This window comes from Sprattus sprattus, assembly GCF_963457725.1.
Source record: "Sprattus sprattus genome assembly, chromosome: 17".
Taxonomy (NCBI): domain Eukaryota; kingdom Metazoa; phylum Chordata; class Actinopteri; order Clupeiformes; family Clupeidae; genus Sprattus; species Sprattus sprattus.
The window spans coordinates 26,604,461-26,670,399 of NC_137915.1; the positions used below are offsets into that span (position 1 = coordinate 26,604,461).

Below are 65,939 nucleotides of genomic sequence, written 5' to 3' on the forward strand. Positions count from 1 at the left end.
ACACCATGGAACGAATCACACAAAAGCTTTCTTATCTGCTTGATACTTAACTACCTTTCATAGAATGGCAGTCATAACTCTCCCTTATCATTCCTGGAGATAAAGTAACTATCAAACCTAAAATATGCCAGCATTGTGTTAGTATGTGCTGGACAGAAACAGGGAGCAGGCCAAGTTTAATAAACTCTTTAAAAAGATAAAATGGCCTTTGTCATTTGGTGTTCATAAAGTGTGAAATGAGTGATGAATCATTCCACAGAAGATGCATTGTTCCCATTCAGTGGCCTTTATAAGTGACAGGTAGTTGCAACAAATCCAATTCAGTTTTTGTAAGAGATGCTATTTGACCGCCGAATGAATGCCAATCAAATGGCTTCTAATTAATGGGTAGATGGTTTAGTTGGTTTTCTACCTGTGTGGGCTTTATTCTTGGGTTTACAATTATATACGATAGGAGATTTGACAGCTTCCCTGAGGTGCAGGGGAACAAATCCTGTTTGAACAGATGATGTCTTGAGGCTCAGGCTGTTCTGCCTCCCTAACCTCTGAAAGTTCCAATTCTACATTTGACTTGGGCCATCAAGGATCAAAGGGTTGTCATGGCAACACACACCGCCTAAGGGGATGGAGGTACAGGATAAAAAAAAAGCTCAGAGTATCACCAACCTCTGTCACAAACCAGAGGTCTTATTTTCTTTAAACTCAACTCTCCACCCACCCCTATTATCTGCGTGTTTTTCTTTGTGCCAGCATTTTAAGGCTACACTGACATTTCAGTGTCTTGGCTAAATCCATTCTCTGTAACACTTAAAAGCACATGAACAATAAAAACGGATTATAAAGATGACCATGAGTCCAGAAAGATAAATAAGATGGAGTGTGTTATGTATAGACCATGTGTGGGCTAATGTTTTAGGCGGTCACTGAGAGATAGAAAAAAAACGAATACTGACACTGATGCATTAGTGCCCTTTACAGTGTCTGTGTCAAATCAGCCAAACAAAGGCACGGCAAAAGGACTGTATTTATCAGGCAAAATAATGCAGTTTCATTTCAGGGGAAATGGCAGAGAAAATGTAATGGTTATATGACTTATGTAATGCAAGCATTTGGCAATGTATACTTTTATATTATTGAAATATATACATTGAAATAGATGTCATAGGCTATCTTAGATTCTAAGTTTATTATTATAATTATGCAGATAGCTTATTTAATAGACAGCACTGCATGTGTATCTACAGTATAAAAGACTACTTTAAGTTTATATTAAAGATAGTATTTATTCTGTACTTAGCTGTACTCTAATCTGAGGCCCACCTGTTCAAAAGCTTTATAATAGCAAAACCTAGAGGCAGATAGCAGGTACTGCACAATATTTTTCTCCCAGTCAGGATTTGAATACTTTATATAATTACACAAGCATATAGTTACTGTACATCCAGGTGTGGTGCAGTGCATGTATTTCAACATTTAATTTACAGGCTTTTATAGTGAGTTTACCCCAAACTAATAAATTACAAAGATCTCAAACATTTTGTGTGACCTAAAGACCATTTCTTGTTTCAGGCCAAACCTTTTTGACTATGACTTCTAAATCTTTTTTTTTTTCAAATAATGATAACCATAAAAATGGTTATTATCATTGTTATGGTTGTTGTTGTTGCTGTTGAATTACTGGTGAATTATATTGGTGAATATTATGAATATGTACACTGGTCTAGTTCCAGAGGTTTTAACACACACATAGCCGCTTCATAGTGAGACTCGATAGTGCAGTAGATTTCCAACAATCTGTTTACTGTAGAATTCATCTGCTTTTCAATTATCATTGGAGTAGGGGAGAGGTGGTGGAAGAGAAATACCAAGGATCTTAAGAGGGCACGAAAAGAAGTACAAATTACAAAACTGGGAGCTTTGGGTATTCAGTTTAATGAAGACAGGGAGAAAAAGACCCAAAAAAAGGGAAGAAACTAGGGAGCTGAGAAAAGTTCTCCTGAGGGACTTAGAGAGAGGAGAGCAGCAGAGACAGATCAGACGAGTCTAGTAAGGTGATGGTAAGGCAGGAGAGAGTGGAACCAGGGACAGATGAGGCTAGGGACAGACATTAAAAAGAAGAACCTGAGGATGGACAAAAGGTAGCTGATATGGAGAAAAAGAGAGTTGCAGGATGGAGACTCCACCGAAAATGGACCAAATAGGGGAAAAAGAGAGAATGGAGAAAGTTGACCTGCTTTTCAATATACTGGTTGACATAACTGACATGCTGAATAAATCTGGATCTATACAAGTCCATGCTATACTGGATCTATAAAGTTATTACGAGTGCTATATGCATATACAAGCACACAGCACAAATCTATTCAAATACATATCAAAGCACACAAGTGAAGAGTTTGATTCAATTCTGTGCAAATGACTTGCTGTAGGACTAGACAAAACAATTAGAATGACGGTGGGAAAGGAAAAGAAGTGCTAGGAGGTGGTGGCCGTCCTTAATGGAATTCTGGATTATGTAGATTCTGCTTTGAGTGAGCTCAAGATCTAAACACAAATCCTAGAATGATTAAACTTCCAGTACCTTACATAATTTTGCTTTGGGTCTGAACAGAGCTGACAGAAGAAAATGAGGAAACAATAGTCAAAAAAAAGGCTGTTCCCAACAATATTCTTGATGATGGGAGCTCTAGTTTAAGAAAGTGAGACCTAAACATCACTATCATCAACACCAGAATTTGGTTCATCTCAACACTTGGTAACCAATGACAATGCAATCATATTCAACTACATTTAAACAGAAGAGAATAGAAGGGAAGACTTTCACGGAGGTGAGGCAGCAAATAATATCAAACTTGGAACCTTCTTGAGGTAAAGCAAATTGTTTATATCTCTGGTGTACTGATTAGTTTATTAAACCTCAGGGGAAATAGAGGGGGAGGTTATGTCACCATACAGATTCATTTCTTTTGGCGCTGCGCACCAGTGAGTTGAAGATGTTGCAGTCAAGGAGGAGATGAAGGACAAAGGGACAAATATGGGTACATAGTCAATAAAAAACGATTCTTTCTTCTGATCAGATATAATTATTCTGGATAGAATTGTTGGAATGGGTCATTTACAAAAATATTCACCACTGACATGCTCAGGAAAGGTTTACAGTGTCTTTAAATGGAAAATGTATGGGCATTTCAGCAATGGAAACCAACAGTATTCCAAATTCAGCAAGGACATGAGCTTTATTTAATTAATTTATTCTACTGCATTTTTTATTTGTATCTGAATTTGAACATTCTTTTGTTAGGAGACTGGCGCCATAGGGCTCTATAAGGAGGTTTACTATTTACTCTCAATTAATTTATCCTAGTTTGTCACTAAACCACGTACTTGGACTATTCACCTCATGTATACTTGTATCTGTTTCCTTTAAGGTTGTTGTGTGGTGTGACCCATTTAAGCATGTGACTGTAAACGTCATCATGAGGTTATTTCCGGGGTAGTTGGATTGAGTTTCGTTGGCCTGACATAAACTATCTAGCTCGATTTTTGCATTATTCTTTTTCCAATTTGAGGCGAAATGAATCGAATTTTTGGTCGAGGAAAACCGAAGGGGCCACCCCCAAACTTATCAGATTGCATAGGAGGTGTAAGTACACCTTCAAATAACTTTGTAATGCCTAGCCTTACCAAACAAACAAAGGAACTTTGTTCATTGTTATTGAGATGTCATGACAGCTAGCTTTAGCTACAGAAAGAATTCACACAGGCTACTCATGACTAATCTCACTTCGTGAGACGAAAAACAGACATATGGCAAATGTTTATTGATTATGCTTATCAGGCTGTTTCCTTTTACGTAACACTGAACGTGTACAGAGTGCAGAGTCATCCAAACGGGCCAAAAGCCCCCATGAATTGTCAAATCGTCAAACATAACATGTTAACTTTGATAGCTAGCAAGATAGCTAGTTAGTTTGTCACATTTATTGTCTATTGCTAAAAAAAAATAAACAACGACATGGAGTGTAGTGTCCTTTAATCAGTGCGGCCTGAATCAGATAGATAAACATTATTTATGTTCTGGTCGAAATGCTTTTTCGACAAACCTCTCTAGGCCTATTAGCCTTCCAATATAATTGCTTCTTTGTTACTCTGCGTCGTTCTCATGCGCCAGAACTTTTTTCTTCTGGATTTTTAAAAATGACCCTTATCATTACCAATGCCTAATATGCCCAAACGTACGTGAACTTATACAAATAAATAAAATAATATTGTCATTTGAATTCTTCCGGCTTATGCGGTGTTTGTCCTATTGTTGGGCGTTGACTGTCAAACTTGAAAGACAGGTTGGCATGCGATCAGATTTGGGCACAGTGAGTTAAAAGGTGTCCAGGCATAGCTTGACCATGTCAAATCAGCAATGTGTTACAAAGCAGCCTCTTGAATCTGCATCTCTTTGACTGACACGCACAGGTTGATTCACGGGCTGAATCCATTGACAAGAAGATAAGCCGGTTGGATGTGGAGCTGGTGAAATATAAGGACCAGATGAAGAAGATGCGAGATGGGCCCTCGAAGGTAATATCCATGTACACTTCAGTGAGGATAAGGATGTAAATAAAGACATTGTGTGGCTTCAGAGCTCCTAACTTGTGTCTTTTAAGATGCTGTCTGACTCCAACCCAATACAATCGTTTTGTTAAATTCAGCTAATTGCTCATCACTGACCTAGCTGTCAATTCAGCGTGTGCTCAATCCTGGCTATGTAAATGGGATGCAAACATAATGGCTCAGACCGAGCCATAAACAATTCTAACAATGTAACACATTGTGTCAGGAGAATGGAAGGGGAGGTGGTCATTTGATTGGCTGTTGTGCTGAGATATCAACAACTTCTCGCCAGAATCATGGAAGTTAAACACAAAAAAAAAATGTACTGTATAGTGGTAACATGTTTCTGTTGATTGTTAGTTTAGATGATCATAGAATGATATAAAGTAATTTTATCTTATGAATCCTTCCAGAACATGGTGAAGCAGAAAGCAATGCGAGTCCTGAAGCAGAAGAGAATGTAAGTCAACCACACACACACACACACACACACACACACACACACACACACACACACACACACACACACTTCCTCACAAATGTACAACTACTAGGTAAATGTAATTTAATTGAAGTATGAATCAAGATCTAATTGTTTTTCTTTTTTTTTTTACACACTTCTGTACTGGTGTAATATTTGGGACAGGTTTTTTAGTCAGCTCATATATCATGTTTTACTTGTGATGAGACTTAATAGGAGTGTTTTCCTTGTGCAGCTGTGCTCTGATAATAGACTAGCAAAACACTAGTCTCTGATTAACTTTCGCTTTTTGATGAAGGACTAGAACTACCAACAGTCAACAAATCAGACGACAAGGCATCTAAACCTCATTAAGTCATGAATATGATGCATGCCTGCTTTTGGGGCGAGGAGCTTGTTGAACTCTTAAGTCAGGGGTAGACTGTAGGCTTCGAAGACATCCTATTTGCACATTTGTGGCATGTGTGCATCGTGTCTGTTCTGCAGGTATGAGGGGCAGAGAGATCAGTTGATGCAACAATCCTTCAACATGGAGCAGGCCAACTACACCATCCAGACTCTTAAGGACACTAAAACCACGGTAACGGCACTCACCTACCACACATAAACACAAACAAACCTTCCACTGCTCAAAGTGTAAATAAGATGACATCAACTCCAACATTTTCTGTTTGTAGGTGGATGCAATGAAGGTCGCATCCAAAGAAATGAAAAAGGCATACAAGACTGTGAAGATTGATCAAATTGAGGTAAACTTTTGTTTATTTATTTATTGTAAATCAGTCCCAATATTTACAAATGGAAAGCTCTCAATAAGTAGTTTAAGTCTAAATCTAATGAGGTTACTCCCTAAAATGCTTTCCAAATCCAATAGCTTAACAAACACCACCATCAACCCAGTTGGCACTGATAACGGCATGATAACATAGGAACATGCTATGGAGTTTGCGATGTCATGTTGTAAAAGCTTGTCTTATATTTGCATGGGGTGTTCCAATCCAGAACACAGAACGTCATAGCGGTGGTCCTGGGTGGGAACCCTAGTGGGAACAACTGGTGTGTTTATCTGTCCTTTACATGTTCATACGTCATTAAAATGAATTTAAAGATATCAAGATGTCAAAACTAGTTTCCTATACAAGAAGCGCCTCAAAAAGTCAATTGTTGAATAATGTTACTTTAACAAGTGATTCTATGATATTATAATATGTGCCTTTCTTCTGACAAGTGACGCAATGTGATCATTTGGCATAGTCTTGATGGTTGATATTGTGTTTTTTGTTTTGATTGCAGGACCTGCAGGATCAGCTGGAGGACATGATGGAAGATGCCAGTGAGGTGCAGGACGCCCTGAGCCGCAGCTATGGCACACCCGACATTGATGAAGACGACCTTGAGGCTGGTCAGTATCAGTGGCCAGCACAAGAAAGTTAGCATGTCAGCGCTTCAATGCTACATTGTGCAGGCTAGCACCACACAGAGGTTCACAGATCATGAGAAAGGTCTTAAGCACTGCTGGAGAGTATTACAGATATAACCTACAGTTTACACTTAAAGTCTACCACTATTATTTTGAGGTCTGGTTGTTAAACTAATCAGGCTAATATAGACTGGCTTAGATCAACAGTGATCACCAACGGATTCAGCCTTAAGCCTCTTTCAATGCCCAGAGAATGAATTCTGCCGTCTGCCTAGAGTTCTTAACCCTAACGAGAAAAGGTCTGAACTCATAACAGCTTAACAAATAAGCTCATTGTACGAGACAATGTTACAGGAAAGAGAAAAGGAACCACATTAAAGTATAATGTAGTAGACTGTTTGAAGTCTGGAGAATTGCTTCAGTGTTCTCAGTAGTTTCCTGTGTTCCTGCATCTCTGCTCCTAGAACTGGACGCACTGGGTGATGAACTGCTCTTCGATGAGGACTCTTCTTACCTGGACGAAGCCTCCACTGCTCCATCCATACCCGACGGGATGCCAGAGGACAAGTCTACCAACAGGGTAAGTGTTTGTTGTCTTTTTACTATTTACACACATGGTACTCACAAAAAAAGAACATTGTTACCTTCTCATCCAAGAGAGTTTGTGGAGTCCACTCCACACATCTTAGTGACAGCAGCCATGCAGCAGCGTGACAAATGTCCAGAGTGAGAGCAGTGGAACGGGACCAGCAGGGATAATGGGCTTGGCCTCTGTCCACCAGCTCTTCTGAGCCAGCAGGGGAAATTGGTATTGGTCGTGCAATTGACAGGAGAGATTCATACTGAACGAGATTGATAGTGTCCTGCCCGGAGTCCAGATAAAGGGATATTTATTTTAGGAGAAGTAATCCCTAGAGAAGAGATTCTGAGATTGGCTTTTGCGTTTAGTCCTGTTTTATTATAATTTTTTGTTTACGTTTTTTTTAATTTCGATCTGTGTATCAATCCAACAGTTGAAATGCACATGAATCATTAACATGAAGCTGCTAAGCAGTGGTGGAAAGTAGCTATGTACATTTACCCAAGTACTGTACATAAGAAGAATTGTTTTTGTACTTTACTTGAGGATTTCCCTTCTATGCTACTTTAAATGTCATTCATTCCAGATTCCTTTCTAATCAACTACATTTTATTGACAGCTGTAGGTACTTAAAAGATGATTTTACACAATGGATAATATAACAAGTTTTTAAAATACAAGATTAAACATGTTGGCTTCTGACATCTTACAAAAAATAGCAGTGTGTAGTCAGGGTCACATTTCAGATGAGGGTTTATGACTTGTTAACAGCTCCACCAAACAGTGAGTTTTCCCCTTTTATACTTGGTCTCTCAAAAATATCCCAAAACTTCAGATTTCTATAAATCATTTCGCAACCCCTCAGATCTCTATCTGGAGTCCCTGTATATAAAACTATATATACTGTGTGTATATATATATACAGTGCCACTTGAAAGTATGTGAACCCCTTGAGCACTTAAGAGTTTTCTGTTGTTTTACCATGATTTTTCATTTTTTTCATCAGCAATTTTCCATTGATGAAATGTCAGGTTTATGTTTATCATTTGCATGTACTTGTTTAGAGGGAATTGTTTGAGTAGCCAAAAAACTACATGAAACATAGAATTAGTGTATTTTCAAAAGTAAGTGAACCCCCAGCTGCATTGGTAAAGTCAAGCAGGTAGGTTTCTGTTGTTTTACCATGATTTTTCATTTTTTTCATCAGCAATTTTCCATTGATGAAATGTCAGGTTTATGTTTATCATTTGCATGTACTTGTTTAGAGGGAATTGTTTGAGTAGCCAAAAAACTACATGAAACATAGAATTAGTGTATTTTCAAAAGTAAGTGAACCCCCAGCTGCATTGGTAAAGTCAAGCAGGTAACATATTCGGTGAAACATTTTTGGGTGCTTAATTAGTCAATTAAGCAAACCAATCAACTGAGACATCCTTAGGAAAAGGGTTGGGCAACACAGTTTAAAAGAGAGGAAACCAACCAAACTACTGTAGTGCCAAGGTGTACCCACACAGATCAACCATGCCGAGAGGAAACGAGATATCCGAGAACATCAGGAAGAAGGTACTGACAGCCCATCAGTCTTGGGAAAGCTATAAGACCTCTATAAGAATCTCCAAAAGATTCCAGCTCCATCCATCCATCCATCCATCCATCCAAGACAAATAATTTAGAAATGGAGGGCATTCAACATGACCGCATCTCTGCTAGAAGGAAGCCTCTGCTATCAAGAAAGAACAAAACTGCCCGTTTCAACTTTGCCAGAGAGCACTTGGATAAACCAAAGGCCTTGTGGAAGTCCCTTCTTTGGACAGATGAGTCCGAGATAGAATTATTTGGTCACGATCAAAACTAACAATTTTCGTCTGATTGTAGACCCATGTACATTTACCCCAGATGCTGCCAGAGAGGTTCGAAACTCTTTAGAGGTGATGTGTGGGTTGACTTTTACCTGATTTATTCTTCTTCTGGTGCTTCTTGGTGATGGTCTTGATGGGCGTCCACTTCTAGGCAGAGATGCGGGCATGTAGTCTTGGCACTACAGTAGTTTGGTTGGTTTCCTCTCTCTTTTAATCTGTGTTGCCCAAACCTTTCCCTAAGGATGTCTCAGTTGATCGGTTTGCTTAATTGACTAATTAAGCACCCAAATATGTTTCACCGAATCTGTTACCTGCTTGACTTTACCAATGCAGCTGGGGGTTCACTTACTTTTGAAAATACACTAATTCCATGTTTCATGTAGTTTTTTGGCAACTCAAACAATTCCATCCAAACAAATACATGCAAATGATAAACATAAACCTGACATTTCATCTATGGAAAATTGGTGATAAAATTCATGGTAAAACAACAGAAAACTCTTAAGTGCTCAAGGGGTTCACATACTTTCAAGTGGCACTGTATATATACAAGTTCAATCTAGCTCCACCGCCAGCAGCTACAAGATTTCATGCTGCTTAAACACACTGTGCTTCAGTATTAACTATCGAATTATGTCATATATAATAATATGAATAAGAGGGTCAAAACCAGTACTTTTACTTCAATACTTTAACTACATTTTGCTAATACTGTAAAACTTTTACTTAAGTAGAATTTGTCATGCAGGAATTTGACTTGTCATGAGTATATTAACATGCTGTATTGGTACTTTTACCCAAGTAAAGGATCTGAATGTCTTCCACCACTACTGCTAAAGACCTTGTCCATCCCTAATCTTTATGTCCTGTTTGCCTTTCAGGATGGTGTGTTGGTGGATGAATTTGGCCTGCCTCAGATTCCTGCCACATAAAGCCTACATGAACAAGGAGCAATCTTATTTTATATGAAAATCATGTTTATATTAAACTGAAGCCTATAAAACACAGCCAATCTGCCTGAAAGAGAAAGGGGATATTAAGAACCTCCATTTGTCTTATGCTCATTCAGAGACTAACCTGTTATGGCTATCAATGTCAGGAATGTATCTACTGCAATCAAAACTTTCAGCTTAACTTCTTTCTATTCTATTTTACTTCTGCTTAGGGGGCGTCAGGCAAAACATTGTTTCTGTAGGTTTTGCAGGGATCTTGGTGTATGGTTGACTGACTTTGTACTGCAACAATGTTGCCAAGTGACATATATAATAAATTATTCTATATTTCATTTCTGTTGAACTAAGCCTTTTCCTTAGTGATTACTTTTTATTTGTACGAACTGTAATCCAACAGTACAATATCTCTGACGATTTTGGCTTCTGAGGGAGCAATCCAAATCAAGAGACAAATAGGGGTTCATCATCAGTAGAACATTTTGTTTGTTTGCATGAGGTGCTTTGACACTAAACACAGTTCTCACACAGATGTTTACCTTAAGTCAGTGAAAGTACTTTATGTCGGGTGAAGTACAATATGGTGCAAGGCAAATCACTACAATGTTAAGAAGTATATAAGTTAAACACTGTAGTCATATAATTGCATTCATTGAGTCCGTGGGCAATTCTGACTGGCACAGCAGCTTCATGGGTTTGAGCCTGCATGTGATCACCAGTTGAGTCTGTAGCTCAGAGGAAAGATCTTCTTGTGGAGATACTCCACTATCTCCGTTTTGCCTGTGAGTTTCTCAAACTCATAATATGGAATCTGTTAAAAAAATCATAGGAGATTAAAAATCAACCGAAATATGTAACCAAGTGGTTTATATCAAAATCAAATAAAAATAACACCAAACACAACGTTGAGACAAAACTTGTAAAATGAGCGTTCATAGTGAAGAACAAACATCCCACTGACCTCCGCTACTTCGTAGCCCAGCAGCCTGAGGTGTCTCTGTTTGATGGTTTCTTTACCCAGCAGCTGTTGTGCGTTCACAGCAAACCGCTTAGGCCCGTTGATGCACACCGCAATCCTGCGCACAGGACTGAGCATGACTGGGTGCAACACAACTGCAACAAGGCTTCCATCAACACTTACTGCTTGTGTCAGCAGTTAGATCTGAAAAAACAGGCTGGCTTTACCTCTTGTGGATCTCATCGATGTGACTGGCTGGCAACACATATCCCTCTTCATCCAACTTGATCTCCACATCTTCAAACACAGAGTAGAATCACAGCCTCATTACACTGCTGCCTCACTACCGAAATACACTTATTTGTGCTTGTTTGTTTTACAGTAAGTTAGGAGTGAGACAATACAGATGTTTTGAAGGTTGTTGATTTTTGAGCTCAACAGCCAATCAAATTACACCCCTCCTTTCTTGGGTCTCAAACAAACATGTTAATTGGCTGGATTTGTTTATTATGGTTCGGGCCAACTCCATTTACAGCCAAGACTGTTTTTTACGGTCCACAGCTTTTAGACTGTGAGGAGCAATTAGCTGAATTTAACAAAACAAATGTACTGGATTAGAAATGCAGCCTGCACCTTTGAGTGTGAGTGGATTGCCACTTACCTAATGTGTAGCAATAAGGAGTTAGAACCCTTGAGGCAAAATATGATCTTGCCCCCAGCAAATCCACTAACCCTGCCTTGACAGAGTTATAGAGGTGAGCATCTACTTGTGTCTCCAGTGATCGTCCTGGCATCAGGAATGACTTCACACGGTATTTGGGCAAAAGCTGTGGGCCCTAGTCACAGGGAAAAAATGCACAGGACCCATGAGCAAACAAACAAACAAACTAAATATAGAATCCTACCGTTTTTTTTTTTTTTTCAGTGGGGAAAATCAGCACCGTCTGTTAGTAAACACCAATCTGGTACATGGTACCCAAGGAAAATACATACTGATAAATATGTATATCTGTACTCTAAGGCCCAATTTACACACAGGTTTTCGCGATGTGGTGTGTGTAAATGTGCCCCGACATCTACGCGCAGATGTCGCCGACATCGCGAAAACCTGTGTGTAAATTGGGCCTAAGTGTCTGTGAATAAAAGTGTCTGGTAAATGTACGAATATAAACGTTCCATGGACAGACCAATCTAGTCATGACTGAGCTGCTCCTGAGGACTTACATTATAAAAGGAGCATTCCAGCTTCACAGTCATGTAGAGTTGGGTGAGCTGAGCCAGCCGGATCCTGTCCATTCTAGAGTCCTTTCCTGTAAAACACACACACACACACACACACACGCACGCACACACACACACACACACAGGAACAATATACTTCTATTTGGTATGTGTTCTTCGAAACCAAAAAATCACAACCAGACATTGTTGACTTATTGTGATGAATGAATTTAGGATAACTGCCCAGCCCTAGTATAACCTACACATAATAATAGCATTGAAAGTAGTAATAAACATAAGCCAACGGTAGTTCATGTTATAACGTTAAGCTTACTAGGACATCCAAAGACCTTTTTAGCCAAGATTATAGGGGACTGTCAGAGGCTGTACCTTGTAGCTGCTGTAGGAAGTATGGGCTGAACACTTTGGAGACGAAGTTGAGGGGGAACCTTTGCAGCAGCGTGCAGGCGTGCAGCAGCTCTAGGAGGACCCATGGCTGGAACTGGGTGAAGCGCGCGTGGAGTAACGCCTCCACCTTCCGGAAGAGCTGCCCTGCGTTGGGTGGCACGTACCCCAGTACCCCCAGAGCCTCTAGTTGCCGTGCCACCTGGCTGGTGCTGTAGTCGTCGGCACGATAGACAAAGCTCTCTGCAACTGCGTCGAAGACGGCCGGCGACCAGATGCAGCGCCGGCCAAAGTACTGCATCACTTTGGTGACTGTTTCCGGATGTGCCGTGAAGGCGTTCTTGGCAACATGGTGCTCCAGCGCCTGCACTAGGAAGTGGTCGCTGTGGCCAAAGAATATGAGGGCTGAGAGCACAGAATCCAGCTGGGCATCGGTGAAGACAGGCACATGACGCACAGCCTGCTTACACAGGGCGATGACCAGCGGCAGGGCTTGGGTCTGCCCCATGGCCACCAAGGCCCCGAGCACCTCGCTCACTGCCGTCGGCTTCAAGCGTCCAGCCACAGACAGTGTGTAGGTGTGCATGGCATTCAGCAGGTCCTGGTAGCGCCCACCCTCAGCTACACCAGCGCCCAGAGCTCCGTACACAGCCACCAGCTCATCCTGGCTCCACTGGGCTGGCTTGCTGCGCTGGAGCTGCCCCATGGCCTGTCCCAGCATGGTGCAGTCTGGGCCCTCTAGGGCCAGCAGAGCTCGGGCCAGAACGCACAGTTCTACCAGGCCGAGCCTCTCCTCATCCAGACGCTCCTGGATCTCAGACACCAGCCTCACTAACAGCCTGCTCCAGGGGTCCAGGTAGAGGCGTGTGCAGGCCAGGAGGGTTGACACCAGCGCAGTGTCCCCCAGGCGGCCGCTGTCCTGCTCCAGCCGCTGGCACAGCCCCCGTAACGATGCATCCGACAGCACCGCAGGGTCCCGTAGTCCACCCGCCCCGTCCTGCTGTAGGTCGGCCAGCCGGTGGAGGGCAGCGGCAGCCACGCTGTCAGAGAGGAGCAGTGAGGAGCGCAAGAAGCGCAGCAGCTGCTGAGAGGAGCCACAGGAGGACACTTGCTCCAGCACAGCTTTCTCATCTTCCCTGGAGCCTAATGTCACTCCTGCCAGAGACAGACGCACTCTGCCATCAGGAGGAGAGTCCCGATGCAGACGCACCGCTCCAGCCACACTCAGCAACGGGTCACGGGTCGTCATTGAGCAAACACCCAACCTCCCTTGCAACGGTGATGGTGAAGGCAGCGTCCAACGGGTCCGACGACAACCATGCCGTAAGGAGCAGCGGCTGGAAGAAGTCCACAAACACACCACACACGCATGCTCCTGAAGTGCACACACACTCAGCGAGCGCATAGAGGAGAAGAGGGGAGACCCCATCAAACCCAGCAGCTGAGTTCTTTGTAACACCTTGAAAGCCATGGCTGGATGTCAAGGTAGTCAACTACGCCTGTAGGCAGAGACATCATATGCACAAGTTAGCTAATGCACCTAGCCGCAGGTTCATGCAGAATTTAGATCAGCTGACTGACTTCTGTCAAGTGACATGGAAAGGAAAGGAAGACAACCCGAAATAATGTTATCAAACAATAGGTTAAGCATTACGTTTCAATCTGTGGTCCCTGCACGTGGAATAACTGTAAAATGTAAAATGCTACAGTACAACACTGACAATTATTCACATACAATACGACTGAAATAAATGTATTGTCATGACTGAAGTGGCGTACAAGGCTTTGAGATTGTTTAAATCTATAAGCTAACGTTATTTCAAAAGGGCACATAAGTTGACGTTCCTTTGCCCTTGTAATAAATGTTAGCTAACGTTACGCGGAAGTTGTTACATATCATTGTAGCTGACAATAAGCCGCTCGTATTGTGCTATATTCATCGTGTGAGAGAAAAGCCATGTGAGAATACGTAGTACGACGATAATACACGGGACATTGTTGCTTTTAAACAAAACATAGTACAGCTTACCTTTCACATCACACACACCGCTTAACAGCTAACTTCAACATGCGCCTTTCCAACCCAACCACTCACGCGTCGGTCTCTTTGGATTGGGGCGGGGTTAAGGAAGGTACCCGGATGACATTTTGTAACTCCGATTTCGAGTCGACTCATCAAGTCGCCCCCTGGTGGTTTCGTTCCGACGTGAATGGGATTCTCCACGTTTTTAGACAAATTATATCTCGATCCACATCGAAAAGTTAGTGGAATGGCTTTCATGACATATGCGTTGATATAAACTTGATTGATTCTGTCGATCATAATGTATTTTCGGCCACAATTTGAATAGTTTCGATTTTTTTCTGTAACGAATATGTCGCATAGAGCCATAGATAACGTAACCTGCGCGCCTGAGCTATTCGAAATTCCGATTTGTTTTGCTTGGCTGGCTGAATGTTTTTGTTATAACAAAAAAAAAAGTATACCGCTTGGTAGCCTATGTGGAGCTGCTCCGCTACACACAAGGATACCTGACAGTTGGTGTCAGGGCTAACATGAAGGCATGCCATGCTATGAAACGTAATTAGCAATTAGAATTTTTTGAAAGGAGGCATAGCCTATATAACATCGTTAGAAATGTTCACAGCTAGTAGGGTTTACTGTACAACCAATTACAAATATGTTTGGTCGATAAACTCACTGATGGGTTCGTGTTTTTCTTAATGCAGTATATGGGATTTGACATGTAATCTGCTCCAATAAACCACCATTGTTTCCAACAAGCAGCCTTGCCTTTAATTGCTTAATTCACTTACTAGTTGTAACATTAATTTAAAACAAGCACAACTTTGATGTTCTTAGACTCAATCCAGGAGTTTTTGCCTGTCTCCCAGAAGAAGTCTTTAAGAGGAGGCTACACACTTACATGTAGCCTACATGTTTTAGGTTGAAATGGCTCCACACAGGTACCATATAGCCTGCCTACTGTTTAAAATTAAAAAGTAGTACTTATCTAGGCTATGTCATGAAATGGGTGGCCGACCTCCCCCTGTGAGTGTGAGTCTTATTTTCTTATTTTCATTAGCTGTTCGAGACTCATCATTTATGGGAGTTTATGCCCCTCTATTCTAACATGTAGGCTACCTGTCATTTAATATAGCCCTGGATAATCAAAGCTGCATTAGCATATCAATGTACCTGTTAGGAGAGTGACTTTCAACATAATTAAACAAAAAAATTAGTTTGTACAGACGTGTGAAATTACTGGGTAAAATAAACCCATGCAGAAAATGTCCTTTTTTGGGGAAAAAATGCATTTGTGAATCAAGCCACATTGGGAAAGTGATAAATAAATGTAGGGATGCTCACAGATGGCAAGTGGTTTGTAAATGCACCCTCATTAGTGTGTAAATAGATGTTTCATTTAAGATGATTCATTTAAGAATAATGTGACATTTATTTGTGATTTGTGTAACCATTCTAAATCCATACACTCCCCCTCTCATCCCCTTTTTAACATGTTTAAATTTTTTCAACAATTTTATAAAATTTTCACTTTGGTTTTTATTTCATTTTAGTTTAGTTTTGGTGTGTGGCTTAGTTTTTCAGGTAGGATGAAGAAAGCCTTCATTTATAGAAGCTGACAAAGGTATAATGAAAAATGCATGACATAAAATGTGATTTATTTAATTCATCCAAGGTCCTTTTTCATCAGGTCAGTGTCTCACAAGAAAGCAAAAACAACAGGACGAAGTGGTACAGCAACCACAGTAGACATCAAAGGGGGAAATACACAAAGATGAGTTTATCTGCAATTCTATTTTGTTTTAGTCTTTCATTGTTTTTATTTAGTTTTCATGTTTTTTTAAAACTGTCATTTTTGTTTCAGTTAACAGAATTATTTAGATTTTTAGTTTTAGTTTTAGTCTTAGTTTAGTCTTTGCTATAACAAGTTCTCAGAGTTCTCAGAGCTGGGGTAGGCCTATACTGACGTAATTTTAACATATCTGTCTGAGTTAGAGATGAGCGGATGGGCTATTATTAAATCCGCAACCGCATCACAAAACGCATGATCCGTCCGCCATCCATCTGCACACATTTTTTTTAACCAATTTTCAAAACCGCATCCGTCCGCCATCCGCCTGTTGTTTTTAGGTACCGGCGCTGCTGACGCGAGGCTAGAAAGTTCTTGCCTGTTCTTGACAGGAGACTGATCCAATGCCGCAAAGATAGCCTATTAATTCCGAAATTTCACCGCATTGTAGGCTATATAGTATACTGTAACAACCCCAACACTTGCCTGCTTGCCTTGCCAATCATTTTCTTACCTTCTTTCTTAGCTGTTGATGTTACTGAGCTAGAAGTTTAACTTGTTCTGAACATCTCGCGCTGCCAATGCCCAATGTCACATCACAAATCACCCCAGTCAAATCACCCCATCATCTCTTTGAAATTCCTTATTCCACGAGTGGTAGGCTACAATGACTGGCTGTTTTAAAATATAACTAATAGCCTAACAAAACAAAATAACCCAGGCAGTTTCATCTAGGCCTACGACACGTTAAGGCTTCTTCCATTACTGACAGCTGACTCATAGCTTGCAGGTTTGCGGCGCTGCAAGGAGACGCGACATGGGATGGATCGTCACTTAATTTAAACTTTTTTACTTCCTTTGCTTGCTTTGTATGCATACACGGAACTAGGCCAATTTACTGCCTGATGAAAATTGTATTATTTCAAAATGTGCTTGGATGTAGGTAACGACATTTAACAATGTGTATATATTTTGAATTTCGTTGGTTAAACCGCCACCCGCCCGAATTTAATTAAAATACAATTTTTTGTCACGTCGTCCACACGATCTGCGGTTTAACCGCGGAGTCCGCGGCTGCGACCGCCAACCGCGCATCTCTAGTCTGAGCCTACAGACCAACTCTTCATATTACATATCTGTCTGAGCCTACATACTGACTTTTCATGAAATCCTATCTTGCTTGTCCAGTGTCTCAACACTGCATTTGTGGCAGCAGGTAAAGCAGTAAAGTAAAGAAACACTACAAAATTGAAAATATTCATCAATGTTTATTTGGAGCAATTTCTGCACACATTCATCTAGTAGGTAAGTGAAAGTGTTCATTTGCATGAACTCATCTGACTTTGTAACTTGATATTATTATTGCTCAATTTTCTTCCGTTTCTTCTCTCTGGCTTGTTTTGTACTGAGAACACTGATAACCCATCAGTTGTTGGTCACAGGTGAGGGTATAGGAGTAAGCAAATCCCCCCCCTCTAGAAAGACTACAACTACCGCTGTGAGAGCCCTCAGTCAGTCGAGTGACGCACGTTCCAAGGAGGTCGTCATACTTCAAGTCCTTGTCCCACACCTCAAACCTAAGCTCATGTAGAGTTTCCGTAAGGCCAAGATCATAATTTGAGTTCCACTGGGGATTTGCGTTGTTTTTTATCCAGTGTGTCTGATGGAAATGCCCCCAGTACCACATTTTGACATAAGGATCAGGTGGTCCAATAATGTCCAGACCACACCCAGGCAACCAAGCATTTTTAATGGTCACTTGAAGACGTCCCTTCATTGGGGACAGCGGGCAACATTCATGGGATAGGTTGGGCTTGCCAGTGCATTGCTGTGAAGGTTGTTCTTTGGGCACAGCATTGTCCCTAAGATACTGCCTCACTATGTCCTTCACATTCCTCCTAACGGTGGGGTCAGCAACCAGCTCATGGAGTGGAACCAGAGAGTAGGAGACAATGTCAGGGATTTCCTTCAGAGTCTGCAACCAGCTTCTGTACTCAACAGAATCGTTTTTATGGAGTGACACCTCTCCAAGCCACTTTTTTCCGCCCAGCACCTCTGTAACATGGTTCAGGTAAGAGAGCTGGGACTGTGTTTGGGAGTCCTCATTCTTTAGAAGTGATTTGCAATTGTTGGTGGTGAATGATGGATCGACGTAGCCCAGACCAATGGAAAGCCCAGTGTTGATGCAGTCCTTTGCCTTGGAAGCCGAGTAACCATTCACTGTGGCCAGACAGGAGCGGATGGAGGTGAGGCGGGTCAGACGGCCCCCGAGGTTCACCTGCTGGATGTAGTGGGTGCCGTACGTTTCAACAAAGCGACGGTAGAGGGGTTGAGTCTCAACAGTGAACTCTGCTGGAAGAGACTGCATATGCTTCAGGAACTCTGAGCTGTGAGGAGGACTGTTTGGCACACGATAACTGTGAAAAGACACACAAATGGGTGATAATGACACATTGTGGCTTGTTCATGCACGTTTAGAGGGATCACTAGGAAAAAAGGAAGACAACCTAAGTGGTTTACAGCTAAAGCATGGCATTATCAAAAAAATCTGCCAATCAAAAAGTAATTGAAAGTAATCATATGTAATAATTTACATTATTTTGCTGAAGTAATCAAAATAGTCACATTGTTTATTAACAGGGTAACTAGTAATCTGTAACCTTTTGCATTTCAAAAGTAACCTTCCAGAGCCGGCTCATAATGTACCTGTAATGGGAACAGCTGAGTTGGTGAGAGGTGAAGGCAGACTTGTCTACTCTAGACTGGGACATGGCAAATTCCACAGCATTAGAATGGCTGCCCCCCACAGTCATGTTCCCCAGGTCAGCAATCTCTAGTCCTATGCTCCAATCATTCTCTATGACAGAGGTGGCGCTCTCTGCCACACTAGTGGCCATGCTGAGTAGTGCACTGGTGAGCTCCTGCTTACAGTTGCTAAAAGAGCGCCAGTCCAACACAGAAAGGGGCAGCTTCTGCAGCTGGTTGCCCTGAAGTTGGTTCTCACATAAAGTGCAGGTGTTGGTTGGGGTCAGATAGGTCTGGAAGTCTAACACATAGGCTCCTTTGTGCTGCAGTGTGACCACATCAAACCCCTCTCCAGCCAGGTTATGGCCTGGGACGAACGGTGCCTTTCTGCATTCCTGCATAGTCCCTGTCCGACAGGTATGGACGACACATAGGTGGCCTAACAGGAGGAGCAGGGCCAGCATGGTGATGGGTACCTTAAGAGACGGTTGAGAGTCCAGGGAAATTAAGTTAACCATAACCCATGCCTTAACACAACATTCCTGCTGTAACATTTTATTTCAGACAAAAGTGTATCCTAGAGTTATGTCCATGTAGTGTTATTTTAATAAAACAGTTTTAGCAAAGCAGCCAAGAATTGTAAAATTGTAAACGTATGAAACAGTCAACATGATAATACTCATTTCTGGAGTTATCAGCAATATAAAAACATACCCTTTCGTTGATTATCTCTGTGTTGATAGTCTGTCTCTGCTTGTGTCTGTCTAGGTACTACAAGGGAAGGAAAGAAACGAAGGCGGGGCAAAGAGGAGACAGGTGCAGATGACGATGGGTGATCAGGCCGATGATTGGTCGGCCGTGATGCTGAACACAGAGGGGTTGGAACTGACGAGAGGGGAACCAATGTTGTTGAGAGGGTAACAGTAGCACATTTACTTGCTGTAGTAGACCTATTCAAAGTGAAGCTGAGTGGAACACAACTATTGTACTTCTAGGTTGTCATTGTCGCCTCTCCAACATTGTAGGAGGAGTCAAGTTAGTAAGAATGCATTATTAAGGTTGCAGGTCCTGATGGTGTCAGTTACTCTGTGTGAAATCAGCCTAAGACCATGTCATTTTTACAGACTAATTTCCCCTTAGCAATCCTGAAACTATTTTATGAAATCACTTGAACATTGTACCACCATCAGCACCAATCAAAATAAGTGTGTACTACCTCTTTAAAGACTGCACTCACTGACTTCTTGGAGACAGAAATAATGCAGAAACTCCTGGATTGAGTCTCAGAACATCAGAGTAGTGCATGTTTTAAATGAATGTTACAACTAATAAGTGAATTAAACAATAACAAGACAGAAATGCTTGTTGGAAAACGTATATATAAGGGAGGGAAAGGTGACAAAATACATCCTTTACATCCTTGTAGACCACCCTTTCCCCACAAAGATATACCTTGGTGCTGATGGTGGTCCAATGTTCAAGTGATTTCATTTTATAGTTTCAGGATTGAATGATGCTTTTCGTATTATCATGTTGACTGTTTCATACGTTTACAATTTTACAATTCTTGGCTGCTTTGCTAACAGGAGTTCACAGGAGTTTACGCCCCTCTATTCTAACTGTTTTATTTGACTGTGTAGGCTACCTGTAATTTAATATTAGCCCTGGATAATCAAAGCTACATTAGCATATCAATGTACCTGTTAGGAAAGTGACTTTCAACATAGCATAGTGAAAAGGTTTAGTTTGTAGAGATGAAATATTGTGTTTTAACATGAGCTAGCATATAGTTTGAAATTACTTGGTGAAATAAACCCATCCCAAAGCAACCTGCTTGAGATGGCAGGTTGGATGATTGGCCATACTTAAATGCAATCAGGAAATCCGGATTTGTGAATCATATGACATTTATTTGTGAATTTTAAAACTATTCCAACTACATACGCTCCCTCTCTCAGCACCTTTTTAAAAAGAAAACATTTTTTTACAATTTCAACAGATTTTCAGTTTGGTTTTTATTTCATTTTAGTTTACTTTTTATTTAGTTTTAGTCTTTTGCTTAGTTTTTCAGGTAGGATGAAGAAAGCCTTGATTTATAAAAGCTGAAAAAGGTAGAATGTCAAATGCATGACATAAAATGTGATTTATTTAATTCATCCAAGGTCCTTTTTTATTAGGCCAGTGTCTCGAGAAAGCAAAAAAAGTACAGGGCAAAGTGGCATAGGAACCACAGTGCACATCAAAGGGTAAATTAAACCAAGCTGATTTTACCTGCAATTTTATTTTGTTTTAGCTGTTCAGTGTTTTTATTTAGTTTTTTGTGTGTTTGAAATCTCTAATTTTTATTCAGTTAACAAATGTATTTATATTTTTAGTTTGAGTCTCAATTTTCATTAGCTAAGACAACCCTGCAATGGAGTTAGGCTCAGAGCTGGGGTATACTGTCACTTTGATGATGAAACGTTATTTAACATATCTGTCTGAGACTACAGACCATCTCTTCATGTAACATATATGTCTGAGACTACAGACCATCTCTTCATGTAACATTTCTGTCTGAGACTGCAGACCAACTCTTCATGAAATCCTATCTCTTGCTTGTCCAGTGTCTCATCACAAAAAACAACAACAAACAAACAAGGCTGACTGCAGTCAGTTTTTATTCACACAAACGACACACAGTAACACACACTGTATTCATGGCTGCAGGAAGTAAAGTAAAGAGACACTACAAAATTGAAGATATTCATCAACGTTTATTTGGAGCAATCTCTGAACACATTCATCTAGTAAGTAAGTGAAAGTTATCATTTGCATGAACTCATGACCTTGTTACTTGATTTTATTATTGCTCAATTTTCACCTCTTCAGTTACTTCTCTCTGGCTTGTTTTGTACCGAGAACACTGATAACCCATCAGTTGTGTGTCACAGGTGAGAGTATAGGAGTAAGTAAATCTTCCCTTTCCAGAAAGATTACAACTACTTTGGGTTAAGCCCTCAGTTAGCCAGGTACGGCACGTTCCAACGTGGTCGTCATATTTCACATCCTTTTCCCACACCTGAAACACAAGCTCATATTGAGCTTCTACATGGCCAAGATCATAATCTATGTTCCATTTGGGATTGGCAGTGTTTTTAATATAATGTGTCTTATGGCAAATGCCTCTGGTCTTGCCCCAGCTCCAGCCACATCTTGGCATAAGGATCAGGTTTTCCAATGGGGTCATGACGAGACTCCAACACAGCATTTTTAATGGTTACTTGAAGCCGTCCCTTCTTTGGGGACAGCGGGCAACATTCATGGGATAGGTTGAGCTTGCCAGTGCACTGCTGTGGAGGTTGTTCTTTGGGCACAGCATTGTCCCTAAGATACTGCCTCACTATGTCCTTCACATTCCTCCTAACGGTGGGGTCAGCAACCAGCTCATGGAGTGGAACCAGAGAGTAGGAGACAATGTCAGGGATTTCCTTCAGGGTCTGCAACCAGCTTCTGTAGCCTACTCAACAGAATCGTTTTTATGGAGTGACACCTCTCCCAGCCACTTGTTGCCACCCAGCACCTCTGTAACATGGTTAAAGTAAGATAGCTGGGACTGTGTTTGGGAGTCCTCATTCTGTAGAAGTGATTTGCAATTGTTGGTGGTGAATGATGGATCGACGTAGCCCAGACCAATGGAAAGCCCAGTGTTGATGCAGTCCTTTGCCTTGGAAGCTGAGTGACCATTCACTGTAGCCAGACAGGAGCGGATGGAGGTGAGGCGGGTCAGACGGCCCCCGAGGTTCACCTGCTGGATGTAGTGGGTGCCGTACGTTTCAACAAAGCGACGGTAGAGGGGTTGAGTCTCAACAGTGAACTCTGCTGGAAGAGACTGCATATGCTTCAGGAACTCTGAGCTGTGAGGAGGACGGTTTGGCACACGATAACTGTGAAAAGACATACAAATGGAAGATAATGACACATTGTGGTTTGTTCATGCACGTTTAGAGGGATTACTAGGAAACAAGGAAGACAACCTAAGTGGTTTACAGCTAAAGCATGGCATTATCAAAAAAATCTGCCAATCAAAAAGTAATTGAAAGTAATCATATGTAATAATTAACATTATTTTGCTGAAGTAATCAAAATGGTCACATTGCTTATTAACAGGGTAACTAGTAATCTGTAACCTTTTGCATTTCAAAAGTAACCTTCCAGAGCCGGCTCATATTGTACCTGTAATGGGAACAGCTGAGTTGGTGAGAGGTGAAGGCAGACTTGTCTACTCTAGACTGGGACATGGCAAAATCCACAGCATTAGAATGGCTGCCCCCCACAGTCATGTTCCCCAGGTCAGCAATCTCTAGTCCTATGCTCCAATCATTCTCTATGACAGAGGTGGCGCTCTCTGCCACACTAGTGGCCGTGCTGAGTAGTGCACTGGTGAGCTCCTGCTTACAGTTGCTAAAAGAGCGCCAGTCCAACACAGAAAGGGGCAGCTTCTGCAGCTGGTTGCCCTGAAGTTGGTTCTCACATAAAGTGCAGGTGTTGGTTGCGGTCAGATAGGTCTGGAAGTCTAACACATAGGCTCCCTTGTGCTGCAGTGTGACCACATCAAACCCCTCTCCAGCCAGGTTATGGCCTGGGACGAACGGTGCCTTTCTGCATTCCTGCATAGTCCCTGTCCGACAGGTATGGACGACACATAGGTGGCCTAACAGGAAGAGCAGGGCCAGCATGGTGATGGGTACCTTAAGAGACGGTTGAGAGTCCAGGGAAATTAAGTTAACCATAACCCATGCCTTAACACAACATTCCTGCTGTAACATTTTATTTCAGACAAAAGTGTATCCTTTGGAAGAATAGAGTTATGTCCATGTAGTGTTATTTTAATAAAACAGTTTTAGCAAAGCAGCCAAGAATTGTAAAATTGTAAACGTATGAAACAGTCAACATGATAATACGAAAAGCATCCATTTTTGTGATCATTTCTGGAGTTATCAGCAATATAAAAACATACCCTTTCGTTGATTATCTCTGTGTTGATAGTCTGTCTCTGCTTGTGTCTGTCTAGGTACTACAAGGGAAGGAAAGAAACGAAGGCGGGGCAAAGAGGAGACAGGTGCAGATGACGATGGGTGATCAGGCCGATGATTGGTCGGCCGTGATGCTGAACACAGAGGGGTTGGAACTGACGAGAGGGGAACCAATGTTGTTGAGAGGGTAACAGTAGCACATTTACTTGCAGTAGTAGACCTATTCAAAGTGAAGTTGAGTGGAACACAACTATTGTACTTCTAGGTTGTCATTGTCGCCTCTCCTACATTGTAGGAGGAGTCAAGTTAGTAAGAATGCATTATTAAGGTTGCAGGTCCTGATGGTGTCAGTTACTCTGTGTGAAATCAGCCTAAGACCATGTCATTTTTACAGACTAATTTCCCCTTAGCAATCCTGAAACTATTTTATGAAATCACTTGAACATTGTACCACCATCAGCACCAATCAAAATAAGTGTGTACTACCTCTTTAAAGACTGCACTCACTGACTTCTTGGAGACAGAAATAATGCAGAAACTGCTGGATTGAGTCTCAGAACATCAGAGTAGTGCATGTTTTAAATGAATGTTACAACTAATAAGTGAATTAAACAATAACAAGCCAGAAATGCTTGTTGGAAAACGTATATATAAGGGAGGGAAAGGTGACAAAATACATCCTTTACATCCTTGTAGACCACCCTTTCCCCACAAAGATATACCTTGGTGCTGATGGTGGTACAATGTTCAAGTGATTTAATTTAATAGTTTCAGGATTGAATGATGCTTTTCGTATTATCATGTTGACTGTTTCATACGTTTACAATTTTACAATTCTTGGCTGCTTTGCTAACAGGAGTTCACAGGAGTTTACGCCCCTCTATTCTAACTGTTTTATTTGACTGTGTAGGCTACCTGTAATTTAATATTAGCCCTGGATAATCAAAGCTACATTAGCATATCAATGTACCTGTTAGGAAAGTGACTTTCAACATAGCATAGTGAAAAGGTTTAGTTTGTAGAGATGAAATATTGTGTTTTAACATGAGCTAGCATATGGTTTGAAATTACTTGGTGAAATAAACCCATCCCAAAGCAACCTGCTTGAGATGGCAGGTTGGATGATTGGCCATACTTAAATGCAATCAGGAAATCCGGATTTGTGAATCATGTGACATTTATTTGTGAATTTTAAAACTATTCCAACTACATACGCTCCCTGTCTCAGCACCTTTTTAAAAAGAAAACATTTTTTTTAACAATTTCAACAGATTTTCAGTTTGGTTTTTATTTCATTTTAGTTTACTTTTTATTTAGTTTTAGTCTTTTGCTTAGTTTTTCAGGTAGGATGAAGAAAGCCTTGATTTATAAAAGCTGAAAAAGGTAGAATGTCAAATGCATGACATAAAATGTGATTTATTTAATTCATCCAAGGTCCTTTTTTATTAGGCCAGTGTCTCGAGAAAGCAAAAAAAGTACAGGGCAAAGTGGCATAGGAACCACAGTGCACATCAAAGGGTAAATTAAACCAAGCTGATTTTACCTGCAACTTTATTTTGTTTTAGCTGTTCAGTGTTTTTATTTCGTTTTTTGTGTTTTTGAAATCTCTAAATTTTATTCAGTTAACAAATGTATTTATATTTTTAGTTTGAGTCTTAATTTTCATTAGGTATACTGTCACTTTGATGATGAAACGTTATTTAACATATCTGTCTGAGACTACAGACCAACTCTTCATATAACATATCTGTCTGAGACTACAGACCATCTCTTCATGTAACATATCTGTCTGAGACTATAGACCATCTCTTCATGTAACATATCTGTCTGAGACTACAGACCATCTCTTCATATAACATATCTGTCTGAGACTACAGACCATCTCTTCATGTAACATATCTGTCTGAGACTACAGACCATCTCTTCATGTAACATATCTGTCTGAGACTACAGACCATCTCTTCATGTAACATATCTGTCTGAGACTACAGACCATCTCTTCATGTAACATATCTGTCTGAGACTATAGACCATCTCTTCATGTAACATATCTGTCTGAGACTACAGACCATCAATTCATATAACATATCTGTCTGAGACTACAGACCATCTCTTCATGTAACATATCTGTCTGAGACTACAGACCATCTCTTCATGTAACATATCTGTCTGAGACTACAGACCATCTCTTCAAGTAACATTTCTGTCTGAGACTGCAGACTCTTCATGAAATCCTATCTCTTGCTTGTCCAGTGTCTCATCACAAAAAACAACAACAAACAAACAAGGCTGACTGCAGTCAGTTTTTATTCACACAAACGACACACAGTAACACACACTGTATTCATGGCTGCAGGAAGTAAAGTAAAGAGACACTACAAAATTGAAGATATTCATCAACGTTTATTTGGAGCAAGAGGACTATCAAATAGAGTTGTGTCTATGTCGTGTTATTTTAATAAAACCGTTTTAGCCAAGCAGATAAGAATTGTATAATTGTAAATGTATGAAACAGTCAACATGATAATACAAAAAGCATACATTTTTGTGATCTTTTCTGGAGTTATCAGCCATATAAAAACTTACCCTTTCGTTGATAATCTCTGTGTTAGTCTGTCTCTGCTTGTGTTTGTCTGGTGCTACAAGTTATGAAGCCCATTTCCTGATCTTTTAAATACAAGAGGTCCAAGGCCAAACTTAAGCAGATGGACCATTCTCCTTTTGTTGGCAAGTGGAAAATATTTTTTGCAAACTGAACTTACTTAACAGCTGTACCATTCTAATGTTGTGGGCAAGTGGACAATATTTAACTTTCTTTTTTTTGTTTCTGGTGTCTAATTCAAGGCTACCACAAAAGTATGGTGGTGTTGACCATTCTGACCAACCAACAGTTGATTATTGTCAAGAGAAAAAAGCATCCCAAATATCACTGTTTGCTTGCTATTGTCTTAATTATACTGTAAGATGCATATGGAGTTGCCGTGGTGTAAGATTAATAAGTAGTCATTTGGCACACTGTTGTTATTTCTCAGGTAAGGGCAGGTGTAGGCTGCCTTATCGCCTGTTTACTTCTCAAATAGAGGCAACAGACACAATGCATGAGCTTAAACACAACACACATGCATGAGATAGATTGTAAGGATAGTCCAGTACTGAATTTTCATATGTCTGGCTGCTGTTGTGAATATGTGTTGATTATCTCAATATGTAGTAGTCCATGTGACCATTTTGAGATCTTAGATCTGGAAAGAAAATGCTTCTGTTCAGTGAACAATAACTTCTTTATCAAATATGTTTTGCTCACTACATGTTTCAAAATACAATGCACTATTCTCCTTATTGTATTGCCCATATGCTTATTATGTGTCAAAATATCATGTCATTCATGTATGTATTCAATGACCTCTACTCTTCTGGTGCAGACTAGATGTGTTCTCAAAATACTCTTTCCTCTGAATAATAATAATAATAATAATAATAATAATAATAATAATAATAATTTTCAGACTTTAAATGGTGAAGAATCAGTAACTGAGGATCACATTTCATCTGATATGTGTCTTTCAGGATATGGCCAGAGGAGGAAGGGATTCATTGGAAAGGCCTTAACTGGAACCAGCAAAAGGGGTATTGGACCTTGTATAATGTCTGATTGAAGGCTAAGAGAAGATCACCTCAGAAAATGAAATCCTGTGAAAATACTTTATAAAGAGTGCTAATATTCTACCCTTTTTCTAGCATTAAAAATGAAGTGCTGCAGTGAAAAAAACTTGCTTATGCTTTTAAGTGTTCCTCACAATACTCTCTTATTTCAGATGGCTTCAACCAAGCCTACTCTGTGTGAAACCAGCCTAAGATACATTTTTACAGACTTATTTCCCCTTAGCAATCCTGAAACAATTTTATGAAATCACTTGCACATTGTACCACCATCAGCACCAGGGTATATATTTGTGGGGAAAAGGTGGTCTACAAGGATCAAGAATGATTTATTTATTTAAATAAAACTGTTACAGTTAGAGTTTGGTTAGTTGGTTTTGGTAATCCTATTTAATGTCCAAGCCCTGAGCGCTAACTGACCATTCTGTCTCCAGCAGACGCTCCAATGATGCTGTTCATGATCCCTGTGAAGCATAGTGAAGTACTGCTAGGCTCTGTAAGCAGGCCTTCTAGCATGTACAGTAAAACCCCTCTAGATGAGTCTGAATGAAGCAGCTCTTCCACCTAAACTCCACCATTCAGGCTTCCACTCCTTCTCACCCACCTCAGAAATCAGGAAAAGAAGTCATCTTCATCCTGAAACTATGCCATACATGCTTAAATCTAGAGCAGAACAGAATTCAAAATTTGATGGAACTGTCTCAAAAAACATTGTAAAATGAGGCGACTTCCCTTTGCTCATATAAACCAGATTACTCTACTCCCATGTTCCAATCATTCTGAGGTGAGACTCCTAGTGTGTTCCCCAAGTACTAATTCCAGGGCAGGAAGTAAGAGCCTTTGCAGCTGGTTGCTCTAAAGTGCTCACATAAAGTGAGCGGGGCAGGATCCATCTTTCTCAAGCAGACATTTCAGCAGTCCCTGTTGATCAGGCATGGGGCACAGAGACTTCAGGCTTACTTTTTCTACCAGATGTTATCTGATGGGAACAGATACAGCTCCAGTGGATCAGCAACTCTGACACAGCCTCAGTCATCTCTGGGACAGAAATGTAGTTCCCCCCTCATGCCAAGAGAACTGCTCACACATGGTATTCTTTAGTATAGGGCAATTCTATGTATATTGACACATTACAACACGGAAGATTTTTGCCTCACTAAAACCCGAAGTCCACAACGACCATCAGGAGTTTTTGTTCGCTTACCCTTTGTGGGATAAAAAATATATGTTTCACATTTAATTAAGTAGGTTAGTATAGGATTCCATAGTATAACATCAATTGAATTGGTAACTGAGTGTGGCCATGTATTCTGTCTGACCTGTTGGGTAAGGTTTGATGAGCTAAGAGAGTTATTCAAGGCTTGGGGTAAGGGGGTCCTATGTAAATACTCTTATCTATAGTGGAGGACAAGGTGGCCACAGTGTATTAGTCCGAGGGAGGGGTTTTAGGTATAAGAGATGGGTTTGACCAGAGATGTGTGGGCATTGTTGTGGGACATTTCATGAACATGGATTGCTTGTAACAATGCTCCCGATATCGTTAATAAATCTGCAGTACCACTCCAGTTGTCTGTAAGTAATTTTGACCACATAAATGGTGTCAGAAGTGGGATACCTATCTCCGAGGAACAGCGAGGACGACCAAAGGCTCAGGACCCGACACAGATGAAGGGAGATCTATTTCTGATCTTTGGGAGAAGGCCGTCGATAGCAACAAAGACATGCTCCAGCAGCACCCAGCCTGGCCAGAGGAATTCCTCCTGTGACCTGGATACGGTATCACCAGCTTGGTGGTTGCAGACAACTGTAGTGAGTCCCTCATTTTACTTTAACAAATGCTAGTAAAATAGGGTTGTTATGTGCACTGGTCACTACCACAAGGGTTGGTAGTGTTGAGCTCTGCCACAAGGGTTGGCATTTACCACAAGGGTTGGTAAAAAGGAAATCTATCACAAGGGTTGATAGTTACCACAAGGGTTGGTAAAGAAAGATATGCATATATTTCCTGCTAGTAGAGTGGTAGGAAATGTGGCGTATTTGATAAGGAATTTGTCACACTTTGTTTGCTTTACTCTGATTTAGGCGTGAGGTAATTGGGGGAAAAAAAATCACTGGGACACTGCAAACATGGGGAATAATATGCAAAACTATTAACACACCTATAGGAGTAGAGAGACCAGGATGTTTGAGGGACATGTATAAAAAATATGGACCTGAATGTGTAGATGAGAACTTACTAAGGAAGGGAAATTTCCTTTAGAGGGAAAGAATGAAAAGTAAGTGTAGGAAAGTAAAAAGAAGGTAGGGATGATGGAAAGTGGAAGTGTATGGGAAATGGGAGAAGGAAGCAATGGATAGAGAAGAGAAAAGCTAGAGAGCAGAGGGAAAGAAAGGTTGTTTACAGAAGAGAGAGGGGAAATGGCTGGCCAGAGGACTACAGACATTACAGCAGAAATGTTTGTGCAGAAGAATGAACCAGAACCAACAGCCCCACTCCCTGTTCAGCCCAGACCTCCCAACTATGATAATATGTGGGCCTTGATATATCCATTGTCACCCCATCCACCTTTGCCTCAGTCATTTCAGCCTCAGGTATTCCCGAAATTATTTCAGACTCAGTTCCTCCAGCTATCTGTGCCACAGCCACCCCCATAGCGTACACAACCAGCTGTTGCACAGGCCACTGTCCCCAGACCAACACAGTCTCACAGCGGGAGACTGGGAAGGAAGAAAAGGGGGGCAGGAGTGGATAGCAACAAGTATTGGCTGATTTGTTTACTGAACTGTGAACTTGTTATACAGCCACTGAAGATTGGACTAAAATGGCCATCTCAAGGTTTAAAACAAACAGCTAGAGAATTATTGGGAAGAGTGGCACAGGCAGGAAATAGACATGGAGGAGGGACCACAAATGCAGCACAGGAGGAAGCATTGATAAGACAATATTTCATCCTAGGAGGAAAAAAAAGAGCTCATGGACTGTGTTAAGACTTATCTTGTTAAGTGGAGTACTGCACCTCCCAATGAACTGTTACAATATGCTGAAAATTGTGAGAAGAGTGACAAAAAGAAGCCAGATGAATTTCAAGCACTTTCAAACAAGTGGGCAAACAGGTGGAGGCAAGGGGGGAAGGGGAGGACAGGGAGTGAGAAGAGGACAACAGGCAGCCCTTGGGCACTGGGACCTTTTGTTGACACTTCTGATTACAGCTTGGATTGCTTGTAATAATGCTCCCGATATCGTTAATAAATCTGCAGTACCACTCCAGTTGTCTGTAAGTAATTTTGACCACACCTTCACCTGGTAAAACAGCAGTTCTGCCCGTCTTCAGGAAGGGCTGCATGTCCTAACAGGGACAGGGAATTTTAGGTATGCAACTGCTGACTACAACCCTCCTCCCCACCTCACAAATTGCACTTAACGTATAAAACAATGCTTTGGAGTTTATTCACATTTAAATCCACTCATATAACAGTGATCAAAACAAAACAACCCCAACTAAGACAGAACTGTGGAACAATGACTACCAACACACCATGTGGACAGCTAAGGACATTTTGGATGGAGTAGATTTATTTAAAAAGTTTCATATTTATTACAAAATGTAAAAATTGCATCAACCAGAGGTTCTTTCCATAATTATCCATGTTGAGTTCACATTTAAACTGGTTTCATTTTTAAGCTCAAAATAAGACCTTGTCAGGGGTAGGGTATTCTTGAATCTTGTAAGTAAGCGTGTTTAACACACACACGCTACCCCCTCACACACACACAGAAGTACCCCTTGTCCTACGAAACTCAAAGTTTTACAGCAGACATGCAGAGCTCTAACTGGCTGGGGGGCAGAAACTGGTTTAACAAAGAGGAAATGGAAGAGGTGGTAAGCAGAATAGAGCAGTGTTTTTAATCATCTTTGTCCTTGGCGCCATGCTTGAGGATGCGGGTGAATTCAACATAGTTGAAGTTGCTTTTCTTGTCGATGGGTGCTTCTCTGAACAGCTCATCCACCTCCTCCTCTGTGAAGCGGTCGCCCATGGTGGTCAACAGCTCCCGCAGGTAGTCTTCCTGAATAAAACCTGCAGAGAAGGCACCACACATGTCCAAGACGTCAGTACTCTCAGTTCATTGTGAATTTAAAGACAAGTTAAACATTTTAGTTAATGATGCCACTGCTTTAGTCCTATACCTAGTGGTGCAAAAAGGGGGTATGCAACATATGCCGCACATAGGGGCGCCAAAACAATGAAGGCTACAGAGAGATCCATGATCATGGAGCCTAGACATTTCAGGAGCAGACGCTGTTCGTCAGGCAGGGGCAGACACCAGACGGTCTCTACTAGATCTTTTTATTAAGATTACAAAATGGTCACATACTATATTGTAAACATAGATGATGTAGGCTTGTAACCTACATCACCTACCGCTGCTCTAGCCAATGACCAGCCATGCTGATAGTATCATCTGCTGTGAACTCAAGATAGAAGGAAACCTCACGAGCCCTTAGGGGTGCAGAAAGGGAAAAGAAAGGAGACAGACACTGGAATGAAAGAAAAGGTGTATGTGGATGAATGATAAGAGGTAGGTTTTAAAGTAAGCTTATAACACTATTTCAGTGGAAAGCCTGAAGCTTTTTATTTGTAGACTGGCTAGGTTTACAGTGAAAATAGGTCTTGTGGGCTAAATTAATATTTGGGTCAACTCTTAGTGCTTTATAAGAATGTGTCCCGACTAGTGAAGAGAGCAGGTTACCTCAATTCTCTCAAACAATATTGTTGATTTCAGTCAGTTGTGAAAACAGACTAGAAAAGTGAAAGGCCTGCTTGACAAGAAAACTGAGCTTGATATTTGAACAAAACACATCATAGGTTACTTAAAAATTCTTATACATTAAAATACCTTTACTAAAACAGGGCCTGCTACTGTGAGATGGGCAGGCCTTACTGAGTGAATTAGTCACTCACCAACTGATAGCAGTGGCCGTAAGTGAATAGAGTTTAAAAGTGCACATCATTAAAACAAGGCCATCTAGGCTGGATTAAGGACCCTCTAATGTTGGACCTGTGGCAACATAACTGAGGAGGTTGGAAGAAATTTAAAACCACACGGACCCATAAACCTTCCAAGAGAGAGAAAAGAGGAATGTGTTCCACCCTAACACTATCTGAATTAAGCATCAAGTCACTTGAGGAGAGCTAGTTTACAGTAGCCTACTGAGAAGACTAACAGTACCCAAAGAAGCACTTTATATGGTTATCTGAAAGTATTAGCATTTTCCACATCAGTCCTCATCTCTAAATATATTTAAGGACAGCAAGTCATGCTTTAAAAGTCAAAATAGCCTCACGCACTTGGCAGTCAAAGGTCTGACCCCTTCTGGAAATGTAGCAACACTTCAACCACTAAACACCTCATCCCTTTGAGTAGTGATGTTACAAATGAACCGAAAATGACACGAAAATGAATCACTTCCTCACCGGAGTGCGTATCGAGGCTTGTATCGTTTTTCCGAGATGACTTCACCGGTGAAATCTGAAGCCTCATTTGTGCTTCACCAACTGGTTCGTTTGTTCACTTTTGGCGGGACGCTCCCACTCATCTTGTATGTATTTGTGGTAGTTATTGTTATTGAGAATTAGCGATAGTTGGAGATTTAGCAGTAGTTGGAGATTTAGATTGTTTGGTGTTGTTGGTAGTATAGATTATTTGAGATATAGTTATGGAGCCAGTTAGGAAGAGAAAGACCTTGAATTGATGCAGTTGCACAAAGCACTTTCTCCCCCTTTTCAGTGCCCTGCACTGACCAGTTGTCCAAAAGCACTCATTGGTTTTACAAAAGTACTGACCAGTATTCCAAAAGCACGATGACTCTGTTCCAACAGCATAGAGAATAAAGATCATTAACAGGCTTTTTTTTTTTTTTATCTAAAGCATCACTTAAAATTCGCTTTGGTCAGGATTTGAAACTAAACTGACTGTCGTTCAAGACGACGTTGCTTACCGTTGTGCCACCATAGAATCCTAATATTGTAGGTCAAACTATTATTAGAAGAAAGACTAGAAAAATAAAGCCTTTATGGTCATTGTATTCGCCTACAATGAAATATGAATGAATAGAGATACGTTTTCTTCCACCATACGTTTGTGTGCATGTTATTTTAGCAGGCCTTGCGCACCACAACAAATGTAACAAATTCACTGTCCTGAGACAATCTTTCTTACACCGTATTTTTATTGACCTGCAGGTGTCACTAGAGAGGGAACGACGCTTCGAGTAGTGAACCTTTTTTCAACACGTCTGGCTGGAAAGCTTCAAGGCTTCATGATGCTCCATTTCGCCATCACTACCTTTAAGCCCCTAAGAGTTAAGTCTGGTTGCATACGCACACACACAATGGCATTATTAATCAACAACGAAATGAGTGAAAGCCAGTTGGTGATCAGCTCTTTTACAGGTGTATGAGGATGTGCAAAGAGCTTTTACCTGTGCCCTCCTCATCAAAGCAGGCGAAGGCATTTCTTATAACGTCCTCTGGATCTGTGCCATTCAACTTCTCTCCAAACATAGTGAGGAACATGGTGAAGTTGATGGGCCCAGGTGCCTCCATCATCATGGCCTCCAGGTACTCATCTGTTGGGTTCTTGCCTGTTACAATGGCATTTATGGATAGAAAGTTACATAAACAGTCGTTTTGCCATTTCAAATCGGTTCATATTAAACACGCATTCAATTTAAGAACACACCATACCATCAAATCACTTTGGGATGAAATTGACAAACCCAAACCATGTGGCATCACATATCCAGCTATGATTGCATGCAGAGAACGTTTTGATTGAGAATTAATTATTATTATTATTAGGGAGGTGACTCACCCAGAGATGCCAACATGTCATGCAAATCCTCCTTGTCAACGAAGCCATCCCGGTTCTGGTCGATCATGTTGAAAGCCTCCTTGAACTCTTGGATCTGTGACTGATCGAACATGGCAAAGACATTGGAGGTGGCGCGCTGAGGGCGCTTCTTGGTGGTCTTCGCCTTCGTCCTTTTGCTAGACATGATGCTGTTTTGTTGTTCTTACCTGCTTGGAGTAATAAGATCAGTTTTTGATGAGCCAGAGCAAATCATACTTAAAATGTCTGAACACATCTATATATCTGCACCGTTTCTTCAGCAACAAACCACTTATATCTAAGGCCACACAAAACCAAGTGAAGAGATGAATCTGATATACTGAGCTTTAAACCTTCTACAACCTGAACCTTGATAATGGTTTTAAGAACAGTGAAGCTGTGCAAAACAAATCTAAAGCGGGTAGGCAACACTGGATCACATAATTACTTAAAATAGGATTTGCGAAGTCATGCTTAACAGAGCATTGCCTAGGGAATGTAATAACGTGGCCATGATTCCCTGTGGGATGTCACAGCAACTCTATAAAAGGCAAACGCTTAATCACATCCAAAGCTTTGTTCTACCAGAACAGGAAAACTGATGATGCGAAAATGGAGTCCTTATTCAGGCATGTCACAGTGTTTCCCATGGGACACTGGGGGCAAGTGGTCTTTTCCGTCATTGTGAGTCTGACAAACACACTGAACTTTTTCAAAGCTTAACCGGTGATTAAGCAAGACAGACAGTTCGGGTAGATTACTTGCTCGCCATGATGGTAAAGGAACCGTAGTAATGTTACCAAGACAGACATTACGCAATCGTTGTGTGGGGAGACAAGAGAACGGTGTTGTCATCACAGCAAATAATCGCAGGAAGTAACCTGGCGTCCTACATACTCCGAGCCCCAGAGACATGGAGGAGCCGAATATAGATCTGGATATTAGATCATGACCTAAATGGAACCTAGCTAGGTTCTTAAAACCTTAAACCTCTTGTTCGGATCTTCAAATTGCACTTGTGTCGTTAAGCTATTCATGTGAAAGCACAAACTGGCCGAGAAGCCTGACTTATTTTCTAAAAAAAAAAAAAACACACACAACTCCATGACCTGTAAATATGCTCAGAGACAAGCAACCTCATCTTAAATTACTGCTTGCCACCGATCTAACTGGCTAGCTGGTTATAACAGGAAACGTTGGGCCTCTTGTAAAAGCTTAAGGTGCGTCCCAATGCTTTCGAAGATTGGTGGCGTCACAACTAGTTGAAAAATTCCCGAGTCAACTAGTTTGATAGATTTAATTTAATCGATGAGAACCATTTAATAGTAGTAGAAGCGTTAGACTATTGACAGCCTTAGGCTAGCATAACTACGATAGCTATCTTACGCTGGCTAGCAACCCTCCTAGCTAAATAGATAATGGGCTTGCGCAGTTCGTGAGATCGGCCGCATAATTGTTTGCACATTATATGTACAAGGAAATGTGGTGATGCACTAATATCAAGCTTAGAATCTGAAAGTAACTTGTCAATTTTAAAACAAATACTCTGCAATACCCCACACTCCCAATGATGCCTATCGGATGTTCCTAACTTAAAATAACGCAAGCTAGCTAGCCCAACTGGCTTTTGCATTTAACGTTTGCTCGAAAAAAATCGTTACCAAACACGACTTAAGCAAAGTAAACTACATTATACTAACACTTAAATACACACAACGTGTTAAAACTATGTATGTATATCATGATACGATATAAAAGTGAAACTCACAGTTCGACAAGAAACGGCCTTCAACCAGGAGATAGGCTACTGCTGTTAACCACCGCCCGAACTTCCTGATATCGGTGCAGGTCCGCACAGGAAACGCAGACGATTCCAAATTTGGGGGACCTCAGTATCCTTTGACTACACATCTGCAAGTACGGTTGAACACAATTATTCATAAATTAAATATATTTTGCACCTGTATCATGTATTTACTTGTATTCAATTAGTATGCAAATATTATAAAGCATCACATACAATATCTTTTTTTTAAGAGCCCGACGCCCAAACAAAATGCCCCTATTGTTTTTGCTTAGTTTATTCTCCTTTGCTCCACTACCAACCCTGTCATCTTCCACATTCTTTCAAATATGCCCTTTTACGGAGAACTAGCTGAGCTCATCCCAAAAGCAATTAAAGACTAATGACGATGACGATGACAACATTTGAATCCCTTAAAAATAAATTGTTAATTTGTTGATTGAAATTGAGTTATTTCGTATCATTGTTTGATTAATCCATATAAATCTAGAGCATTATGAGGTGAGGAGGAGATGAGGAGTAGGCTAGGCTAATTCAATTTAGCCTATATGAAATTAATCGTTACATAAATCTTATAGGCCAGTTATTCAACACTCCTTATCTGGTAGTGTAAATATACTTTTTTTAGAGGAAAGTCCAAAGAGTAGCCTACATACTGTGTACAGACAGTCAGGATGCAGAAAAACGAAGTCAGTAATAGCTGACTCACTGCCCTCAAGGGGTGAGTGTCCAAAATATCAGAGACAAGGGCCACTCACAGTGCCATATGTCACCTGTTGATTCAACATTTTTCTGTACTGGAGCCTTGTGTTCCGTAAAGTGTGATATATGCTCTGTTTTAAGGCTGATTTATGGTCAGAGACGTTAAGCGTAAGCGGGCGCGCAAGCCCCTTGCGCGTCTTTTCACGTCTTGCGTGCGTCGGCCCCTTTTTCTAGACTTGCACCATTTTTTACGCAAGCCTATTGTTCTGAGTGTGAATTGCTTGGCAACACCCGCAACCATTAAAGGGTGATATATGCTCTGTTTAAGACGCAACGCGTAAGCACGTAAGACACACAACCCCCCCCCCCCTTGCGCAGTAAAATACCCCCCCCCTTACGTGCTTAAGTGCGTCGCCAAAAATGTCTGACTATGCGACTAAAACACTCCGGCCCTACAAAGCTCGCAAAGACTGGCCGGCTAACCACAGCCTTTCACAGAGTCTCACGTTTCCGGTTTCATAGTGTAACGGGTACAAATATGTGCTGCGCCTTTAAGCTGACGTGAGGTCGCGGGCACGAGCAAAGGAGCCGTTAGAGAAAGAGTAGAGTGAAAGAAGAGAGACGTTGAGTTGGAAGACGTAGTTGTTCAGAGTCACGATTATAGTTAAGCCATATGTATTAGTTAAATCAAATGCTTAGTGTTTAGACCCATTGACGTTGCTAGGACCGGGACGTGTTTACTTTGACGGTTCCAGTGCCAAAGTTGGGCAGCACTTAGGTTAAGTAAGTTACGTTTTGCCGTGAGCGACAACACCCGATAGACTAGCGCAGGAGGCTAGCCATCAACACTCGACGCTTCGCCTGCTAGCTACTTCCCCGAGGAGATTCCGCTGTGAAAGCCATTACTGAGTTGAGCCTGCCATCCATCGGCATCCCAGACGTGATCTCTGTGACCGGTATCTTTACACCACACCATCACATACACTGACTCCTCCTCACACACAGGTTGAACAGTCCGAACAAACTAACGCTGCCCTGGTGCTCACACACACACACACACACAGAGACAAACGTTCGCATCTCACTGGAAGGGACATCAGACTGCTGCATTCCGTTACACACACACACACCCATGCACACACGCGGACCCAATACGGATACCATATTGTGGAGTGCTATTTTAATTGTATGTTGTATATATAATATATATGATGAATGCCGGTCTTAGAGTAGTTATTATTGTCAAGTTTGTAAGCTTTTGTTTTTTAACTATCAGAGTGAAGTTTGTGTATCAATTATTAATTCAGTGTTGTAGTTTACTACACACCAAGAGTGTTTGTTTTTAACTGTAAGAGTGAAGGTTGTGTATCAATTATTAATTCCGTGTTGCTGATGAGTGTTTGTTTTTAACTGTAAGAGAGAAATTTGTGTAACAATTATTAATTCCTTGTTGTAGATTACTACACACTAAGAGTGGTTGTTTTAACTATTAATTATCAATTCTGTGTTGCTGCTTACTACATACTAAAAGATTATTTGTGTTTTAACTATCAATTTCTAATTCAGTGTTGTGGGTTACTTACCTGGGGGTAGGGGCGCCTCATCTGTTTAGCTGGCTTTAGGTAGAGTGGGGTTTGTGTCAGGTCAGTGTAGTGCCTTACTTCAAGCTCTGCATACTGCATACACGGTAAGTGGGGAGGGGCACTAGACATCTCCCTGCAGCCTGAAGTTAAACCCTATCTCAAGGGCCGGTGCCTAGCCTGGGCTGCTAAACAGACAACAGCCTGTCTGTTCACACGGACAACGAGGTCATAGGCATTGGGTGTGGAGGACATAGATCCTGTCCCACTCAGTTCCCCTCAGCTAAGTAAAAGTCTATTACCCCTACAAGGCGGCGGCAATTCTCCCGACCGCTACAATAGCATACTACAGTCTTTTTTAGACCCAGATTTTTTTTTAATCAATACCCTGCAGACCGTCTCACAAGCCTTTTCTTATGGATTATGAATAAACATACCAGAAGAGGTCCGAAGACATGAACCCCTTTACAAACCCTCTTTAAACACTTATTAGGACGCTTAAATGACCGTGAATTTATGGAGAGAATATCCCATTCTCACCCGCGATTGTTTGGAGAGAATGTGCTAATTCACAGAGCAAATACTTTCATATTCATTTTCCACCACTTGTGAGTCATGGTGATATCATTCATTGAGTTCATATTGACGTGAATCAATCAATTGCACCCGCGAGTTTGATAGAATGAGCCCGGTCTGCTCATACAAAAGTTAACATTAACGTGGCGTTAACTTGTGGCCAGCACCATTGTATTTACAAGCATTGACAACATACACTCATGATGAGATTCTCTCGCCTTTACCTCTCATCTTTGAATAATGTAACTCATAAACACATCGTTTTAAAGCGCTGTCGCCGTCATTAAAAGATGTGTCAATAAACAAATTTCTGCATCATGTGATCTGTCTGTTTCGCCACTGGTACTGAATTGCCAACCTTTGTATTTTGTGTAACACATGTATTCATATCATCAGGCCTTTCGCCCATACACTTTCATGCTCCAGTACGTTTTTTTCCTTTGTCCTGCTGCAATAAATCCGCTTACTTCACTCAAAATAAATCCTACAGTTCTGGCGTGGATTTGCTTTGCAACACGCACAATCCTTAGGGAACCTTAAGGAACCGTAAATCAAAACGTGTCTAAAACAAGTCCCTTGTGTGAATTACGTTCTTACGGTTCTGCGTCTTAAACAACCCTAAATCAGCCTTAATCCTGCATGACATGATGAACATGTCATTGTCAAAAGGCGGACTTCATGTTACACCACTTTGTTGAATATAATTAATAAATACAGTGGGTGGCCTAAACTGCCTTAAAACGCACTAAAGAAGCACACTTTCAGGATTTGATGAGGCAAATATTGATTTTGTATATGTAGGCTATTCTGGCATGCTAGCAGTTAAAATGGCGTAGCCAAGGATATTACAGCAATAGTGGCACGTCTCTCTAGTTTCAAAGGTTGTAATTTTTACCTGCATTCTGTATGTAGCCTATGTGAATACACAAACATTGGACTTCAGTAGTCACATGGGATGATCTACACACTGACTATAACAAGCATGTAAGTCAGTATTTTATGTCTTATGAAACTTATTCTATTTTATTTGTTTGTGAATTAAAAATGTGTTTATATATCAACGTCACATTTTCATAGCTGACTTTCAAGATTTGCATAATTAACATCTGCTTTCCTTGCAACCTGTACAGTGGGAAAGTTAAGAATATTAAAGAGTTGTTCAAAGTCCATCCAAATATTGTCACATAGATTGATTTTCATTTATTCTCCATAAACCTAGGAGTACGGGGTGAACTATGAAACACCAACACAGTAAGATAGCCTGTCTGCTTGAACTGACTTCCATCCCTTGTAGACCATGAACTTGAACGAGAAATCATTAAAGTCCAACCCCTTTTCATCACCCTATCGCTACAGTTCCAGAAAGCATGTTTGATCTGTCAGTGATGTCCTTGACCTGCATTTTTCACACTATCCTATAATGATCTTTTTTTGGGAGAATTGCATACCTTATCCAAGATGCCTTGAGTCCTGTGTTCTTATATAATATTATGAAAACAACATATTTCAACTGCAAGTTTTTGCAACGAATGCAATCGCAATACAGAAGAACCACCAGAGGGAGCCGTTTGATCAGAGAGTGGAGCATGTTAGTCCTCTCATGTGTTGTGTTTAATAATCCTCTGAATAATTGAATCATCAGCCCCACTGTTTTAAAGGCGCCGAAAGCAACATTAGGGCATCAAAATGGAAATATTCTGGATAAGACAATCTTTATGATATTAAATGGCTACGGCCGAACACCACCCGTGGGATTATCCCTTACCTACCCCACTCCCACTCGTGCTATATTGCTTAATTATTACACAGCTCTTTTTAATGCTGTAGAATGCTCCATTCACTTGAATGGGGCTTCCCAACGTTCTGCGGTCAGTTATTAACGATACCTGACCGTTGCTATGCAATAATGACCGCTGTCAAGAAAAGTGGCCTTTTTGCCTCTGATTCACGTCTTTCGTAGCACTGCGCAAATAGTCCGGTAACTTATCAATGGAGTTTGAGCGGACGGTTGAGCAGCTGTGTTCTAAAGAATGTTCAATGTCTTTGAAGTTCAACGTCTTTGGCGAACTAGTTCTCTGCTTTTAACACTACGTATAGTAACAAATACATAGTAAAAAGTTATTTTTTTGTTTTGGCAAGTAGCCGTATAATAAGCGGGATAAAATAAGCCCCTTCAGGGTGAAGCAACACCCCTCCGCTTTGCGTCAGGGTGCTGTTCGCCCTGTCGGGGCTTATTTTCCCGACAATGACCTGCGTTCTATACATTATCCCTTACATATTAGCACATTTGCATCATTATTTGATACTTTGGGCGTTAAAAAGAGCGCTAAAACTAGCCACAAGAGCGTATAGCCCTTTATTTATTGGTGCCACCAATAAATAAAGATTTGAAAAAAAAAATGGCCTCTCTCCACCGGCGGCGCTGGCAGCGCGATTTTCTATCAGTTCTCACCACAACGACGTCTCATCTTTGCTCCTTGAATGTCGATATGTAATGGTATGGAGATTGACAAACTTACTACGTGTAAAAAAGACTAGAAATTGAACGTTTATTTTTCGAGTCTCAAGCCTCTAATGTTGCCTCGGGCGCCTTTAATGTACAATTAACAATTATCTTGAATTGTTCTTTTTTTTTTGGATTGATAACATGTTCAGTGCAACACGGCAGGCAGAGGCTGTAAACAAGGCATAACATTTTTTTTAGATAGCCTATCTTAAACATGGGGAAAACTAAAATGAGAGTTCTGGTTGTATAGCTCATGGAATTAAATTAAGGCTATCTGAATCACAGTATAAAGTGATTAAGGAGATTCTAGAATGGAATGAGTCAGATTTCAGTGACACTGGCAGCGATGAAGTGGACTATGACCAGCAGATAGGTCCAGTCTGAAGACAGTAAGTGAGACAAGTAGGCAGGGAGACAAGAGAATACCCCGCAAACAGGGAACGTCCCCAGGACGTTAACAGGACATTCGCAAGGTCCCCAATCGTCCCCAATTGGTCCCCGGCACAACGTTCGCTAGAGGACGTTACCAGAACGTTTTTGACCTTCGTAGCAAGTCTACGTTTGGTCCTTCTGTGACGTTCGCATGAGTCTTAAATCGGACTTTTAGGGAACATTATAATTTGGTCTCTCACAAACGTCCCCAGGACGTCCTTCAAAAACGTCCCTGTTACCTTATCCTGCAGGTCCTCTGCGTGACGTTCGCATGAGCCTTAAAACGGACTATTAGGGAACGTTCTTATTTGGTCTCTCAGCATACGTCCCCAGGACATCCTTTAAAAACGTCCCCGTTACCTTTACCTGCAGGTCCTCTGCGTGACGTTCGCATGAGCCTTAAAACGGACTATTAGGGAACCTTATAATTTGGTCAGCACACGTCCCCAGGACGTCCTTTAAAAACGTCCCTGTTACCTTTACCTGCAGGTCCTCTGCGTGACGTTCGCATGAGCCTTAAAACGGACTATTAGGGAACGTTCTTATTTGGTCTCTCAGCATACGTCCCCAGGACATCCTTTAAAAACGTCCCCGTAACCTTTACCTGTGGTCCTCTGCGGGACGTTCGCATTCGGTCCTTCCAAAACGTCCCCTTGACGTCCTCTGATGGTCCTCTCTGAACCAGAGGTTCTGTCAAGCTAAGAAGGCACCGGATGCCTAAAAGAGCCCGGGTGACGTAATGTTGATTCTTGAGTGACAGTTTCTATGCCAACGTTAGCATTACGTAAGCCGGTCACCGCGTACCCCGCATCTATATTGCTAATAGCAATTCCTCCTTTTGTGCGACAATATTAAGCGATTAAAAAGTAGCTGATGGCTTTCGAACAACTCTTGAGACTCTCTGACTGATAGCCAAAAAGTGTCGGGGTACAAAGTGTCCGTTTAGGCACAATATTAAGCGACTAAAAAGTTTTAGCTACACCTGCCTGATGGTATTCTGTAAGTTAGCAATGTCCGCTAGCATATCAAAGCTAGCAATCCCCCGTTATTCTTTAGTAAAATGTTGTGCAAACAATGCCCTGTTTTGTTCAAATGTAACTGTGGGTGCCGTCAGATATGTCTAAAAATCACAACACATTAAGGAGTGTCTTAATTTAAGCACAACAACAGATGAATAGCTTCAAGCTAACAAGACACTAGCACGAGCTAGCTAGCTGATGGAATGTGCTTACTTTGATACATACATTTGATTTATATAAACTAGCGAATCAACAACTTTCCTACCAAAGTCAAACATCAAGTACATGGTTGTTTTGGTTGGTTTATTGTAGGTAAAATACAAGCAAGCCGGTCTCAGGTAGCGAAGTTCAATGCAATATGCTCTGAAGTAAATCGCGTTATGAGCGATAAAGACCCGGGTGACGTATTGGCGTTGGCATAGCAACTGTCACTCAAGAGTCGTTCGAAAGTAAACATTACATCACCCGGGCTCTTTTAGGCATCCGGTGCCTTTTTAGCTTGACAGTTCCGCTAGAGAAAAATGTTTTTCATTTGCGAGACATTTTAATGATAAGCCGGCTAAATTTCTATTTCTGCTTCTAAATTAACCTATGACGGCCTGCATAGCTTAAATAATAACATAATCAGGTAGTTTAGAATGCAACATGTTTATTTTCCTAAGTTTACAATGGGAAACAAAAACATTAATGTCTGATGCGCGTCAATAAGTGGCCTTTAATCGCAACCTGCTGTGGCGTTAAAATGAGCGCCGCAACATGGTCATTGCTCTGTTTAATGAGAGCAGAGATTCTTAAATTATTCAACCCTCTTGTGAATCCTTTGCGTCGCCTTTTCGCATTGCTAACAGAACATTTTACTGTGACTATCAATTACCTCGCACCTGAGCCAAAAGAACTTGTCACTCCATAACGACATAAACGCCCGACATTTCAGCTTTTTCTCTGGTGATGCTGTTCGAACATGTAGGGCTTCAGGTATTCAGTGTTTGGAAAGTTCACTTTCTACATGAAGTAGTTCAGTTCATTGTTCATCATTCAAAATTAGTAGTAGGATGTACTGATCATTTAACTTTGCCAGCCTTCAATTGTTTAATGTAATGTTATTCACTATATTTGAAGAAATAGTAAACAACCCTCACAAAGTTCTTTAATATTTTGAAAGAATTACAGACATGTTTCATTGCTGAAGAATCCCTGCAGTGGATGAGCAGATCATCTGACTATTAAACACTAAGAAAACTAAACCAAGGGTCAGAGCTGGGCCTACCTACATGTCCATGTATGGGCTTTGCCAGGGGACCAATGTTGGATTGTATGACATGGCTTGACTGGGAATGACTACAGACTTTGTATATCAGAATCATATCCAAACACAGTCACAAGGTATTCTTTGACAAATTATTTTGCTTTATATCCATACATGAAAGTTGCACCGGCATGGAATCTCATCTGCTAAATAGGTGGTTCCAAAAGTGAGGTGCAGGAGGGACATAGAGTCACAGCTAGGGGGCGTTGATTGAGGGCGAAAAAACAGAATGAGAACCCATAACAACCACTTACAGGTCAAATCCTACATGGCAGTGCTTACAGCAGTAGCCTATAACTAACACATTTGGTTATAAGTTTATAGCTATAAAATGGTCAGGGCCTACTGTTTAGCATTTATGTTAGAAAGGATAGCTAGCCTGATTATGAATACAATGGTGTCAGGGCCGGTGAGGCCAGGTAAAAGAAGTGAACTCAATAGCAGACAAAGGAACGTTAGAGGAGTTATTTAATTAGGAGAAGCAGTCAGGCAAGTTGGCAACAGAAAAGTCAAAAGGGAACTCAAAAATCCAAACTTCACAGCAGAGGTACAGGTAAGGTTCAGGCTAAATCCTGTCGTCAAAAACAGGCAGAGAGGTTTGTGATGTTACTCATTCAAGCAACAACTGACTTTATATAAGTACTTTTTATTTATAAATAAACGTGCCTTCATTAACAAGGTATTCTCATTCTCCTACTATCTCTGTCTCTCTAGATCATTCAAGCTCTATTTATGAACAAAGCCCCAGGTGCATTCCTAGTGGTTGGGAGTCAAATATCACATATCATTACATCCCCCTTTCTTTAGATGCGTGTTACCATATTCATAAACAAGCTATTCTTCTAGCACCTTAAACATGACAATTTACATTCATATCACATCAGGAACAGTATGACCATATTTGAATTCAGATTACCTTAAATCATCTTAAACATGACAATTTACGTTCATATCACATCAGGAACAGTATGTCCATATTTGAATGTAGATTATAATTTTCAAAAAGGATACACAAATTCATTGTCTTCCAAGATTCAGTCTGTCCGGTGGTTGACGGTTACGTGTGGATCTTCTCAACACTGGTAAGACATTCTGCTCATCTGGCCCGCAGGTGTCCATCACTGCTGGTGGTTCAGTTGATGTGGTGCTGGCTGAATCTTCCTCTGCCAATGTCTCTCTTGTTTTCCGCAGACTCCTTCGATTCCTCCTCAGGACTCGGCCATCCTCTGTTCTGACGGTGAAGGACCTTGGGTTTACTTCTTCCAGTGTGCTCCAAGTGTTGGAATCTTGAATCCTCACTGTGTCATGTCTTGCCAATGGTTTCAAGCTTCTTGTGCACTTATCATAGTTTGCTTTTTGTCTCTTCTGTAGAAGCATTTGTTTCTGTTTTACTCTTTTCTGTTTTCGACCTGCAGTGTATGGAATTGTGCTACGTAGCCTGCGTCCCATCAAAACTTCAGCTGGAGACAGGCCATGTTCAAGTGGCGATGCTCGATAACTCAACAAAGCTAGACATGGATCTGAATTACTTTCTTGTGCTTTCTTGAGCAACTGTTTAACTATGTACACTCCTTTCTCTGCCTTACCGTTTGACTGAGGATACAGAGGGCTTGAAGTCACATGTCTAAAGTCATATTCTTCTGCAAAACTCTGGAACTCTTTACAGCTGTATGATGGACCATTGTCACTATAGACAATCTGGGGAATTCCATGTCTCGCAAAGATGGACTTCATGTGCTTGATCACACAAGTCGCAGACATGTTAGAAAGCAGTGCTATCTCTGGGTAGTTGGACAGGTAGTCGATCACCAGAAGGTAGTTCTTTCCATCTAAATGGAACAGGTCTGTCGCAACTTTCTGCCATGGTTCATTAGGTAGGTCTGTGATCGTCATGGGCTCTCTTGGCTGTTTTGCCTGATGTTTCAGACAGGTGTCACAACTGGAGACCATCCTGTCTATGTCTGCATTGATTCCTGGCCAGTAGATGGCTGTGCGGGCTCTTCTTTTACATTTTTCCATACCTAGGTGGCCCTCATGCAATCTTTTCAGCATCTCTGGTCTCAGTGAATGAGGAATGATGATTCGGTTATCCCTAAACAGCAGTCCTTGAATAACACTCAGGTCGCCTCTTATGTTATAGTACTGTTGACACTCACCTCTTGGCCAATCTTCATTCAGAAGCTTGATGACTCTCTGTAAGCTTACATCTGCCTGTGTTTCTGCAGCAATCTGCTTTGATTTCCTGTCAGACACAGGTGGAGACTCGGTGATCAGGTTCACGTGAAGAGTGACGTCAGTGTCTGTCATGCACTCACCCTGTTCTTCACTCAGTGTTGTTGCTCTGGACAGAGCATCAGCTAGCACTATGTGCTTACCCGGTGTGTAGATCAAGTCAAAATCATAGCGTTGTAGCTTCATCATCAACCTTTGGATGCGTGGTGACATCTAGCTGAGGTTTGTCTTTATGATGGATATAAGCGGTTTGTGGTCCGTTTCAGCTACAAACTTGGGTAGGCCATAAACATAACTTTTGGAATCCATACACCAGTCCTAAGCACTCTTTTTCAATCTGTGCGTAGCGGCATTCTGTGCTGGTCATGGTTCGTGACGCATAGGCGACTGGCTTCCAGTCTTTTCCAGCAGCCTGTAGTAATCCTATGCCATCTTTGGATTAGTCAGTGGATATTTTGAGTGGTTGGGATGGATCAAAGAATGCCAATACAGGCTCTGTAGTGAGCGTGGTTTTAAGACTTGCCCACTCCTGTTCGTGATCTGCAGTCCACGTAAACTCACATTTCTTCTTTAATAGTCTTAGAGGATAGGTTGGGAATGAATTTTCCAATGAAATTGATCATCCCTAATGCTCTTAACACGCCTTTTTTCTCTTCAGGCCTGGGCATTTCAAGTATTGCTTTCACCTTGCTCTTGTCTGGTTCAACACCCGCCTCAGACAACTTATCTCCAAGAAAGATGACCTCCTTTACGCCAAACTGACACTTTGCTCTGTTCAGCTTTAGTCCATACTGCTGAATTCTTTGAAGCACTCTGATGAGCCTTTCATTGTGCTGTTCCAGTGTGGCACCCCACAAAATCACATCATCCACATATACCCGTACACCTTCAAGGCCTTCAATGATGTGCTCCATGGCACGGTGGTACACTTCGGGGGCGGAGCATATTCCAAAAGGCAGCCGTTGGAAGCAGTAACGGCCGTAGGGTGAGTTGAATGTGCAATACTTTGTGCTTTCTTCATGCAGTTTCAACTGCCAAAAGCCTTGAGAGGCGTCTAGTTTGGTGAAGTACTTTGCACCAGCCATCTCACTCGTGATTTCGTCTCTAGTGGGGATCTGATAATGTTCCCTCTTTATGTTGTCGTTCAGATCTTTAGGATCCATGCACACACGCAAGTCTCCATTCGGCTTTCTGACACACACCATCGAATTAACCCATTCTGTGGGCTCCTCAATTTTCTTTATAACTCCTAGTGATGTCATACGGTCAAGCTCTTCTTTCAGCTTTTCTCGCAATGGCGCTGGAACACGTCTAGGAGCATGGACAACAGGCCGTGCATCTTCCTTCAGTTGTATTTCGTAGGTGAATGGTAAGACACCAAACCCCTTGAAGATGTCAGGATACTGATCCACAATTGAAGCTACACTATGCTGTGCACTGGCATTGTTAATGCAGTACACCCTCTTAACTAGGCCTAAATTTTCACATGCTTTATCACCTAGTAATGAGTCATGTCCATCTGGAACAACAACAAACATAAGGTAATGCTCTTTGTCTTTAAATTTCACTGTCAGTCTGCAGATGCCTTTTGTGTCAATTTGCTGTCCATTGTAGGCCTTTAGTTTCACAGAGTTGGAATGAATATGCGGTTTTACCTTCATGGCTCTGATGTCACGTTCACTCATCAAGTTAGCTTTGGCCCCCGTGTCCAGCTTGAGAGGAATGACAGCTCAATTTATTAGCAATGGCACAATCCCCTTGTCCTGCTCAACACTGTTCACATTTAGCATTTGTTCAGTTTTTTCTTGTTTAACATCTTCCTGTTTTACCATGCCAACAAAGAATGAATCTTCTAGAGCCGTTTCTTCTACTGTATGCACTCCACTCTGTTTCCCCCTAGAAAAGCATTGCTTTGCATAGTGATTTTTCCCTTTACATTTGTTACAGATTTTTCCAAATGCTGGGCATTGTCTAGGTCCATGCTGTGAGCCACATCGTTTGCACATAAAGTTCTCAATTTCTTTTTGTTGCCCATATTTTGCTGCGTTATACTTATGTGTTCGCCCTGCCACTGTTGCCACAGCAGCGTCTTCCTTTGTACGCTCACCGAACGTCTTTGCATGTTGCTGGGCCACCTCACTAGCATGGCAAATCTTCATAGCTCCAGCTAAAGTAAGATCACTTTCTCGAAGCAACCTCTCTGTCACTTTTGGTTTATGACATCCAAAGACAATTTGATCCCGTATCATCGAATCTTTAAGATGTTCAAAGTTACACGTTCTAACCTTTAGTTTCAAGTCCGTGACAAAGGCATCAACACTCTCAAATTCCCCTTGTGTGTGTGTACGAAACACATACCGTTCGAATGTCTCGTTCTTCTTTGGCGAACAGTGTTCATCAAATTTTTCCACGACTTTGTCGAACTTTTCACCGTCATCCTCGCTAACAAACACAAACGTATTGAATACCTCCACAGCTTGAGGTCCGGCGATGGTAAGAAGCAGGGCAATCTTCCGTGCATCTGGTTTGGTATCCAATCCAAGGGCTTGCAGGTAAAGTTTGAATCGTTGTTTAAACGTTCTCCATTCATAATCCACGTTTCCAGTCCAATTCAGAGGTTCAGGCGGCTTCAAACCTTCCATGACTTCTGTTGAACCACTCCTGGTACCATGTGATGTTACTCATTCAAGCAACAACTGACTTTATATAAGTACTTTTTATTTATAAATAAACGTGCCTTCATTAACAAGGTATTCTCATTCTCCTACTATCTCTGTCTCTCTAGATCATTCAAGCTCTATTTATGTACAAAGCCCCAGGTGCATTCCTAGTGGTTGGGAGTCAAATATCACATATCATTACAAGGTTGGTACACAGGTAGGCAAAAACACAGGCAGCGGTACAAAAAGGGACTTGGCTTGACTCACGTGGTAATACAGAAAGAGGTTGGCAACAGATTGGCAGATGGGCAAAAGTCTCCAAAAACACAAGGCAATAAACAGAGTCCAAAAACAGGCATGGTCGAGAACAGGCTTGGTCGATAGAATCCAACAAGGCTCAGGAAAATGACGCGACAATCTGACACTGAACGTCAGTCCTGGTGTGCTTTTAAAGCTGTGGCAAACGAGGAGAGTGGAGTCAGGTGTGGTAGAGCAGGCACCAGTGATTGGGTGCCTCGCTTGTCAGTCAGGAGACAGGGCAGAGGAAAAACCTGGCACAGAGCACCTGGAACAGCACTGATACTCCAGATCACAGACTACAGAGGGCGTGAACCAGGCCGGGCTGTGACCGTACCCCCCCTCCTACGAACGCCACCAGGCGTCCAAGGCAGGGCCTCCGGATACTGCTGGTGGAAGTCAGTGATCAGGGAGCGGTCAACAATCAACCTTGCCGGGATCCAGCTGCGCTCCTCTGGGCCATAACCCCGCCAGTCAACAAGGTACTGGAGACCCCTACCTCGACGACGGACCTTCAGGAGCCTTCTTACTGTGGAGACCTCACCACCGTCAACAACCCTGGGAGGAGGAGGGGGTTTGGAGGGAGGGGATAGGGGGCTAGAGACAAGGGGCTTGACTTGGGAGACATGAAACGAAGGGTTAATGCGACGCATTGACAGAGGTAAGGCAAGTCTGACTGAGCAAGGGTTGATTACATTCGTGATTGAGAACGGTCCGATGAACCTGGCGTTTAGCTTGCGGCATGGGGACTTGATAGGTAGATTGTGTGTGGAGAGCATTACCCTCTGACCCACCTTGTACGCAGGGGCTGCAGACCGATGCCTATCTGCCTGTTTCTTAAAGGCATCTGAGGAGCGCAAGTGCTGGGTCCTGGCCTGAGACCAAATCCTTTTGCAGCGGCGCACGAAGGCTTGAGCAGAGGGAACTGCAACCTCCTCCTCTTGGGAGAGAAAAAGGGGGGGCTGATAACCCAGGCAGCAGTGGAATGGGGAGAGACCAGTGGCAGAGGTGGGAAGAGAGTTATGCGCATATTCCACCCAGGTTAAGGTCTTGCTCCAAGAGGCAGGGTTCTTGGACGTCATGCACCTAAGAGCCACCCTCAGCTTATGTTTAGCCCGCTCAGTCTGTCCATTCGTCTGAGGATGGAAACCTGAAGACAAACTGGGAGTGGCACCAATTAATCCACAAAAGGCTTTCCAAAACTGCGCAGAGAACTGTGGTCCACGATCAGACACAATATCCGAAAGAAGACCATGCAGACGGAAAACATGCAGGACTGTTACGGACGCTCATATTTTTGTGGTTTATTTTTAGCACCCCCTGCTGGGGCAGTTATTGCTTTCACCCTTTTTGTCCGTCTTTTCCAGGCTGATTGCTGTGTATCAGGCGCACCTGGCGTTCCCTATTTAAGAGCCCAGTTCCCACCTGAGCTCTCTCTCTCAACCACCATTGGAAGGATTGCGTGTCTGGTCTCGGCTTCGCCACCGCCTCCGTTAAACCTTTTCAAATTCGCTCTCCTGCGTGAGAGCTTACCTGTTTTTGGCCTTCGGGTCTTTTGGTCTTGTGCGGGAATTAATAAATACCCCTGGTTAACTCTACCTCTCGCCTGGACCTCAATTCTTTGTTTAGTGCCCAAGGTGGGCCGTAACAAGGACCATCAGCTCAGCAGTCTGTATAGCAGAGGGTAATTTAGGTAAGGGGATGAAGTGAGCAGCCTTTGAAAAGCGATCTACCACTGTCAAAATGCACAATTTGCCATCAGAATTGGGGAGACCTGTGACAAAGTCAATGGCTATGTGTGACCAGGGGCCTTAGGAGGGGAAGGGGCCTTAGGAGTCCTGCTGGAGGCCGGTTTCCTGACTTGTTCCTGGTATAGACTTCACAGGCTGCCACAAACGACTGGACATCCCTCCTCATCAATGGCCACCTAAAGCGCTGTCTGATCAATGCCAGGGTTCGAGAAGCCCCAGGATGGCAGGCAATTCTTGAACTGTGCCCCCATTCCAACACCTGTGGGCGAACTGAGAGGGGCACAAAGAGACAGTTAGTTGGTTCCTTGACTGGACCGGGTTCCTGATCCTGAGCCTTCTGAACCAGGGCCTCGATCCTCAGCAGAGCAGCTCCAACAAGGCACCGAGCAGGAAGGATGGTCTCCGGAGGGGCTGGGTCCTGAGCGGAGGAAAACTGCCTGGAAAGAGCATCTGGCTTGGCATTTCTAGATCCAGGGCGAAATGAGAGGGAAAAATGAAAACGAGAGAAAAAGAGTCCACCTGGCTTGTCATGCATTCAGGCTTTTGGCAGTCCGGAGGTATTCTAGATTCTTGTGGTCTGTCAACACAAGAAAAGGAGTACTAGCCCCCTCCAGCCAGTGTCTCCACTCCTCCAAGGCCAGCTTGACCGCCAACAGCTCCCGATCACCTATGTCAGTTTCTCTCTGCTGGATCTTATTGTCCTTGGGTGATCTCTAGAGACAGAATGGCCCCTACTCCAGTCTCTGAGGCATCAGCCTCAACCACAAACTGGAGAGAGGGATCAGGGATGGTGAGTATGGGGCAGAGGTGAATCTCTGCTTGAGGACAGAAAAGGCTCTTTCTGCTTGCTCATTCCACTGGAAAGGGGTCTTCGTGGAGGTGAGTGCGGTGAGAGGGCCAGCCACGGAACTGTAATCCCTAATAAACTGCCTGTAAAAATTAGCAAACCCTAGGAACTGTTGGAGACCCCGTCTGGAGGAGGGAGTGGCCCAGTCAACCACTGCCTTCAGTTTAGAAGGATCCATCTGGACCTGGGAGGGAGAGACAATAATGAAGCCCAGAAAAGACACAGATCTCTTATGAAATTCGCATTTCTCTGCCTTGACAAAAAGTTTGTTCTCCAACAGCCGCTGGAGAACTTGCTTGACATGGAGCCTATGGGCCTGAAGGGAATTGGAAAAAAATCTAAATATCATCAAGGTAAACAAATACAAAAACATTCAAAAAATCACGCAGGACATCATTGATCAGGGCTTGAAAGACAGCTGCCGCATTTGACAGACCAAAAGGGACCACGAGGTACTCGTAGTGGCCTGTAGGGGTGTTAAATGCCGTCTTCCACTCATCCCCCTCCCTCATCCTCACAAGGTGGTAGGCATTTCTGGTAGGCAGTCCAGCTTGGTAAAAATCTGCGCCCCCTGGAGCAATTCAAACGCAGTCGACATAAGGGGCAGAGGGTACCTATTTTTAACAGCGATGTCGTTTAGCCCACGGTAGTCGATACAGGGGCGAAGAGATCCATCCTTCTTCCCAACGAAAAAGAAACCAGCGCCAGCGGGAGACGAGGATGGGCGAATGATTCCAGCAGTCAGTGACTCGGAGATGTATTTTGTCATGGCCTCCCTCTCTGAGGGGGAGAGGGAATAAAGTCTGCCCTTGGGTGGCGAGGTACCAGGGAGAAGCTCTATAGGACAGTCATATGGCCTATGAGGTGGTAGAGAGACGGCATGAGACTAACTAAACACTGGTCTGAGGTCCAAATACTCGTGAGGTACATTGGACAGGTCAGGGAAACACTCAGTTGCTTGGTGGGGAGAGATAGGCGTGAAGGCAGACTTGAGGCATGAGGACAGGCAAACGGGCTCAACCCCAAAATGGTGTTGTTGGACCAATTAACATGAGGGTTATGCAGGGACAACCAAGGAAATCCTAGAACGATAGAAACATGTGGGTTTTCCATAACATAAGACAATTACTTCAGAATGGTTACCTGAAATTCTTAAAGAAACAGGGGCTGTTCTTTGGGAGATGGGATTCAAAGGGCTGCCGTCAAGGGTCTGGACAGAGAGGGGTCGGTCAAGGTAAATAAGGGAATTCCAAGTCCTTTGGCAGTCTTTGAACATATTAAGTTCTTGTCAGAACCAGAGTCAATGAGGGCCTGCAGGGTATGTGACTGGTTTCCATGAATGAGTGAAACAGTGAGGTAGGAGCGCCGGCTAGGGGAGTTATACTGGGCTGTGTCCGCCAGGCCCCCTACTTGCGCTGGTGGGCAGCTCCTTTTAAAGGACACAACTGACAAAAATGACCCACCTCCCCACAATAGAAGCATGCCTTAGAGTCTCTTCTGCGTTGACGTTCTTCAGGGTCAACCCGTGCTCTGTCAACCTGCATGGGCTCAGGAGGCGGAGCAGTGGGCAATGGAGAAGGGAGCAGACTCACTCTAGGAAAGGCCTTGGTCTTTTCCCGCCCCCTCAAACTGAGACGGGCATCAATACGGCCCGCCAGGTCCATGAGACTAGTCAGGTCTGGGGGCAGCTCCCTTGAGGCTAACTCATCCTTGATGGGATCAGACAAACCCTTCAAAAATGCGTCAAACAGGGCATCATCATTCCAATTAGACGTGGTTGACAATGTACGGAATTCTATGCCGTAATCATGAACTGACCGTGATCCTTGGCGAAGTTCCATGATCTCTCTTGCTGCCTCTCTGCCAGCAAATGAGCGGTCAAAAACTCTCATCTCATCCGTGAAAGCCTTGTAGCTTGAGCAGCACGTATCCTCTGCATCCCACAAGGCCGTTCCCCACTCTCGAGCTCTTCCGGTAAGGAGCGTGATGACATAAGCCACTCGGGAGCGTTCTGTGGGGAAAGCAAGAGACTGAAGCTCCAGAGAGAGAGAGCATTGAGAGAGGAAGGACCGACAGGTACCAGGATCACCATCATATGGCTGCGGCGGAGGAAGCCTTGGTTCTCTGAAGGGAGAGGGGGGAGGTGGATGAGCAAGACCTGGTGGTTGGGGCAGCAGAGGGGGGCTGGGCAGTAGCTGCTGTACCTGGAGAGACAGGGAGTTGAATTTGTCAATCATCGCCAAAATATTCTGATTCACCTGGCCAATACAGAAAGAGGTTGGCAACAGATTGGCAGATGGGCAAAAGTCTCCAAAAACACAAGGCAATAAACAGAGTCCAAAAACAGGGTAGAGAACAGGCTTGGTCGATAGAATCCGGTAGTAGTCTCTCCAACAAGGCTCAGGAAAATGACGCGACAATCTGACACTGAACGTCAGTCCTGGTGTGCTTTTAAAGCTGTGGCAAACGAGGACAGTGGAGTCAGGTGTGGTAGAGCAGGCACCAGTGATTGGGTGCCTCGCTTGTCAGTCAGGAGACAGGGCCACCGCTGGACTGGGCATAGGGCATGGCGGGCATTTGCCCGGTGGCCTGAAGCCTTTTATTATTTTTTTTATTCATGCCAAACTCGCGTCTAACGTAGCAGGCCACGTTAACTTCAATGCAGGCCACACATTAACGTCAATTCAAGTTAAACAGGCGGATCTGCCCGCGGGCCATGGCCGTCAAGTATTGTAGCTAAAGTTTTCAGCGCTATCCTCATTAGTTAAAGAGTTAATTGTCTCGACAACTATTTATAGTCCTATAATACCGTACGTATCTTTGTGGTGGGTTTTATTTTTGCAAAAAAAATAGTAGCAATTTAGAACAACAGCACATGATTAACCTACATACACTGAAGAAACAATAAAGAAAAACGATTCAATGAAACGAAGAAGTTATTTCTTTGGTATTTTGTCATTCAGAATTTCAGATTTGCAATGGGGATTTCTGGGTAACATTTTTAACACTGTTAATGGACCAGATCATTTAAATATTCGTCTCGCGAGAAAGGTAACAGAGTGACATTAAGGCTGCTAACTGTCAATAGCAAAGGAGCAAGACTGCTATACCCTATTGTGAAGGCTACACCTACGAGTCTGTTGAAAATGTCTTATAAACACAAAAGTGGCAGTAAGAAAAGGCAAGAGAGAAAAGAGCTGCAGGAGAAGGTGGCAAAGCTACCTAAATTAGATTATTTTTATTTTTCAACAAACGTTCGCCAGTCCGTGGAGTCTGCTAGTGCTACGACCCTCCTGCTAGCACACAAGGCTCGTCGAATGCCATTCAAATAGGTGAGTAGTACCAGGGTATTTGATGGGCTGCCATGCCCCCTTTAACAAGTCGCAGTGGAGCACCCGTTTCATTATGTGTTTTTCAGATGTGGGTAAAGCAGGTGTGTCGCTTGTCATCCGTGTTTTAAGAACGCTTTAGCACACTTTGACCCTGTGTTTACGTTACCGCGAGTCGGAGCGCGTCGCTATCCATGTTTCTAATACATTTGTCACTGTCCTGTCTACTTTCAAAGAGCAAGAGGACTTTGAGTGTGAGAGGTGTCGGGCCATCCGTGACCGCACCATGGCAAGAAGGATGGAAAACAGAACGTGTGTGTCTGTGTTTAATAATTTAGTTAGTTTCATCGTGTCTACGTTGCTTGTATACACAATTTAAATATCCTATTGAAACTTCTTCTTGTAAATATTGTTGATATATGTTTGCTGTTCCTCTTAATAAATTAGGCTAGTTAATTACCTTATGTGGGACGTCTGTCATTTTTAAGACCAGGGTTATCGCAAACAGTGCTATCTAGGCTACTTTCTGACCATTTCTAACGAGTTAAACTAGATTTCGGTCTTTGTGTACACACCTGTCACAATCATATCGATTACAAACACCTTTGTTTAGTGTAATAGGGAACGCCAAAGTAACTATAGGGCCGTCAAAATACCGTGCACCGGGGCCCGTCGTAACCACGTTATGCCACTGTACAGATGTCATCATTGACAGGGTAGCCGAGAAGAGCGATCTGATGAAAAGGCTGCTTTTGTGATGAGGTAAAATAATACGCTGACTTGAAACAATCATAGTGGATCAGATTAAGTTAATTAATATTTTTTTATATCATTTCTTTACTTAAATTGAAGTAACAAGGTTGAAAGAAATGACGTCTAAAAAGTAATGTGACCTACGGTCAATAGATCATACTTTTGATAAGCCTACGAAAACAGTATTTTGGGACAACTTTTCATAATGCTTCTCATAGTGTTAAAATGTTTGTGTCTCCTAGTGCACATTGATCGTTTAAGGCAGTGATTCCCAACAAGGGGTAAGTGGTACATACCACCTGAGGTGCGCAAGCAAACTGCAGGGGGTATGTGGATAAATTAACGAATGTGTGCAGCATAGTCACTGCATGAGTGAAGGGGTACTCATGGTGTGACAAAAAGGCTTAAGGGGTACGCATGTCAAAAGCAGTTGTGGAAAAAACCCACGCTGTCACACAGCGCGCTTACATTTTTCCCCGTCAATACTTGGTGGTGGCCTGCTCTTGGTTAAAAATGCCCGGCCTGAAAAATGTCCCCAGTCCAGCCCTGATCCCAGCCTTCCACCAGCTCTGCCCAACCATCCCAGCCTTCCACCACCTCTGCCCAACCATCCCAGCCTTCCACCACCTCTGCCCAACCATCCCAGCCTTCCACCACCTCTGCCGAACCATCCGAGCCTTCCACCAGCTCTGCCCAACCATCCCAGCCTTCCACCACCTCTGCCGAACCATCCGAGCCTTCCACCAGCTCTGCTCCGCGACCCCAGCTGTCCACCAGCTCTGCTCCGCGACCCCAGCTGTCAACCAGCTCTGCTCCGCGACCCCAGCTGTCCACCAGCTCTGCTCCGCGACCCCAGCGGTCCACCTATGCTGCCACGCGTCCACCCAGGACTCGTGGCCACGTCATTACCGACGAGATTCTAGACAGCCAGGAAAGAATGGCCAACATTCAGGCGAGATTGGCCGACAGCCTCGAGAGGTTGGCGAACAGCCAAGAGCGCATTGCGGGGGCACTGGAAACCCTTGTTGTTCATCTAATAAACAAACAGCCCTGATACCCTTGTTTGAGTATTGCTGAAGTGATGTGTTTAGTTCTTGAGATAAATTGTAAACTGTATGAAAGAATAGTGACAAGCAAATTAATGTTGAAAGGCTTTATTTGCCCTACATTCTCAAAACTAATTCATTGCGGACTGTTTTCCGGGCCCTGTAATGGTTCCGGAGGATCCGCATCCTGGTATGGCTGTAGCTCCAAGTCCAGTGGAACACCGTTTTTAAGAGCGATGTTGTGAAGGACGCAGCAGGCCATGATCATACTACACACCTGAAACGATGAAAAAATTGCCACAATGAACAACCAACAAATTATTGTATTAGGGTGAGGTGGACGCTATCATATTTATGCACGAATGAAACACCATTTCTAAGCTGTTGCCTTCATACACACCTTCTCAGGTTTGTACAAAAGCTTGCCACCTGCTGCGTCCAAACACATCCACCGCCCTTTCAGCTGCCCGATGCTGCGCTCTACAATGGACCGAGTCCTGGTGTGCCTCTCATTGTAGGCCACCTCCTGCGCCGTCTGAGGTTTGGTGAGTGGGGTCATCAGCCAAGGGGCCAGCGCATATCCGCGATCTCCTAATAACACAGGTAATTAGAAGAATAGAGGGCCACTGTTGCTGGAACAATCAATTACGCACAAATACTTACCAATTAGCCACGAGTCTCCAGCATCTCCTTGCTAGAGGCGCACACCCACAGCACTGTTTGTGAGAATGAAGGAGTCATGTGCACTTCCTGGGAAGCGGGAGACCACGTTCAATAGGTGGTACTGGGCATCGCAAATGACCTGGACGTTTATCGAATGATACCGCTTCCTATTCAGGTAAGGGTACGGATCTGGGGAGGGTGCCTTAATGTGCACGTGCGTGCAATCTACGGCACCAATTACGTTTGGCAGACCCGCAATGGCATAAAATGCCCTCTTAACAGGGATCTGGTCCAGCTCATTAAACGGGAACCCGATATATTCTGGTACCAGTTCGACGATCCCGTTTACCACCCGATGAAGGCAGCGGCTCATTGAAGGCTGTGAAATGCCCACCCTGTCTCCCAGCTCCCTCTGAAACGTGCCCGTGGCTAAAAAGCCCAAGGCGGACAGCACCTGGATGTGCGGTGGCACTGGGTTGGAGCATCTGGTCCGGCTTCTCAACGCTGGCTCCAGCGTGGCGCAAAGGTCCAGGAGGACCGGTCTTGGGAGCCGAAAGCGACGAATCAGGAATTCATCGCTCTCGGCGAACAGGTCCAGGTGGTCGTGGTAAACGCGCTCCCTCCTCAGCGCACGATTTGCAACAATATCTAACAGCAGGAAATGTGCCATATTGTGTGTGTGTGTATAGGGTGCAGACTCGTTCCTTTAAATAGCTCCATTGATCAGTGATAATTTGATGGCCTGATTGAATGTATATGATGTTCAATTCCAAGTGTAAGTTGAAGTTGTATTTGTCACATCATACCAGTAATGAGCAGTGAATTGTTCTCCACTGGCTCTAACAGTGTGCACACTAAGCAAGGTAAACAAAAGAAAACAACAATTAAAAAAAATAACAACAGACAAAAAGACAGTATGTGGTCTATTAATACAAAATTCCATTCAATACATGAGGAGGCTACTTGGCTGCTTTCACAAGTTTATTTACACAATGTAGATGTGTGGCAATATTAACGCGATTGAGTTTAGCTAGTGCTTATTTATTTATTCACTCACTTAGATTTGCAGTTTTTGTGTAGACTATACATGTGAAACAGAATTGTTAATGATACAAATATTGTCGTATTTATTATTATTATAATTATTTTAATCCGAGGATGTCTATAGAGTTGATGTGAACGCAATCACCAACGATTTCTCACAAATTCAGCCGTTAAGCCTTTTAACACGGACAGATTTTTTAAATGTGATTCCTCAAATAACCACAAGATGGCCCGTGGAATCGCATTTGAGAAGATTCCGGTAGAGTTACGACTGCTATTTCGAGTTCTGAAAGTTGTCTGAAGTTCAGAAGAAAGCACAGAAGAAAAAAAAAACGAGAATGCAAATGTTTTCATAAATGTTTCCGAAGTGGAATTCCTTCTGAAATCCTTCGGAAAGTCTTCCCAACTGCTGTCGAGAATGAGGCCCATTGTTCCTAACATGAACCAATCCAAAAAATGGAACGGTATTTGATCAATGTGTGCAATTGTTTTTCTCATTGTCAAAGGGGGGTCTGCCATGAAAGGTTTGGGAACAACTGTGCTGAAGTAATTGCATTAAAGATTCAGATAAGCTCAAGACTCTCAATGTAACCTCACCTGTTGTCAACATTGATCACAATATAACCATGGCAGAATGGCTTGATCAGATTGTTATCCATGTGATGTTGACCTCAGGTGGGAAGCATCCCTAGGAAAGAAGAATGCTCAGTCAATGATTTCCTTCCTCAACAGCCACCTGGGTGGAGTGGGTTTTCTGGATCAGTGCCTGCTAGTTTCACCTTTCAAAAGAAGGAACCAGAAACATTGTCTTCTTGTGCTTCTTCACACACACACACACACACACACACACACACACTCACTTACCGTGCCCTGGCTACGGTTCTCTCTCTCTCTCTCTCTCTCTCTCTGGAACCCAAGGAGATGGACAGAGAGCTACTCTCATGTTTTTTGTCACACTGTCTAATTCCCTTGTCTGCACACACACACACACACACACACACACACACACACACACACACACACACACACACACACACATATATAATTAATTTTGAAACACTGTTCATGACTTAACAATGTATTAATGAAGTGCCTTGTATTAATAATTACCTTGTATGAATCATGAGCATATGTAAGCAGGAATTTATAATATATTCTTCATGAACTTATCATTAAAGTATTTTGAAATTAACTATATCACATACACACACGATAAACATGACATATTTGATGTCACCAAGTCATATTGAATGTTATATGACAATTCATAAGTAATGAGTATGATTGTGTGGATTTCTTAACCCACAGGTAAACCATAAACACAGTGGTCACATTAACTCATCTTCACCATTTGAGTCCTTAGTCCCTTCTTTCCCCCACCTCAACCAAATTTATATTTGGCCAAATGAAAAACCTTAATGAAAACCAAGCACCATATTTAGCATTGGCTCACAATGAAACACCAGGCACACAGCACACAGTAGACAGTACAAGTGTGTGGGTTAGGGGGTGGATGAGGTGGAGTTCAGGTTTGTGTGTGTGTGTTAATATCAAAAGGATAGCACTTGGCCTTGTCTTGTGCAAGACAGAAAGGAGTAACATGTATAACAATGGTCAAACTTCCTTTCAAAGAAACACACACACACACACACACACACCACATAGACATACACACATGCTCTTTGTCTGATGGTATGTGTTGTATGTGCCAGAGGTAACAATAGCATGTCTAAAGTTAGTCTCCACCACAGCTGAGTCCAAGGGGGTAAAATAGATAAGCCCGTCATCCAGAGATGGGCTCTCCTCACCACAGCCTGGATCCAGTTTGAGCAAAACATTCATGGGTGTGTTGAATAAATCTCGAATTTGAGGAATATAGGCTTACTCATAATTTAAATAATGTATGCATTTCCAAAATGATGTTGGTGTGCTGATATTTTGTTGTTTTTGACGAAGTACATATGAGACAGAATAGACAGCTGTTGCAGTAATATATAATATTATCATATATATAATGAATAGTTTGACCTCAGTAATTGAGGGATCGGTGAATCTAAAGGTGACTCACAGAATGGACTAAAACCATGCACTAAGTCGAGAACTGCCTGAAGGAACAATGTCGAAATGGGAGATGATGCTGGCAGAAGAAAGATTCATTTGAATGGGCAATATTTTTGTCTTTAGCACTCTCATGGTTTAACCACACACATTCCCATATAATTGATGGGTGAGTCGGAGGACCAGACCCAGATCCACTCCAGAGGCAGCTGCTCTCTTGGAAGTTCAGTATGTCAGTCGGTTGGGGGGGGGGGGGGGGGGGGGGGGGGAATACATTTGTGGTCATTTCACGCGAACTGCTTAATGAAGACCTAAATTAGGCTATTTGCCAGCAACCACCGGCATTTGTCTGATTTGGGCTCTGAGGGAAGAGAAACCCAGGTTTAACAGTTGGAGCGCAGTTCCCTGTACCGGTGTAGGCTACTGAACGCCAGTGAGTTGAGATGTGAGATAGCCTTGCCATCTCCTCTCCAGGCTATATTTAACGGCCTCTCTATCCATACAAGGACTTGACTGTGGCTTCGACATTCCGCCGAGCGCCAACATTATTTTTGTTGTGTAGACGGCTGCCCTGTCCACTGCGTCCGCACCTTGTGGCTTTGCGTGGATTTCAAGCCTTGGTTGCTAGCACCTGCAGTTGGACAACTTTTAGCGCGATTTCAGCGTCTCAAAATCACTTTGGACTAGGTGAGAGCAACTATGATTCATTTTGTTGTCCTGATTAATAATGAAATAATTATGATTTAAAAACACCAAACAGTAGGTTATGTGTGTGTACAAGCGATGGAACAGAAAATATAGCCGACCATCAAGTAATAGCCTATTTATTCAATAGCCTACAGCGTGGCTGTCAGTTTTGATTTTGTTATTGATGTAATGTGCATGGTGAATGTGAATGCATGTACAGGTGGAAGTGGAATTCCAGGAATTCCTGATTCACAGGCTCTTGAGAAGAAACTGGTTATCTACATAACTTCATTATCAAACCCTCTACCCTAAATTATCATACATTTTCATGGTGACATTTGACAAATAATGAAATTGTAATTTTTTTTTTTATCTTTATCCTATCAAAACACCACCATGACAATAGCCTGACTGTCAAAGCTTTCAAACTTACACAAACTTAGAAGAAAGCAATCTTGGAGAAAGTAACCTATGTAAGCTGGGATAACAGTGTATAACAAATGCCTTAGTCCATCCATATATCCTTCAGCAATAATCAAACATGTTTCAGATGGCCTGTCTATGGACAAAGGTCCTGTTTGGCTAACACCTCTGATCAGTGTTCTCCATTATCAGTGAGAGACACGTAGGTCACAGGTAATTTGTGGAACAGTTTTGGATTGGAAAGACCGTGCAGGATGTCGGGATCATTGCCATTCTATCAGAAACACCACCGACACTATGATCGTGGATATCGTAGTCGGGAGACCCAGTCTGCTATCAGCCAATACCAGCAGAGCGGCAGCAGCTACTCCTCTCACAGCAGGAGCAGCTCCCAGGGGTAAGAGGGTGTGGTGCTGCCACTTATCAGCCAGACCCTCCCCGAAACTCAAAGCCATCCCATAATTCTAGTCAGCCATCTAAATGTGCATCAACCTTCCCTATCCACACCTGAGAGAAGCCTCCAATCCCCTTAATCTCCCTATTGACCTCCTGCCCACTGTCCATAATCTCATTCACCCCTTCTTTTTTACGAAACCCCCACACACCCTATCCCTTCACAAAAGATAACAAAAAAGCCTTAATATGTCTGTGAATACTGCATGACTGCATGTGAAGTTCCCCTGTGCTACTAATACAATCCTTTGAATTGTCATACTTCACTGCTCCCTTAGTCAAGCTCCCTTCTGACCTGTAGTTGAGATGCTAATTCACATTATGGGTCTAAATGGTGTTAAGCTAAACCTCTGCGCTAGCAGGTTAGGCCTTAATTCACTGTATTATTATGCTATTGATTCATCTTCTAATGCCGTCTAGCTGATGCTAAAGAAAGTAGCTGATGCTAAACCAAGTGGGTTTCCTTGATGAGGGAGTGTGGTGTTATATACTGCCTTGTTATGCTATGTACACACAGTGAAACCTTAGCTCATATATATGTTTACAGATGCCATTGTATAATGCACATGTGTCAAACTCAAGGACCGGGGGCCTGATCAGGCCCGACAAGCCATTTCATCTGGCCCGCCAGCTCCTCAGAATGTTGCAAAAAGTTTCATTGATTTGAATGAGCAACGGTGAAATTTTATTTGTCTTGCCCAATTTTCCCTCAGGATTAATAAAGTATCCATCTATTTATCTATCAGAGCTTGTCTGCCGTGGCCGCTGGTATTTCGAACGCACCACAAATACGGCAAGTCCCACAATGCACTGTCCCCGCGTTGGTAGCATACGTCAATTTAGGGAGCGCTTTTTATTTTATTTCGGCCCTGTGTATTTGAGTTTGACACCCCTGGTATAATGAGTTGTGTCACAGTTTGTATGCTTACCAGGATTTTATGCATGTAACGTTTGCATCATATGTGGTTTTACAATGTGAACATTTAAGCGTCATTGCTCTCCCAGTCATGCACACCCTCATATAAGTAGCCACCCATAGTGTTGCGCACCACTGTGCTGTTGCCAACTTTTTCCCATACATCACTAAGGTATTTATAGACTGGAGCCCTTCAGGGGCATATCTGGTTCTGTGGAGGGTGGAGATGTCTATGCTCTCTGAGTGAGTCTCTGAATCCCCTTTTGAATGACAGCACTGGTTCATCTTTGTTCGCACTCGTTGTTTAGAAAGTTAATTCTGTGACTGCATTATGGTTCACCAAATTAGCTCGTCCCCATCTAAACCAAGCAGCCATGGTAAACACCTAAGGTGCTGAAACGATTAAAACATAAGTGGTCTCCTGTGACATAATATTTATAACACTTCCATATGTCTGGACGACAGATCACGTTTCCGTCTCACACATGACTAATTATTTTTGGCTGTTTAGAAAAGCTTTCTGGAGGGTAGTAGATTCTGAAAATCAAAAGTGAACAGAAATACAGCAGAATAACGTTGATGTGTCTTTTTATGAACCTGTAGTGTTGCAAATAAATGAGATGAAGCAAGAACTATACTAAAGTCATCATTAGCCTCATTAGGCAAGTGTTTTATTAATGAAAGGTCTGTTGTAGTTAAAATATTAGCATTTCCAATTGAAACGCTTAACAACATAGCTTAATTTTGGCATGAAATGAAGAAAAGTGTAGCGTTCAAAGGCGATGTGATGTTAATTGGTAGCTAGTGAGAGTTGACATGTAATCAAACTTGTCAACTTACAAGGTCTTTCTTGTGGAAAGTTTTTTGCTGGTGTTTTGGGATCTGATTTTCTGTTTTTGTTTTTGTTTTGTTTTTTAGATTTAGAAGTTCTTAATAATGTTTTCTCTTCATTGTCCTGACAGTCACCTCAGCCTTGACATTGGATAGAACATCAAAGGGCAGTAAAGAGTCTTTAAGGTTGAAGGCATGCTCAGGCATGAGAATGTGGCCGCAGAGGAAGCACAGGCAATGTCACCTCATCAATCCTGCTTCTTTATTGGGGCTGTCAGACAGCAAGGACAAGTCAGATAAATTAAGGCTTGGGAAAAATATTTGATTGTTGGATTTATTTTGACAATGTGAGAACAAATATGTCTTTCACTGGAATGTCGAGAATATTTTGGACATAGCTCACCCCTTCTGGCAGAGTCTTTGTACTGCTGAGTTACCTCAGAGATGAACATTAGCGGTAGCCTATTAAGACAACTGAAACATAATACTAAATTTAACAGAGCAGAAACAGTTTTAAGCATCTGTTGTTATGACGTGTTGGTTTGGTGCCATTTACCAGTCAGCTGTGAGGCAGTTTGCCCTATAAGTAGCACCATTATCATTGCATGTGGAACTAGTTGTGAATGGGGAATAAGGTCTGTGGCATTCCCATGGTGAAAGAAGAGCTCCTCTTCTCATAATCCATCATGGAGCATTCTGGCCTGAGTCTGGCAAGGGAGACGTTCCCAGGGCTGCCATGGGGGTCAGGGTTCAGGGCCTGGATCTGCTGTTCAGTTGAGGATAGGTAGGAGAAGCTGTCTCCCACCACCCACCTGCTGTCATACCTTCATGATTTTTACTGATCCTGTTGGATAGACCTTAGGGAGCTGCTGGATTATTCTGGTATGGCATTGGGCGTTTCCCAGTGTCGTGTTCAGTGTAGAGAAGGTGCCATGAAGCTTAAGGGACTTTGCAGATGGAACATGTGAATACATGTCTGAATTCGACTCTCTGTAGTCATTGTTATTCTAGGATGGAATCAGTCAGTGACCCAGATCATCCCCAAGATTACTCACCTCTTCAGATCTGTCTGATCTGTCAATGTCAATGTGCCTTGGGGAATCTTATCAAATGTTTTCACAAGACTGTGTGTGTGGTCACAAAGTGGTGTTTTCTCTCATCGCCATCAAGGTGGTGTTGTCTCTTGTGGCCCTCAAGTATTTTTCCATTTACCCTGATGGACACACACATACATACCCATGTATGAGCACACACACACACACACACACACACACACACACACACACACACACACACACACACACACACACACACATACATACATACACGCCCATGTATGAGCACACACACCTATGAGTCTTGGGGTTCCTCCTGTTGTCTTACTGTTACGTATCATTTAACTGACATTGCAATAG

The 65,939-nt window shown here is 42.4% G+C and overlaps 5 protein-coding genes and 1 pseudogene across 8 annotated transcripts in view; 2 read left to right on the plus strand and 4 right to left on the minus strand.

Annotated features, from left to right (window-relative positions):
• The first annotated feature begins 3,502 nt into the window (after positions 1-3,502).
• chmp5b (charged multivesicular body protein 5b) lies at positions 3,503-10,233 on the plus strand. The gene is made up of 8 exons (XM_080855190.1): positions 3,503-3,643; positions 4,471-4,575; positions 5,022-5,068; positions 5,576-5,669; positions 5,767-5,838; positions 6,383-6,491; positions 6,974-7,089; positions 9,830-10,233. Exons 1-8 carry the CDS (start codon positions 3,575-3,577, stop codon positions 9,878-9,880), a joined length of 663 nt encoding a protein of 220 aa, XP_080711316.1. The 5' UTR covers positions 3,503-3,574; the 3' UTR covers positions 9,881-10,233.
• A 155-nt stretch (positions 10,234-10,388) lies between these two features.
• Positions 10,389-14,589, minus strand: fastkd3 (FAST kinase domains 3). The gene is made up of 7 exons (XM_080854791.1): positions 14,512-14,589; positions 12,468-13,981; positions 12,081-12,166; positions 11,518-11,692; positions 11,084-11,153; positions 10,860-10,974; positions 10,389-10,709 (listed from the first exon to the last, which is right to left on the minus strand). Exons 2-7 carry the CDS (start codon positions 13,951-13,953, stop codon positions 10,611-10,613), a joined length of 2,031 nt encoding a protein of 676 aa, XP_080710917.1. The 5' UTR covers positions 13,954-13,981; positions 14,512-14,589; the 3' UTR covers positions 10,389-10,610.
• A 3,074-nt stretch (positions 14,590-17,663) lies between these two features.
• On the minus strand, positions 17,664-19,506 carry LOC308378590 (perforin-1-like; the record flags this gene model as incomplete). Its single annotated transcript, XM_080855529.1, has 2 exons — positions 17,664-18,714; positions 19,004-19,506. The coding sequence occupies 2 exons, from the start codon at positions 19,504-19,506 to the stop codon at positions 17,664-17,666; spliced, it is 1,554 nt and encodes a 517-aa protein (XP_080711655.1).
• Positions 19,507-21,887: 2,381 nt separating this feature from the next.
• LOC308378591 (perforin-1-like) lies at positions 21,888-23,760 on the minus strand (annotated as a pseudogene). Its single transcript has 2 exons — positions 23,258-23,760; positions 21,888-22,968 (listed from the first exon to the last, which is right to left on the minus strand). The product of its transcript is annotated as a perforin-1-like (transcript).
• Positions 23,761-31,269: 7,509 nt separating this feature from the next.
• On the minus strand, positions 31,270-36,443 carry myl12.1 (myosin, light chain 12-1). Of its 2 annotated transcripts, none has more exons than XM_080854721.1 (4): positions 36,378-36,443; positions 34,592-34,797; positions 34,200-34,361; positions 31,270-31,794 (listed from the first exon to the last, which is right to left on the minus strand). In XM_080854721.1, the coding sequence occupies exons 2-4, from the start codon at positions 34,773-34,775 to the stop codon at positions 31,622-31,624; spliced, it is 519 nt and encodes a 172-aa protein (XP_080710847.1). In that variant the 5' UTR covers positions 34,776-34,797; positions 36,378-36,443; the 3' UTR covers positions 31,270-31,621. The 2 variants fall into 2 exon arrangements, with proteins under 2 accessions (XP_080710847.1, XP_080710848.1); XM_080854722.1 differs by having other exon boundaries at positions 34,592-34,800; positions 36,378-36,431.
• Positions 36,444-61,744: 25,301 nt separating this feature from the next.
• myom1b (myomesin 1b) overlaps positions 61,745-65,939 on the plus strand; it is a 30,350-nt gene continuing 26,155 nt past the window's right edge. Inside the window, exon 1 of one of the 2 annotated variants that reach the window (XM_080855265.1) lies at positions 61,745-61,901. Coding sequence is in view for 1 of the 2 variants with exons in the window: in XM_080855264.1 (XP_080711390.1) it covers positions 62,579-62,721 (143 nt within the window). In the remaining variant the exon portion in view is untranslated. Of the gene's footprint in view, positions 61,902-62,563; positions 62,722-65,939 lie in introns of those variants that run through there. The other variant, XM_080855264.1, reaches the window with a different exon arrangement.

Coding starts and splice junctions, on each gene's coding strand:
- chmp5b (XM_080855190.1), top strand. CDS start 3,575: ATGAATCGAATTTTTGGTCGAGGAAAACCGAAGGGGCCACCCCCAAAC. Junction 3,644..4,470: donor TATCAGATTGCATAGGAGGT/GTAAGTACACCT, acceptor TGACACGCACAG/GTTGATTCACGGGCTGAATC. Junction 5,839..6,382: donor TGAAGATTGATCAAATTGAG/GTAAACTTTTGT, acceptor TTTTGATTGCAG/GACCTGCAGGATCAGCTGGA.
- fastkd3 (XM_080854791.1), bottom strand. CDS start 13,953: ATGGCTTTCAAGGTGTTACAAAGAACTCAGCTGCTGGGTTTGATGGGG. Junction 12,167..12,467: donor CTTCCTACAGCAGCTACAAG/GTACAGCCTCTG, acceptor TGTGTTTTACAG/GAAAGGACTCTAGAATGGAC. Junction 10,710..10,859: donor TGGGCTACGAAGTAGCGGAG/GTCAGTGGGATG, acceptor TTTTTTTAACAG/ATTCCATATTATGAGTTTGA.
- myl12.1 (XM_080854721.1), bottom strand. CDS start 34,775: ATGTCTAGCAAAAGGACGAAGGCGAAGACCACCAAGAAGCGCCCTCAG. Junction 34,362..34,591: donor TGACATGTTGGCATCTCTGG/GTGAGTCACCTC, acceptor CCATTGTAACAG/GCAAGAACCCAACAGATGAG. Junction 31,795..34,199: donor CTTTGATGAGGAGGGCACAG/GTAAAAGCTCTT, acceptor CCTTCTCTGCAG/GTTTTATTCAGGAAGACTAC.